Below are 72,089 nucleotides of genomic sequence, written 5' to 3'. Positions count from 1 at the left end.
ATATCACATCATCTTGAGTTGGTGCCACTTGTCATAGTGTTAACCCTCATTGGACACCTTTCTAGCATCGATGCCATCCATTGGGAACCATCACTTCATTTGGCCATTAGCATTAAAAATGCTATTGTTGTATCGATCATTGTCTATGAAAGGCGTGTCGTGGGATTAATTATTGAGATTGCTTGCTTAGATTAAGTGTTTGCACAAGCCTAGGCAGCCTTGGATAGCTAGGGACATATATTTTAAGTATGGTTGTTCAAGGTGTGAATTCTTGGGACCAAGACAAGGCCTAATTTATAATTCTCACCATTCATTCTCTTATGTAGCTAATAGAGTGCTCTTCTCATTCTCTTGCTTCTTGCCTAACCTCTTACTACCTAATCCAATTAGAGTTGTTATATGTTCATTATGTATGTGTGTGAGAGAAATTGAGTGAGAGGAGGGTCGAGCTTCCATTGGAGTGTGGTGGTAGCAGTGAAGTGGAGCTCTCAGGTGCTCCTGTAGAGCAACAATAGCCACTAAAATCCTAGCAACCAACATTTAGCGAGATGAGTGACACACCCCCATTTGTATTTTGTGTGTTAGGCCATGGTGAATTGGCTTCTCGGTTGAGATGTTTGTGCTCTCTCGAGTGCGATTAGAAGAATCCCCATGATATTTGGTCATTCCCTGTGCCTTTCCCATGGCGTAAGGGTCCTTCATATAAGTGGCCCTAAGGAAGAACTATCTAGATGCTACTCATGCACATATTTAGATGCAGCTAGGAGGATATTCAGGTACATAAAGTCCATAGTACATTATGGACCTTTCATGAGGTATAGTTACATGGTATATATGTAGATTGGTGGTGTCTTAGACAAAATGATCTACTAACGGGTTCATGTTCTCTTTTTGGAGTGATGTTATTAGCAAGAAGGTAATTAATAATGTAAGGTTATTAATTCTTGAAACACAGATCTGCATGTATTTCTATATCTATAGTATACAGGGTGCTGCTATGGTATGACAATGGCTATTTTATGTCAAGAATGCTGGGGAAGCATTTTGACCGTCTTGTGAATAAGGTTGTGGAGACCTAGTCTGATAAAGTTGTAACAGCTGGCTGACGGAGAGTCAATGGAGGACGTCTCACCTAGCAAGGTCGGCCAAGGTTTTGACCAGCCTCGGTTCGATTAAAATGGTGAGCTTTCGGTATGGTGGATGTGGGACCAAGGAAGCGGCCTATGAGTGAAGCGTTAGGTCACCTGCGAGAGAAGGATTCTAGAGGGTGCTGACCATACGGTGCTCGGGCTCTGGGTCACCGACAATAACCCCACGCATGCGTCGAGGAAGATATTGGAACAAGGAGCAAGAGTTGTATTCTGAATTTGGGCATGGATCTGGTTGATTGACCTTGCTGGTCCTCTCAAATGGATGAGTCCATGGCTCTTTTATATGGATTCGTTGGTTGGCCTTGCTGATCTTCAACGGAGATTCCATTTTGATATGTGAATATATTGCCGGTTACTATGAGCTAGGAACTATCAAAAAGCCCCCTGAGTGGACAGGTGGTGAGCATTTTGGTTGCCAATGATGCCATAGGTACACTGATGACGGAATGATTGGAATTAAGAACTCAACCGGAGATTTTGAGGATTATGATCAGTGACTCTATGATTTCATTAAATGATTGTTTTAAAGATAGCTGATTCTATGAAAAAGGCAATTTCATATTGGGTGTGTAAGTGGTGTGACTAATTTTAAGTTTGCATGAAGACCCAGCTATTAGGGGGCTGGGAACTCTTTTCTCCCTGGTACCCCAGGACAAAACCTAACCAAATTCTTAATTGGATCCCATCACTACAATGGTTGGGCGGCTGGCTAACCCATGGGACTAGATGGGGTTAGGCTGGACTGATGGGTCCCTAAATTGAGACTCAATTCTATTATGGTACGATAGATAAAGAAAATCTTGGACAAAAATTGTTCTATGGAAAAGAATCGATGGTTGTGCCTCTCAATGAGGAAAAAAGCGTTGGTCTCTATTATCCAAGTGCAATCTTTTCCCTGATTTGACTATGGGACTAAAGGGTTTGGTCAGATTAGTTCAGTTAGTTAAGGATTTTGACTATGTTAGAGAAAAATTATCCTGGAGGAATTGCCCGTGCTTTTCGGGCAAGGGAAGTTTTTCTGGGTTAGGTTTTGGAAGAACCGATGGATTAGTCTCTTGTCCGGATACCCGTGTGGCTGGATATCCGTGGGCGAGGCTCTGAGTGAGGAACCCTGCCTCGCACGCAAGAAGTGCTACTTTCGCTATTAGCACCCCTGAATTCGTTGCGCGGTAGGGATAGGGCTCTCACATTAGGTCTTATGAGAGTCCTTTGCCATCATTACAACTAGATGTCAACATTGCTATGGTACCAAAGTGTTCTTCATTAGACCTACATCATCCTTAAGGAAGATGGTTAAATTGGCTTCAAAAGGCTTACATCATCCTTTGATGAGAAGTCCATAAGTAGGAACGGGGCGTACAACCAACTTCTATATTTGTACCCCCAAATAATTTTTTTCTCCCTGACAACTTACATTCACGTAAAGCGGGAGCCTATTGGGAAAACATAACTCCCACAGGTATAGTAAATATTAAAACCATACTAAAACATACAACACATACCACATATTTCACAAAAAAACCTAAATAAGATGAAGAGATGAGCACACATCAATACAAAGAGAATGCCTGAAAGCACAAGGTTTTCATAACTCCTTTGGCTAATTTACATGCCTCACGTAATGGATTTCACTTGGTGTGACACTAATGTACCAATTCTAGATCCGTATTGTCAAGATTGGTATTATTAGGGAGTGTCTAGAGCATACTATCTTTCCAAACACACTCACATTACTTTTATGCACCCTTAGGAGCGACTTGTTATGGAGATAATTTCATTGATTTACTTTTACTGCAATTCAATCCCACGACTCCATGCCATACATGTAAACGGCATATGCTTCTTGCCGCGTCTCACCTTTGGCAATGTAGAAGGTATTTTTGATGTTATGGGACCACATGATTACTCCAATCCTTGGTAGGAGTAACACTGCAAAGACATGATGACTTGAGTGTTCTTTATATGATTAGTGGACCTAACCAGTAAGAACACCCCAAGAGGAGGCAAAGGAGAAATGGAGGCAAGAGCGTTACCTTGTGCTCACCCCACCACTTCATGAAATGCTCTTACCCACACCATTTCTATTTTGGGTAATAATAGGCGACTTTAAAAAATGATTTTTAGGGCATGAGATGCTTGAAATAATTACCTATAGTTTCCATGCCCTTTCATAGCCAAGATGCAAAAACATGATTGCCTTCCCATCTAATCGAAGGGTATGTTTTAGGAAACCCAAGTGAGGGGGAAGATCAGCCTAGTGACATGGAATTGGAGAATGCTTACAAGCTAGGGGTATCTGGCAAAGAGCTTGCTAGATGAGTTCGATTTGCAGGTTATTGAGGTGTAGTCGTGCAGTCCTGATCTATATTTACAACTTGAAGAGGATGTGCAACCTCGATATGGACTGGATTTTTCCACTTGCTCAGATGTATCCTAATTCACTCAACTTTGAAACTGTTCTTTCACATCATTACACGCGTTCATATAGAACTAAAATGACCTTATGACTGGGTAAAATTTTCGTTCTATTGCCACTTAGAGAAACTTTAAGGCCATATTATTTGTTAGACTTAGTAATGTCCCTACCTGTCCATGATTGATCTTAAAATATGCCGGTGGAGTATGCCAAGTATAATGTCCCTACCTGTCCATGATTGATCTTAAAATATGCTGGTGGAGTATGCCAAGTACTCCCAATCAGCTTTTAAGTAACCTTTAGCTCAGTTGTTGTAGGTGAGAAAATAAACAAATTTTTTAAAAGAGAAAAAAAACACAAAAAGTACTAAGAAGATAATTATTGCCATATAGGATCCTAGTACGACTCTTGGTTACTAGGTGATAGTACCTTGAGATCGATGCCTTGTTTCTTATGGGGTAGGACCTTACGTCGTGAATAAACTAATAAAAGAGAGGCTAAGGCATTTCCATATTAGGAGATTCTTGACAGTCCTTAGATACTATTGGCAGAGGTCTCTTGACCATTGCCTTGGTCTTTGTGGGTTGGTCCTTATCCTTTATATTATATTTACTAAACCAAAAAGAAAACACGCCTTCACACTCAACACTTAGTCCTCTAAAGTCTGTGTATCTTGAGACTGAACCATAACTATAGGCATATGACAAAGACTAGTTTAGGTATGATAGGCTTATTACTAACCTCTAAGTTAAATTGGCCTTACCTTTCCTCTTCATAACACAACTTGAAGTTTATCGAGTCATAATAAAAAAAAGGAGAGAAAAAAAGCATGCATAACCATGTTTCATCTTATTTCTCTTTATTGGCTGATTTTTTTTCACACATGTATCACAACACTAGGCCTTCAACTATCATCACCTTCCTATCAACGGCATCGTGTCATCTTCACCAACATATTTTGAGGAAGGAATCTTAATTAAAAAGGGGAGCTTGTTAACCCTTATTGGCACCTCCAGCGTCGACGCCATCCAATGGGCAATCATCACTTCATTTGACCATTGGCATTAGAAATGAAAAAGTTGTATATTTTATGTATGTGATCATTGCTTGTGTATGAAAGGCATGCCATGGTATTAATTATTGAGATTGAATGTTTAGATTAAGTGTTTGCTCAAGCATAGGCGGCCTTGGATAGCCATAGACCTATATTTCAAGTATGGCTAGCCAAGGTGTGAATGCTTAGGCCAAGATAAGGGTCAATTTGTAATTCTCACAATTCATTCTCTTATGCAGCTATAATAGAGTGCTCTTCTTCTGCATTCTCTTGCTTCTTGCCTAATCTCTTACCTAATCCAATTAGAGCTGTTAGATTCTCATTGTGTATGTGTGTGAGAGAGATTGAGTGGGAGGAGGATTGGAGTGCAGCGGGTGGCGGTGGCATGGAGCTCTCGGGTGCTCCTACAACGACAACGGCAAGCATGAGAATCCTAGCAACCAGCATTCATCACAACGAGGTGAGTGACACACCCCTGTTTGCATTTTGTGTGTTAAGCCATGGTAAATTGGCTTCTCAGTTGAGCTGTTTGTGCTCTCGAGTGTGATTGGGAGAATCCCCATGACATTTGCTTGTTCCTTGCACCTTTCCCGTGGCGTAAGGGCCCTCTACACACGTGTATGCCACATCAACATTTTGCCATGCCATGTCATCAGGGCCCTCTACACACATGTATGCCACATCAACATTTTGCCATGCCATGTCATCAACTCGAGTTTCCATGTCACCATCACCTCGTATGCATGGGTGCATCCATTCATAGTTTCACATACATGTAAAAGAGATATATATTAAATTTATAAATAATCTATGCATATGTATGTAAAATACTACTATGATATTTATTTATTTAAATAAAATATAAATCAATTAAAAATATATTATTACTCATTTATAATTTTTTAAAAATTAGCTATGTATTAGTTTATATATACTTATAATTTAAAGACATGTTTTTTAAATATTTTTTTAAAATAAGTGTTAATTTAAAATTAATTAACATATATAAAATAAATAATATATTATTTTATAGTTAAAAGAAATTTATTTTATCTTTTTCTTAAGAAATATTTTAGTTTATTTTTAAAAATTATTTATTTAAAAAAAAATATTATACCAAAATCCTCCCCATTTTAAAATTCTAACCAAAGATATCATGCAGATTTAATTAAAAAGATATATCTATCATTCCATAATCATCTAATTGAATAAGGCAAATCTTATCTTATGAATTAGAATATCCAATACAATGTAAGACAAGAGAGTGTTGTTTCCTATAAATGCACACACTTCTATGATCATTTCATTCAATCATAGCTTGGTGTCTAGTGTTCATGGCATTTTGTAGAGAATGTGCTCAAAAAGTCGTAGGAGTAATAAACTTGATAAAAATAAGAAACCCCCTGATCATGAGGCTCAAGAAGCGGAGAGAAAGAGGATAGATCATGAGAGAAAAAAACAGTGGAGAGCATGCCAATGTGGGCAGCCCGTTGACGTTGGTGGGCCACCACCACTCTCACATCCTCCACATGAGCCTCCTCCACCTCTTCATACTATTGGCCCCCTGGATCTGGATGAAGCATGTGAGTCTCCTTTTTCTTCTCCTCCTCCTCCTCCTAGTGAGAGTGTGAATGCAAGAGCCACAATAGGCAAGCCAGCCATACGTCGTAGTGTGTCCAAAATCATTCACAACTTTTGTCAAGATCTCACTTCCTTGTCACAATCTATTGTTCTCACATCCCTTATTGACCATCCTTACCTAATCGAGTGTAGGGCTATTGTTGTTGGGATTGGTGAGTATCAAGACAGGAGAGCGGATGCTGAGGTTCTTAATAGTGTTTGTCGCTCATATAAGAAGAGGAATACCTTGGATGCATTGGCTACTCGTTCCACTATTGTGTAGAGTGGCCATATGTAGACACCACATGGCAAGCGAGATGAGAGCCCTCTCACATTCTTTGCAGAGCACCATGCACTCTTAGAGGTGGTTCTTTTTGAGGAGGCAAACTCTAGATGTGGATGATGCTGGGGTATTGTGGTCATGCTTCTAGGTGTAATCGATCGACTAACGATAGCAACAACAAGGCAATCCTAGAGAAATTTTGGGAGGAGAATTATAGAGCTTCACCCCAGTGTTCTCAAGAAAGCATTATGAAAAAGAGTCTCGAAGGGTGTGTTCATCGAACATGGGGCTTGATTTCTTGAGGTGAGCCAAAATTGAGTTTTATACTTAGTTTACGGAGGTACACCCTCACCTCAAGATTGGCCAAAGATCTTTTGAGCAATGCAAGCCATGGTTTGTGCACTACTCCCATTAGTATGACACATATTGTTGTTGATACCATGTGGAGTTCAACTTTACTATGATGTGTCTTGTTCCCTTAGTGTGGGAACAATGGGAGGCCTACTAGCCCATGCAATTTCAACTTTACTATGATGTGTCTTGTTCCCTTAGTGTGGGAACAATGGGAGGCCTACTAGCCCATGCAATTTCATACACTCTCTTTTGTGTCCACACGAGCCAAATTCCTTATACCATCACCTTTGGTGTGTCGAGGGAACATGTGGTGCATGTGGGGGGTCGATAGTGCTACCTATGCTTGAGGGGGATGTTAGTGACATTGAGGTAGTGCATTGGTGAAAATATGAGTATGTAGTGTGCTAGTTCGGTGGTGGGGGACAATGCAATAGGTTGCATCTCGTGGAGAAACAAACTCCATGTGCATTGTTCACTAGTACTTTTAGAGAGCACATCTACCCTTATATACGACACACCTATTGTGCCAAGTGGCAGGACCATTAGTTTCATTCATGATGGAGAAGTTTCCCATTAGTGTGGTTGTCTTAGTGGTGGACTTTGCTGAGAACTATACATTCTCGCCCAACCAAGAGATACAATCTGAGTACTACTTTTCAGACAAGGTATAATATGTTTAATTGATGTTAACAAAAAAAAGTCGAGGCCAAAGTCAGTGCAAGAGGGCAGTGAGGATGGAGTTAGCACCAATGATGGCATCAAAAAAGATGAAGTTTACAATGACACTGGGATGAGACGTAATAGATCATTTTTTACCATTGTATAAAGATAAAATTGTATTACATTATTAGGGAGTACCATTTTTACATTAGCAATGATTGGTCGCATGATACACATTTTGTACAACATTGTTTCTCCCTTCATGAAGCATTTATGATGGATTGCGGAGTCACATGGCATGAGTGGTGGATTTGGTTTGACGGATGTGGTGGCTAGTTTAAGTCTTCAAGGTAGTTCTATTGGCTTTACAGATGGCACTTGGAGAGTGGCAGAAAGGTCATTTGGAGCTTTCTTGAGATTGGCCCATGGGAATGGGGAGCATGTCGATGCTGGTGCATGTGTGAAGCACACTTTATGGTGTCACCAACTTCGGCATGATATAGAGAGGTTTAGAGATGCACAACAGGTGGTGGAGTGGTGTACATGGCACTTGAGTGGTAGTGCAACCTCTACTTGTCCCTCAAGTGATGCAAGGATGGTTAACAAATATTTTTGGTTTGCATGGCAACACTATCAATTGCTCAGTGGCATTAAATTGCTCTACCAAAAAATTCTAGGCACTTTGGGCTTCCTGTCCATTTGAAGCACCTCTCGTAGAGTGACTCCACTATCTTCACATAAAGGTTTGCATGTTTTTGTGAAGCATGCATTGAGGGAAACTGGGGTGAGTGTGACTTGTTTGCATGGGAAGAGCCTTAGATTAAGTGAATGCTTACACTTTAGCATTCGATGCATGTTATACCTACGATAAATTATGTTGGTGCCATGTTTATAGTTGACTATGATGAGCCTATATTGACCATGGATGATGCCTTTTTGTTGTCATTTCCCCTGATGACAATGAGGAGCAGGTGGACTACTATTTATTGAGATGATCTATGATGAAGAGTACTCTTACTAAGGTTGCCATGATGGTCACGGGGTTTAGTTTGATGTATATATTATGGTCGTTGCATGCTCCTATTTTGAGTAGATTCGTAGGAATGGGAGATACATTCAATTCCAATAGTACGAGGTTGATCGTGAGGCCTACATCTTCTCTCATCGTGTGATTGTGATCAAGCTTCGTCTCTTGATCGAGTTCAAAGCCGTAAAAGCAATGCTTGACCTCTCTAGCGGCTTCATGTAGTGAGCATGAGAGCATATTAGATGTTTTGAAATCTAGAGAGGTTTTTGATGATTAATTTGATATCAGTTGCACTTTGCATTTTTATTATTATATTATTGGTGTCTCACTTTTTCTCATTATAATTTGTAGTGATGCCTTCGAGAGCCCCCTTCAAAATTGGGCCTTTGGCACACACATTGCAACCAAATGTGCTCCAAATGGTGGTGTGACCAAACTTTGTAAGAGTGTATATCTAGACTCCACCCTCACTCTTTCAAAGTGTGGTCACTATCGGAGCATATTTGGTTGCAATGTGTGTGCCAAACACCCAATTTTGAGGGGGCTCTCTAAGGACACAACACAAAGAAAATTGGGTGTTTGGCACGCACATTAAAACCATATATTCTCAAATGGTGACCAAACTTTGCAAGAGTGAGGGTGGGTCCTCATATACACTCTTGAAAAGTTTGGTCACCATTGAAGCACATTTGATTGCAATGTGCATGCCAAACACCCAATTTTGAGGGGGCTCTATAAGGCCACAACACATTGGAAATTAGGCCTTTGGCATGCACATTGCAACCAAATATGGTTCTATGGTGACCAAAATTTTTAATAGTGAGGGTGGAGTCCACATACACACTCTTATAAAGTTCGGTGACCATCCAAGCACATTTGGTTACAATGTACATGCCAAATGCCCAATTTCAAGGGGGCTCTCTAAAGCCCACAACACATTAAAAATTGCACATTTGGCATGCACAAATGTTCTTCGATGTTGACCAAACTTTGTAAGAGTGTATATGTGAACCCCACCCTCCTCACTCTTAAAAAGTTTGGTCATCACTATTGAAGCACATGTAGTTGCAATGTGGGTGCTAAATGCCCAATTTCAAGGGGGCTCTCTAAGGTCACAACACATTGTAAATTGGTTGTTTGGCACACAAATTGCCACCCAATGTGCTGTGATTGTGACCAAACTTTGCAAGAGTGACTATACACTTTTGCAAAGTCAATTCATCACCATCGGAGCACATTTGGTTGCAATGTGCATGCCAAGTTCCCAATTTAGAAGGGGCTCTCTAAGACCACAACACATTAAAAGTTGGGCATTTGGCACGTACATTGCAACCAAATGTGCTCCAATGGGGACCAAACTTTGCAAGAGTGTATATGTGGACCCATTATCATTCTTGCAAAGTTTGGTCACCTTCAGAGTACATTTGGTTGCAATGTATGTGCCAAATGCCCAATTTTGAGGATGCTCTCTAAGGCCACAACACATTGGAAATTGGGAATTTGGCACACATTGCAACCAAATGTTCTTCGATGGTAGCCAAACATTGGAAGAGTGAGGGTGGGGTCCATATATAAACTCTTATAAATTTTGGTCACCCCACGTAGTCTCTACCTTTGCTCCCCCATCTATGCTCTCATCTACTCCATCTCTATCCTCATATGCTCGACCTCGTACAGGTAGTCTCTACACTGCCTCTCACGATGCTGGCTCCATAGTAGAATATGCAGGTGTCTACATGAATAAGATACATAGAAAAACTACACAAGACATTAACATACATTAAGTAAACAAATCAAGAATAGGTATCAATCTCGATCTAAAGGCACTATATGTGAAAATAACTATACCACATGCTAGAGGCTCTTGGTAGCAAGTTGTACATTGACCCCAATATGTGATCCAAGAGCCTCAACCGTCTAAAGTGGCATAAAGGTCATGTCTGCCTCAATAACTCCAAGGGCTAGGGGGGAAACGGCCTGTCTTGCTTGCCTAAGCGACACTTGCCCCCACACCACTGCCAGGATCAACAAAATTATAGTCCACCTCCAATCCCAATACAAACTTTGCATATAGCTACTTAGAAAAATATAAGGGAATCTGGCGATGGTGCAGCATCCTCCCATAAGTGGCTACATATCAAAGATATGTGCCACCACAGTTAGGTGGAAGCACTTGGAAATAAGAAGCGGTTTTCCAACCATAAGACAGACTCCCTAGCCATCTCTAAAAAGATCTAAAATAGAATCCCTAATGCCAGGGAGTTGTCCACCTCGTGGTAGGACAAGTCATGCGAAACTCTAGCGGTACGTTACGTCTGTAGCCACTTGTCTATAGACATAATGTTACCTAGGTTGCGTAAGGAGGACAATATTGCCTCAAGGTCTACCATGATGTGCAAGGTGGATGGTGTATCATCCACACTTGCACGGAACGTGGATAGCTCGTGGTGAATCGCAATGCTATGAGGTCCTCAATGGACTCGCTTGAGTCCATTGAGGAACGTGAGGATGGTGTGAGTCCATCCCAATGAAAACACTAACCTAGGTGTGGAATGGATTAAAATGTCTAATGGAGATTAGGTGAATGATTATATGAAAGCTAATGTAAATTAGCGAGAGAGGGAGCTCTAAGAGTGAACAATAGGGGGGAAACAGTTTTAAGGCTTTTCTATGTCAATTGAGTTAGGGTTAGGGTTTTCAGACAAGAAAAATGTGTTACTCTTCGATTGGTTTGTTGTTGTGACACACATGTCATACATGCATTGGTACCCACATAACTCGGTCAAGTTATATGAAAAATTAGAAATTTAATTTTTATGGATTTTTAATTTACTTTACAACGTCATGAGAGCTGGGGACATGAGTCCATACTCGATTGGATTTCCATGTAACTTGGTGGAGTTACGTGGAAAATTAAAAATTGATATTTTTTCTACATCATCGCGCTTTACACGTGTGAGTCACTGGTTGGGTATTCACGTGACTTAGTCGAGTTATGTGAAAAATAAAAAAAATAATTTTTGAGCAATTGTTTTTTTCCTTCACAACATCGAAATAAAAAAAACATGTGTCCATAATTGGTTGGGTATCCACAAAGAACTCGGTTGAGTTACATGTAGGAAAATTGAAAATCCGCATGACATAATCCCAAAGTGAGGACCCTTATCATACAACCACCTATAACAAACCTTTTGACATCCAAAGTCTTGTCTTCCAAATGCATGCCCTCAAGTAACCTCTCAAACTCAACCCTCCTCTCCCCTTGCCATATTGAGATTTCCCCCTCAAACTCATCAAAGACAAAGACCGGATTATAAGCATCAAACTCAACAAACTCACCTTAACTAACTCGCAAACTTGTAGTAGGGAGTTGGTCGCCAAGTAGGAGTTGATACCCATGTGCACTTTGGCTGCTATAGTAGCTAAGGAACCTACGATACCGGAGCAGGAACTTTGTAGCCACCAGTGTTTAGAAGCATATCCATAAATAGAAGCCTACCAAGTAAGAGTCCCAAGCAATAAAATTTTACCTACAACTTTGGATCCCCAAAAAGGTGTTAGAAGTTGACAACTTCTAGGAATGGAACACTTCCTGGATCCCCACCAAGGTGCTAGAAGCTCAATGCAATAAAATTTTACCTACAACTTTGGATCCTCACAAAGGTGTTAGAAGCTAACAACTTCTAGGAAGAATATCCATAAATAGAAGCCTTCCAAGCAAGAGTCCCAACCAAGTAGTAAAATTTTACCCACGACTTTAGATCCTCACAAAGGTGTTAGAAGCTGACAACATCTAGGAAGGGAACACTTCCTAGATCCCCACCAAGGTGCTTCTAGGAAGGGAACACTTCCTAGATCCCCACCAAGGTGCTTCTAGGAAGGCAATTGGCACCCAATTGATGTCAATTGAGACTCAATTAACATCAATTAACATCCAATTGAGTTCAATTGACATCAATTAATACCCAATTGAGTCAAATTGATATTAATTAAGTCTAATTGGGTGTCAATTGATCAATTGGGCTCAATTGATATCAATTGACATCCAAGTGGACTCAATTGACATCAATTGGGTGCCAATTGAGTCCAATTGACACCAAATTGATATCAATTGCATCCAAGTGGGGTCAATTGACATCAATTCGCACCTAATTGATGTTAATTGAGTCCAATTAGGTTCAATTTACACCCAATTGATGTGAATTGGGCTCAATTGACACCCAATTGATATCAATTTGGCTTAATTGACACCTAATTGATATTAATTGGACTCGATTGATATTAATTAACACCCAATTGATGTCAATTGAGCTCAATTGACATTAATTGTAGTCAATTGATACCCAATTGATGTCAATTAAGCTAAATTGGGCTTAATAGACATCAATTACACTCAATTAGTACCTAATTGATGTCAATTGAGTCTAATTGAGCTCAATTAACATCAATTAGCATCCAATTGAGTCCAATTGATATCAATTAATACTTAATTGAGTCAAATTGATATCAATTAAGTCTAATTGGATGTCAATTGATCAATTGGGCTCAATTGATATCAATTGACATCCACTTGGACTCAATTGACATCAATTGGGTGCCAATTGAGTCTAATTGACACCCAAGTGATATCAATTGCATCAAATTGGACTCAATTGACATTAATTCACACCTAATTGATATCAATTGAGCCCAATTGATATTAATTGAGTCTAATTCACACCCAATTGAGTCCAATTGCATCTAATTGAACTCGATTGACATCAATAAACACCCAATTGATGTCAATTAAACTCAATTAACATCAATAAACACCCAATTGATATTAATTGACTCCAATTGGGTTTAATTGACACCCAATTGATGTCAATTAAGTCTAAATAGATACAATTAGGCTCAATTGACACCTAACTGATGTCAATTGAGTCCAATTGGATTCAATTGAGTCCAATTGGGTTAAATTAGATGCAATTAGGCTTAATTGATGTCAATTGAGTCCAATTGGATTCAATTGAGTCCAATTGGGTTAAATTGGATGCAATTAGGCTTAATTGATGTCAATTGAATTCAATTGGATGCAATTTACCCAATTGATGTCAATTGAGTTCAATTGGATGCAATTAGGCTCAATTGATACCTAATTGATGTCAATTGAGTTCAATTCATACCCAATTGTTGTTAATTGTATCCAATTGAGCTCAATTAATACCCAGTTGATGTCAATTGGGCTCAATTAACATCAGTTAACACCCTATTGAGTCTAATTGATGTCATTTGAGTCCAATTGGATGTCAATTGATATCAATTGAGTCCAATTGATCAATTAATACCCAATTAGACTTAATTGATGTCAATTGGACTCAATTGATATCAATTGGATACATTCAATTTAGCATCAATTATAATCAATTGACATCCAATTGATATCAATTGACATCAATTAGGTGTTAATTGATGTCAATTGAGCCCATGTGACATTAATTGTGTGTCAATTGAATCCAATTGATGTCAATTGAGCCCAATTGACATCAATTGTGTGTCAATTGATACACAATTAGCTTCAATTGGGCTCAATTGACATCAATTGACACCCAATTGATGTCAATTAGGCTCAATTGACACCCAATTAGACTCAATTTGGCCTAATTAAGTCTAATTGGACTCAATTAGACTCAATTTGGCTCAATTGATATCAATTGACACCCAATTAGACTCAATTTGACTCAATTGACACCTAATTAGACTCAATTTTACTCAATTGATATCAATTGACACCCAATTGATGTGAACTGATGTGAATTGAGCTCAATTGCATCGAATTAGGCTCAATTGACATCAATTGACACCCAATTAATATCAATTGAGTGCAATTGATGTGAATTGATGTCAATTGAGCTCAATTGCATGGAATTAGGTTTAATTGACACCCAATTAATATCAATTGAGTGCAATTGAGCCCAATTCAGCTCAGTTGTAATCAATTGACACCCAATTGATGCCAGTTGCATCCAATTTGGCTCAATTGAAACCCAATTGATGTCAATTGAGTCCAATTGATGTTAATTGGCACCCAATTGATGTCAATAAGGTTCAATTGATGTTAATTAACACCCAATTGATGTCATTTACGTCCAATTGAGCTCAATTGACACCCAAATTATTCAATTGAAGTCAATTAGACTTAATTGACTTCAATTGTGTTAATTGGATATTAATTGATATCAATTAACACCCAATTGCTGTCAATTGAGTCTAATTCGGCTCAATTGATGCTCAATTTACATCCAATTGGGTGTGAATTGAGCTCAATTGTATCATATTAGGCTCAATTGACATCAATTGACACACAATCGATCACACAATTGAGTGCAATTGAGCCGCAATTGAGCCCAATTGAGCTCAATTGATATCAATTGACACCCAATTGATGTCAACTGAGCTCAATTGAGCTTAATTGACATTAATTGTAATAAATTAACACCCAATTGAAGTCAATTAGGCTTAATTAATATCAATTAACATCCAATTATTGTCAATTGAGTCCAATTCGACTCAATTGATACTTAGTTTACACCCAATTTATGTAAATTGGGTGTAAATTGGGCTCAATTGCGTCAAATTAGGCACAATTGACATCAATTCACACCCAATTAATATCAATTGAGTGTAAATCAAGTGTAATTGAGTCCAATTGGGCTCAATTGAGTGCAATGATGTCATGGACAATTGAGTCAATTGATGTAAGTATAGTTAGATTTAATTGGTGTGTCAATTGAACTTAAGGCCAGCAAATTATACAAAACTTTTTTTTGTGCCAAGAATTTTGAACTTTTGACATCATAAATGAGTCCAGAAGGCCCAAAAATGGTAAGAATGACTGTGAACATGATTTTTTTATTTTTTTATTTTTTTATTTTTTTTATTTTTTTATTTTTTATTTTCCCACTGGGAAAATGGATTTTCCCGGCGGGCCCACTGGGAAATGACATTTTCCCGGCGGGATTACTGGCAGAGAAGGTTTTTGCAGGTCATCAAAAATGCCCGTGAATATAACATGTGATCACAAGTTTTAATATGTTAACAATAGGTTTTGTTAACGTGATCACGAAATTGTGAAGATGTTAATGAAATCCCTGTTTGCATGTTTCATTTTCAGATTGTGCATACTCCGGGAAAGAAAAATGTGGTGGAAGATGCATTATCCAGGAGGCCTTATGTGGTTGCAGTTTCAGTGGCCTCTCATGGAGACTTATCTGCTATGCGAGATTTGTATAATTTGGATGCCGATTTTTGCCATATATGGATTGATTTGATGGCTGGTCACTCACATGCCTCTTATGTGATCAAAGAGGGTTATCTTATGAAGGATAACTGCTTATGTGTGGTGAAGGATATACGTCCAAAGGTTATGGACGAATGTCACGCTCCACCTTATGCTGGTCATAGAGGTATCATGCCTACTACACGCATGATTGAGAGATATCATGCCTACTACACGTATGATTGAGAGATATTTCTTTTGGCCTAGCATGCGTAAAGACATTGAGGCATATGTACGTGCATGTATTACTTGCCAAAAAGTGAAATTTGACAGGCAAAAACCTCCAAGTTTGCTTCAGCCATTATCGATTCCCTCACAGCCATGGGAAAGTATTACTATGGATTTTATTATGGACTTGCCTAGATCCCAGCATCGGAATGATGCTGCTTGGACCATTGTGGTGGGACAGGCTTAGCAAGCAAGCTCATTTCTTGCCCATCAAGAAAACCATTAAAGTTGATCATATGGTGAAGCTTTTTCTTGCTAATATTTTCAAACATCATGGTATGCCTAAATCCATTGATAGAGATCCTAGGACTACGAGCCTCTTCTGGAGGGCTTTATTTGATAACATGGGCACTAAACTTGAGTTTTCATCAGCTTATCATCCCCAAATGAATGGTCAAAGTGAAGCTGCAAATTCAGCCGTGTTGGATTTGTTGAAGTGTTATGTGGCAGATCAAAAGACTGCATGGGAGAAGTATCTTCCACTTGTTGAGTTTGCCTACAACAATACGATCCATGTCTCCACGAGAAAGGCCCCGTTTGAGGTTATTTATGGCAGAGTGGTATTGCCACCCATCCTTCGTACAAAGGATGAGATTTTTGCAGCAAAGCTGATGAGTATGTTCGTGACTTGGATGTAGTCTTTGCTCAGGTATGGACAGCCATTGCAAGGTCACAAGATAAGCATAAAATGGCTGGCTATACTGACAAGCATAAAAGGGACATGCAAGTCAAAGAAGGTGATTGGGTTTTACTGAAATTTGAGAAAGCTAGGCTTCGGAAGAGGCCAGGACGAGAAGGATCATATCCTAATCTTTCTCCTCGCTATTATGGACCCTTCAAGGTGATTCAAAAGATCAATGAAGTGTCATACAGGCTTGCTTTACCTAGTCATTGGAAGATTCACAATGCATTTCATGTGAGTCTTTTCTGGAAATATGTCGCGCCAGTTACAAAAGATCCACCAGAGATTGATGAGCTTGAGGAGATCCTCTAGCCCATAACAAATTGTCTTCCACAAGGACAGAAGGCTACCTGCAGGAAAGCTTTCCCGGCGATACCTTGTGAAGTTCAAGAACTATTTGCCCATTGATGCAAAATGAGGATTATTTTGTTGACTACCCACAGCTGTTTGCAGGCATATCTTGAGGCTTTTTAGTTGAGGACAACTCTTTAGTTGAGGAAAACTCTTTAGAAGCCCGGGGGGATGTCACCAATTGGCTGACCATTTGGTCCATCTCTAGATTTGTGTCTCGTTCACTTGAGGCTAGAGGCTGGTGTCTCATGTGTAGGGGCCAGTATTTTTGCATAACATGGACGGGAGCCAGCAGACTGGTGCCACCCGTGTGTTAGCAGGATGGTGTCGTATAGATGGGAGCCAGACTGGTACCACCCGTGTATGACTTGGACCGTGTTCTATCCATGGAAGAGCCAGTATTTGTGCCGTGTCTTGCCTATGGGATTGTCACTCCATAGGGAGGCTCGTGCTTGGATCTGTGTCTTACCTATGGGACTGTCACTCCATAGAAAGACCGTGATTTATGTTTTTTGTCGTGCCATCATTGTGCCCGATAGAAATGTTTGGTACTTGTTCCATGAACGGGAGACATGTCCATGATACTATTTGCACATACATTCATGTTTTGCATGTTTGGAACTGTTTTTGCATGATTTGTATTCTTGTGTTTGCCTATTTGACGTGCCACTTATTGAGTGGGGACGCCTGCCCCCCCACGAGTGAGTCGTGAAGTTTGCTCTGTCTTTTGACAAGTTTTATTACGTGTGAACAGGTGGTAAAGTGTATTGCACTGGTTTATTTTATAGCATTCTTTTTAACCTTTGTTTTTATAAGGTTGCAGGTTCACACTCATTAATGAGTGGGCACCCCCCCAATATTTCTTGGCGTGGTAGGGTGGGCACCCACGTTTGACTCATGGGGGGAAAGGGAACCCCTCATGTGAGTGGGGGTGGGTGCATGGCCACCAACCTTGGAACCTTTGGAACTGGCCGCCTCCATGCAAGCTTGGGGGGCCGGCTAGCTATTGGACGTGGCCCTTTCCATCATTCATGGGTGATCCTCCTCTTGCTTATAGAACGGCTATGTAGACGCCACCTACTGCGGGTCTGACTGTGAAGGCAATCTCTCGATCGCTTACACATAGGCGACCTTGCTCTTGCTCACGAAGCGGCTGTTCTCTTGCCTTGCGGGTCCTCCCACCTTTCTCTAGCAACAAGCAGGTGGCTGCGCCTAGACACGCCTTTCTCTGGCCAGTAGTAGGCGACTGCACCCAAACACCATTCTTTGGCCAGCAGGCGGCTACGCCCAGACATGCCACTCTCTGGCCACAGCAGGCGACTGCGCCCAGACACCTTTCTCTGGCCAGTAGGCAGTTGCGCCCAGACACGCCACTCTCTGGCCCTAGTAGACAGCTACGCCTAGATGCCACCTTCTTCATCTTGCCCTACAGTCGGCTGTCTTCTTGCCGTGCAGGTGACCGTGTGCAAAAACTCGCTCCTCTCTAGCCATAGCAGGCGGCTGCACCCCACTTCACCAGTCTTGATCAGTGTTTTGGGGCAAGCCCATACAAAGAACATAACCAAGATGAGAACACTCCACGTTGCTGGCGGCTGCGCACAAGACTTCTCTCTCTTGCCAGCAAGCGGCTGTGCCCAGGTGTCCTTCTCTAGCCCTATGCAGCTGTACTTAGGCGCCTCTCATATTTTTTCTCCCAGTAGTGAGCCACATGAGACTCTCTCACCTGCGGGCTGGCAGCAATAGCAGTAATAGAGACTTCTCCTTTCATACGTGGGTGCCTACAACTTCTGAAGGCCATATCCATTATTTTGCAAGGTAAGTGGATTGAGATTTAAGGTCTTTGATGTAAATATTATAAGGGATACTCTCTGCTGCTAACTCGGTGCCGGGTAGTCCAAGCTTCTGGAGAACCACGGTCCATGGATGCCAAGATCGGGAGAGCCAGGCGTTAGTACAGGAGCACTTGTTTGTGCGTGGTCCTGGAACACTAGTGGGGCGCTCTCTCCGGATTCCAGTGATTGAAGGCACAAGACCGTTGAGACTAGACTTCTTCAAGTGGATTTGCTCTCTCTCCTTCGAACATCTACTTCAAGTCTCTTGTTTGGTAACTGTATTCATCTTAGTTGTACATGGACATCATCTGGTTCATTGAACCCATGGAGCATTGTATCTTTTAAATACTCCCAATAATATATTATATATTGAGGGGGGATCAGCCCGTTCCGGCCCCAGTGCTGGTGTCCATTGATCAACATTTCATTTCATTTCAATTTTCAATTGTTATTAAGTTGTTCATTTATATTGTGAAATTTAAGTTGTGCTATTACGTGTGTGGGTGTCCAACGGAGTCTATTCCCACTTGACAGGATCGGTTTCACTAAGTCTACATGTGCATGGACTTAGATATTACCTTATGTGTTTGTTGCAATCACATGCATTTGGTGACACCAAGAATGCATATTTTTATATGTCTCTCAAGGTTTTGTAACCACAACCTGGACAAAGCATACTACTTGGAAATATTGATCAATACATTATGATTACCTTTTTCACACACATTACAAGGCTTTGCTCATGGCATCATGAAGGCGGGATTTTTTCCAATAGTGTACAATGGTACTGTGCACGTCTCTCTTTCACTCTTTAAAAACACCTTGACGGGGGAAAAGTAGTGGGAGAGTGGGGAGTTATTTCACATGTATCTTTTGCATGGTGGTGTACGTTGGACGAGTGGGGGCTGTATGCTCGCATGGAGGTGCCTGCGCCTAAGAAATGGATGAGTCTTGGGTGCATGGGGGATTGAGGAGTGTAGGATTGGGGAGACTGGGAGCAAGACGATCTCGAGGGCGATGAAACGATCCCACAAGGTTGAAGACAATGCCAAGGATGTAAAGGAATCCACACTGGATCGTTACCAGATTAAGTTCTAACCATAGAGCAGTCCGTTAGGTCCAAGGTATGTGCAAGAGTCCATGCTGATCTGATAAGAAGGCAATTAAATCTTTTCTCAATGTGCAGTGTGATTGTCTTCTGTCTAAGTAGGCTGCCATATAAAATAGAAGTTAGGAAATGGCCACAAGAAGACATCTTTTCTCAATGTGCAGTGTGATTGTCTTCTGTCTAAGTAGGCTGCCATATAAAATAGAAGTTAGGAAATGGCCACAAGAAGACATCTTTCACGAAAAAGGCAGTGTCGCATATATTTTGTATGGGAAAGGGTTTCTTTAATGTTCTTTTTACCAAGGGACATGCTGTCTCTGAACTTTTTGCAAGAGCACCTCTGTTTATGGATCAAAGTCTAGTCCATGTAGTACCCTTTGACACTCTCTTTGATGTTAACAAGAGCCTAAAGGAAGCTTGCTTGGTTTGGGTATAGTTAGTCGGCCTTCCACCCTGGCTTTGGTTGGCACGTGGAGATCTAGCCAATTCGTTGGGCTCAACATTGTACATTTCGAAAGAGGAAGACTCTAGTCATCAAGCAAACAATGTGTGTATAGCTTGGAATGGATTGAGACCCCAAAATATATGGAAGCTGACTTGGGTGCACTGGGAAAGATAGAGTTGGCTCTGAAGTTTGGTCTATTTCCAAGGGCATGCTTTAGGTGCAGGGGCTTTGGCCATATAGCTAGATTCTATGGCAGCGCGGATCCCAAGATAAAGCTAGTAGAGAGGAGAAGGAGGTAGTGGACTCAAGATGGGACATTGTTGACATAGAATTGTCAACATGAAGATTAACACATAGATTTGTTGAGAATACCATAGCTTCTTGCATTCCATTGCATAATATGAGTTAGTTACAAACAAAGGGTTAGGCTCCCAAAAGGCACATATGAATGGGTGCCACCTCATCTAAGGCTTAATGACCATATAAATGTGACTAATGTCCATGGTTAATGCCTAATGAATAATGTATATGTGCATCCCCTATGGTGGGTCGGACTCCCAATCCGAAGATTGAACCAACAAGTATGATAGAAATGAAATCCCATGAGGTAAATGCAATACCATGCTATATCATACAATATGAATATATGAAACCATGAATCAATAATGAGATTGACACTCCAAGATCATGGAGTGGACCATGTAAAACTGCCACATAAGAATCTACATGAAACACCGGCATCTGCATCATAGGCAGAAAATAGCCTATCACTATAAAGATATGTTGATGAAGAACCTCCAGAGCTCATACATATAACAATATTAATCCTCCAGTAGTAGGAGCTAGGACAGATGCCAAGAAAGGCATGTCAACAAAAGAATAAGTCGATGAAGCACATGGTGAAAGATCATGCCATATACGATCTAGCAAGCATGGATGGTCGGATCATCCTCCAAAGAGAATATCATCAAATTAGAATGATCCACCAAAAGTACTAGATCAAGAGTATGATCCTCCACTAGAATATCATCTAGAGCATCACAATACTCTAACTCAGGGACATTGCATTATAATAGATATCGTCATCAAAAGAATGATCATCATGTGACTATGTTCCACATAAGAAATACCGTGAAGAACATGTGTGTCATCAATCAAGGTGATATCATCAATCTTCTACTTCCTCCCTATGTGCTGCATATTACAAGGAGTACTCTCAAGAAACATATGTGCTCGAAACATGAGATCATCCTCATCAAAGAACATAAACACATAGAACCATGAATGAATGATATCTATATGCCAATAGCATATAAAAATCCATACTCTCCTAACATATAATCTCTAATAAGCATATACCTGCACATTCATCATATGAAAGAGCATAGAAAAATCTCCATGAATAACTACATGCCTTGTTACCCATCATATGCAATAAGATGAATATATCTCTTGAGAATATATGTAAACCCACTTCTGCATGGATAGGCAAATCAACCCCATCATGCCTCATAAAATAATGGTATAAACTCTCCATCACATGGAAAAATCCATTAACATGGATCCCATCATGCATAAAAAATCATGAATATCATCATGGATCACCATAGCATCATAGAGAATAATATCATGTGAGAAACATCATCATGGGAAATATTGTCATCATGATGATCAAGAGAAAGTAAAAATTGCATAATCATTGCATCATCAACATGATTGGCATGAAGATCAATATCATGTGAATATGGAGAATCATTAAATAAGATCATATCAAAGTGATTACCACCATCATGCATAGTAGACTCAATAGATGGAACCTCCAAATCTGGATCATGTGTAGTAGACTCAATGTGAGTCTCCACACCCACATGAAGAATTGGATCACCATAAATAGAGTGAAAGATACTCATCATATCTAGATCAAGGTTAGCAAGAACTAGCTCTTCTGGATCATCATCGATAAATTGGGTATCCTCAACTACATCACCACTAGAAACTGGATCAAAAATCTGCATATCCTCACACTGTCATCATGAGAACACTCTCTATCCGGAACACATGGCTGATTTGGAACCATAGAACTGTCCTCCTCCGAAAAACCAAAAATCACACCATCATCATGGATAGCATACTCCATATCATCATGGCATCCATCCTTTACCACATCATCAATGCTCTCGAAATCATGAGACAATATGACATTATCACAGACATGTGAGTTGGAAATAACCACATCGGTAGATCTATCATCCTGACTATGCACATCGGCATCTCTATCATCATGACCATCTTCCAAACCTTGGGATCCATCCAATGCAAAGCTAGGTACATCTTAGAACTCCTCCTGGCACTTCTGGCCCTCTTGGTTCTCCCATTAACTCTCACCTCCCACCATATCCGTCCCAATATCATTGACTATGAAGGTTAACATCACTCTCATTATCACTTTCTGACTCTGAATCACTCTCATAAGTCCTCTAATTTCTCAACTACTTATTGCAAGGTTTTTATTCTCCTCAAACTAGAACAAAACTTACGTCTACCCCTCTCACAATCATCATATGCATCATCCAATGTGTTGGAAAAGTCTGATAATTTATCTCTAGCTTTCTCCATTTTTTTAGATTATGATGCTTTATTCAATGCTTTAATGATTCCATGATGCAACTTTCCAACCAAATCAACCATGCAATAATATTTGCATTTATCCCCTTTATGACAAGGTGTACACAATAAGGAGCAAGAAGATGTCTTATGATCCCTCTCTAAACAAATATCACATTTTCTCTTCTTTCTTTTGTACCCATTGATCACAATAACGAGCAATGCAGGCTCTTGCAGAAAAGCACACCATGCTATTACAAGACCAAGCAAGTAGACGACTTTGAGAGCTTGGTGTTAACCAAGATCCAAGCCATGGAAAAAACTTGGCTGCCCAGGCGTCTCAAAATCGCAACCGAATATGCATGCATTAAGCTTGAGATAGAAGAAGCAAATGAGCATACTTAATTCGGCTTGGACTCAGATTTGGATTCCTCTTTGGATGGGATTTGGATCTGGAACTGGTGCTTAGACTTGACCTCGAACTCAGACCTCAGCTTGGGCTTCCACTTCTAGTGAGTCTGATGGGTTATGCTTCAAGGCTAATATCCTCCGTGAAAAGGAAAGACGGCATCGGTCCATCTCGCGGCCGGACAGTCCCCCAACTGTATTCCATTCTGCCATCAGGCTGGTTCCGTAGACTGATGAGATCATCAACCCGACCACACAATAGCCGGAATGACGGACGGCTCTAGAACAACCAATCGGACAGGCTCCAATGCAGCCCGGATTATCTAGATGATGTCTTACAGGGCCACCCCAACTCTTTTGTACGTAGTGGGGCGGATATGATCATCAAGCGCTGTATTCTTTTGGAAGCTTGAATGTCCGATCGGAAAACAAACAGAGAGGACGTCGGATCTCTGAGAATGTGTCACACGACGGCGCGATCTCTTCTGCAGAATACTGACGTGTCACAAGAATGCACGATCTCCAGGTTGGCCATCATATGCGCAATCTCCACTTCGTCTCTTCTCCGGACGGCAATGACGGTTGGGAAAGGCCACCAACTCTGGCCTTTTCCAGTTGAAAACCAGCTCGCGGCTCTCGCCGCTCGCTGGGTTTCCTCCCGAGAAAGGCCAGTTGCTGGCCTTTCCCTACTCTTTCATCTGTTCATCGACGACATTGTCCTTCCATAAAACACTCAGAAATTCTAAGGCTCTTCCAATTGGCTCTTAGAAAGTAATCGTTACGCCCTCTTCGGCGTTGCCTGTACCCATCAGAGCCACCATCATTATCATCAGAGATGCAATGGCACCAGCATGTAGGTGGCCCAAGACCCCAGCTGAATTACGTGCCGATCCAGATGACATCATCTTTTGTATCTTTTGCTGAACAGGTTGTTTACTGGACACAAGAACATTACTTTAGCCAAAAAAACTGAATAACGAAAGTCTGCGAAGACTGACTTATTACTGGGACTCGTCATTGGCACGATGGAAGGAGCTGGATCAATTGGTGAATGGGTGTCAACTTTTGATGAATCATGCTATATAAAGAAGTACAGAAAGAATGGGTGTCCACAACTTTTGATGAATCATGCTATATAAAGAAGTGGATGTGGCTCAATAGAGTCAAGTTGGATAAAGGGACAGCGAAGGCCCTATACTTTGAATTGAGAAAAAGTGAAGTAAATACAGAGTATTGCAGCAAAGTCTGGAAGGTAAATTGGAATGCTGGAATTTGGAGGAAGAGGTGGAAAATATGTGGGAGGCAAGCATTCCTATGAAATCCCGAGTTTTCTTATGGAGAGTCTGCTTGCTGGATTTACCTCTAGGACTCAAACTCCTTTAAAGGAACTTCATCTTTGGATGCTACGCTAGGTGTAGAACTGCCTTAGAAGATGGGAGATATGCCTTTTGGGAATGCCCTACTATAAGGGGAGTATGATTGGGTTCTTGGAAGGGTGGTTGATGCTGAGAGTGCTACAAGTCTATTATTTAATATTATTAGATTATGTTGCTTCTGGGAAATATGGGTTTCTAGGAATAGTATTGTTTGGGGAACACTAGGCTAGATGTCATAGAGATGATGTACAAATATATTCATATGTGTTGGTCCATCTATTATGTTAATAAAATGAATGATACTGATATATTTGAGTCAATACACTCTCTGCAAGCTGGGATTAGTTGATCTACTGATTAGCTGACTCTTGTACATACTAGGTTTCCTAACTGTTTTTACTGATATTATATAGGGTTATTTAGGTTATGATGTGAAAGCAAGGCTATCCAAATTTGGGCCTAGGACAAGAAGATGGTACCTAAAGGAGAAACATCCCATCTACACCTTTGTGGCCTTTATAGAGAATCCCTTGGGAACTAGAACTGTGGTGAAGATATGGGTAGGGGGACAAGTTTTGGAGAAGCTACCTTCCAAAGGGTGCACTCTGAAGCTATGATGATAGCGTGGATGAAATTAAGGTACCACATTTGTTGGGGTCAGTCTTCTTTTGTTTGGAAAGAGGATAGGTGGGACTTATTATGCAAGCTTCTCAATTGTAATGTGAAAGATGTTGAAATGGATATGGCCAAGGGCCTCTCGGGATGTTGCAGAGGATAGGTGGGACTTATCATGCAAGCTTCTTAATTTGTAATGTGAAAGATCTTGATATGGATATGGTCAAGGGTGTCATGGGACCCTTTTGTACTTCTTGAAGAAATAATTTCAAAACTCACAAAAAACATCAAAAATTAAAACAAGACTTGAATTAAATTGATATCAAAGTGCATAGCATAGCATAAGACAAGAGAAATAGAATAGCATCACCATCAAGACAAGATTGGGTGCAATCTCCCTTCCCCCCCCTCCCCATGCTGTGTAGCTCCACTTCCACGACATGAGTATTTAGAGAATTGTATTCATAAAAATAGCCCAAGGAGCTAATAATAGATGTTCATACAATGTGGGCTTGCTTTTCTCACTTTTGGGTATTGCTTTACATATTATTAACTCTATGAAATTTCCTAAGGTTTGTACATATAAAAGACTTTACCCAAATATAAATGCTGTTAGGCCTTTACATATGAAATAACTTTGTGCACACTTGCACACATATATAATAACCTTGTGCATATTCCCATATTCAATTAAGCCGATTCTAGCAAGCATATTTTTCTACGATTATTAATTCATCAAAATATGATAAAATATATACCTGTAATAGATCCTCCCGCTTGAGCAAGCAATTGTCCTTAGTTGTGTAGAAGAAAAATGCTACAACAACATTATGCTCGTAGCTATCGATGTCGTAACCTGCAAGATAAACTTAGAGGTTCCTAACACTATTGTGAGTAAAATAGGTAATTAACGAGGGTTACCTAAAAAGATTCCCTCCCAAAATGTGTGAAATCTCAAAAGTGGCTTAAAAACATAGTTTTTTAAAAACACATCTAGAATTCCAAGTATAAATTTAAACATTACATGAATTTTGCTATTTTTTCAAGATTGAGAACACGTGTGATCTTCGTAGATTTATAAATTGCTATTGTTTGTGACATAAAAATAAAGTTAACTTACAAAATGACATAGAAGTCTACATAACTTAAAGACATATCAATCTTTTTTCAAATAAAAATTTATTTTATAAATTTTATGAATGTAAGACACTTTTTTTAATGGACTTTCTTGGGACAAATTCTACCACTATGCATAAATATGCACATTATTTGATAAGCACTCAAAAATATTAGAATACATAACAATATAAGCTCCATAATTTATGAAAAAATTTACAAACATCCTTGAGTCTATTTCTAGAATCAAATAGTAAAGCCTTTAGTATGTACTTACCTTGACAGTTTGCATGACATAATTATTTGCTCTATTATTTATAAGCAGATAGTGGGCATGATATGCAACCAATGCTAAGAGTTTAAAGAAGTTAACTTATAGGTGTGCCAAGGTAGACTTCTATTCATATACATATGTAGAAGATGGTAACTAAGGCTCTGAGTAAACCTAAGCATGTTAAAAGAGTAGAAAATTGAAATATTTTTTCGGCAGGACAATTTTTTTGGCAGGTATTATATAGCCTATGGATGTAAATTTCAACCCATATAGGCATTTGTTTTCATGAAGGAAATTCTTGTTATGCAATATGGATAAGGGTGGTGGGAAGAAATTGTAACCTATATCATGTACATATGTGGTGGTGGCAAAAATTCATAGTATGTATATGTTGATGTTTGATCCAGATAGCCATTATCATGAATGTAGGTGATGGTTTATCTAAGAGTAGTTTAGGAATGAGCTCTAGTTATAATTATTTAGAGTACATGTGAAGGATGTTGAGAGATGGTATGTCTAAGGGTAGTGTAGAATGAACTCTGGTTATAATTATTTGGAGGACATGCAAAGGATGCTAAGAGATGTAATCTTCGCTCGTGACATTGTCTTTGTGTACAAAGAGAAAAGAGAGGAGTTTAGGGCTTCTGGAATGGTGGTAGAGAAGAGCTTGGAGCTTTCAAATGATGATAGATTCTGGGTCCCCTATGCTGGAGAGCATACTATTGCACATAGGCATGGCAGAGTCTAAGCTCACATGCACCCCCCTCCTCGTTGACATAGATGGTCCCACCACGTGTATTTGCTTATAGTTCTTCAGCTTTAAAATTGAATTGTAGAACAAAAAACAAGATTGATGAATCAATTGACTCCTGGTTTTCCAAATCAATGGAGCCTTGCACATTTGGATTAAAACCAATGGATTACAGGTGATCATGGATTATCTCATCTAGCTCTTCTGCTATCATGAATTTTTGGCATCTACTATGTAGCATATTATTTATGATACAAAGATTACGTGGTTACATAGACAAGCACTTTTTTAATGACCTCCTCTCAAATTTGTAGTCAAAGGTTACAACCATATGTGTTTTTCAGGTCCTTATCCTAGACATGTTTTTTCTTTAATTCTATGATTTATAAGATTTTTTTAATTTCTTTGAGATTTATTGGTTACTATCTACTATTTGGAATGAGCTTTTACAGATTTACTGGTGATAAAAATAAGAGCAATTCTCATAAAAAATGTAAAAATATTTCAAAGTTAAGAAAAATAACCCCCTAAAAGTTGATGTTTTACATCAAAGTTGATGCAAAACATCAACTTTTCCACACAACTTGATGTTTTGCATTAAAGTTGATGTGGTGCAAAACATCAACTCTACCACAAAACTTGATGTTTTGCATCAATTTTCGGATGCTTTGGGGAGAAGAAAGTTGAAGAATTGGAGGTTGATTTTCACAAATGGCTTGTTTAGTGATTCCATTTACGAGAGCATGCTCAGACGACCTATTCCACAAATTTTGAGTATTAACGCGACTATGTTATGATGCCATGTGCAGACATCACAAAGCGATATGCTGATGTCCAACGCGACTATGTTACGATGCGATGTGCAGACATCACAATTTTATTTGCTACATCAGCAAATTAACCACAAAAGGACGGACGGAAAAACTGTGACATCCCTCTTGCTCGGGATAGCAACTGCCTCAGTTGCATCATATGAACTGGCCCGTGTTTGAAAGTAAGATTGGGTGAGGTTGGGATAGGTGGGACAAAATTGTTAAGGTATCCATTTAAGAATTAACAAATAGAGTATAACTATTCTAGAAGAGAATGCTTACTTTATTGTAAAAATAAAAGAAAATTTAAATGATGTGAATGGTTGGGTAAATAAAGTCAACACATACCTGCATTGTTGTGGTGTGATTGAAATTATCTGTCAAAACAATTTAACACTCCAAGAGATGTGAATCATTATGCTTTCTTTGGATAGGGAATATAAAGTTCTTGAACATAATTTGTGAGAAACTTAACATCATAATAATGAAAGATAAATTGATTATGGGGATAGATACTAACTGTGAGTGTTGAAAAGTTATCTGAGAGAATGTGAGATTATAAATAAACAATAGATAGAAATGAGTTTTCAATACATTGAAAGTTCAAATACAAATATAAATATGAATTACTAGCAACATTTCTAACAATCTTGATTAATAAAATGAAAACTTGAATTTAACTATTTAATAATAACTCACTCTTATGAATGAAAAATAACACAGTCAAGACATAAAAGAAAGATAGATCAAATTAAACCAAACAAAATAAAATTGTACAAAATGTCAGTCATAATTTCATTGAGGTTTGTATAAATACCTTTATAAGATATTTATAGTAAGAATGTCTCAAATTTGAGGAAAGCAATCTTTAGGTTTGAAATGGCTCAAATTAATAAGTCTAAATATATGTGCTTACCTTAATGTCAAAGGAGATGATGATGAAAACATTAATTCCTATTCACATATGAGTATTTCAATTATTTATTAAGGTATAAAGTAATTTGATACAATCATACATCTTCTCATCAGAGGAGAAAAGAGAAAATAGAAAGAAAAGAGAGATTCATCCAAGGAACCTGCAATTCTTACAAACCATGTTTAATTTCTCTCTCTCTCTCTCTCTCACTCATGAAATAATTAAACCATATAAGGAAAACAATAAGATAACTAATACTCCTTGGAGACATTTTCTTGTCTTGGCTCCTTGTATACAAGTACAGGCCTGTAACTTGCAGCCGATGTAGCTCTTTGTATTTTCGTCAAAATATAGTCGAGTTGGTACATAAAGATGGATCTCTATCAAAAAGATGCTATTTTTATCACAAATTTATTTTCTTTATATTTTTCTAATTGTTTAGAGATATTCATATGCTCTCATCTCTAACTATAATTTTTATTGAATAAATACAATTAAATTCTCAAGAAAATTCACTCACATAACAATATGGTTGTGATGAGCCTACACCAGCTTCCTCTACTAGACCCACCCCCGCTCTATCACGTCCATCTTTACCATGACGACGGTGTAGTAAGGAGTATGGGGGGGTAGTAGATGTTCTAGCAGGGGGGAGCAGGCTGCGTTTACTTTGGCAAAAATAGCACTAGGTCTCCCGATGTGTCTCCCCAAGAGGGGGGATATTCATCTACACATTATGAGCCAACCCCTAGGAGACCCATTCTATCATTCGATCCACGCCTCCTACCACATTATGCACCCAGGTGATTTTCAATAACAGGTGGTAGCGAGTGCTTCCTCACTTCTACGAAAGCGAGGGGATTCGCACTTCAGCTCCAGCGGAAAATCCTCCTTTCTTGCCCATTTACTATATTGTTTTCTTGAAATAATTGTATATTTTCTTAATTGTTTTTTTTGTAAAGGGAGGTTGTTGGGCGTGACCCAACAAAGGAGGAGTATGACTATGGGTAATTGTGCATGTAGATGCGTACACAAGGCATACACTTGGATGAGACCCAACAAAGGAGGAGTATGACTATGGGTATATAGTCCCCCGATCCTCAATTGTGCATGTAGATGCGTACACAAGGCGGGCATACACTTGGATGAGACCGTTTTGGGGACTCAAGCAGATGAGGTAAGTGAGCCTAAACAATTCTCTTTTCTACGTCTAGTTGTATTTTAATGCTCTTGCTTACCTTGCGCCGCTTGATGGCATTTGTAGGATGAAGGGGAAGATGAAGAGGAGAATCTTGCTTATCAGCATGAAGCAAGTGAAGAGGATGAGGAAGACGATGATGCTGATCACTTGGAATCCGATGAGGATTCTAGTTAGATACCTCTTCATTGTAAAACCTTTATGTGTATATGGCCAAAGGCCCAATAATTTCTGAAATATAATAACTTTTTGGGCTCAATTGTATTCTCCACATTGTATGCATTTCTTATATTTGTGTTTGTGTTATAAATATGAAACTATAACTCTATTTTAATAAACAAAAAAGAGCTGGGGCAGATTGGGGAGTCCTATGTAGACTTCCCACTTTGTGCCAGCTCTTTTTTTGCTGTGCAGAGCTTTCGCTGGTCAGCATCGAAAATAGCAATTGCTGCTCAGCAATGAAAAGCAGCGAAATATTACTGTTGAGCAACGACATTTTGCTATGGGACATCGAAATAGTCACATTTTGCTACTTAGTAGGGAACCCATTTTGCAACAAAAATAGTAGTGTTTCCAGAGCAATGAAAATGGCCCGACATCTACCTACCCTTCTAGTTATAAAAATGTTGAGAGAGGGAGAGAGATGAGACAAGAGACACCACATACGCTCCACAAGAATGAATCATATTAGTCACAAGTCACATAAAGACCTAGAGTGAGTTGGGACTAGCTATATATAGCTTCAACACCCCCACTCAAATAAAAGTCTCCAGCTGCGAGTTAAAAAAAACCTTGGGAGCACAAGGGAAAAACCCGAGCTCCTACATATAAATGTACAATGCCACCTTAAAGTCCATGTGCAATGTGCTTCTATATACAAAGTACAAAGAATAAATGTGCATGATGTGAAGTAATGTGTGAAGTGTCCTAAAGTCTATAGTCTATGTACAAGTCTAGACAAAATTGACATGACATGAGGTGCTAATCTCCAAAAAGAGAGGCCCCCACAACTCCAAGTTTTGATCGCAAAAGTGTAAACCGAGCTTCATGGAGTCCTTTGGTGAGAATGTCTGCAATCATTTGAAATTGGACAATGTTCTACCATTATTGCTCCTTTCCTTACTTCATGTCGAACATAGTGATAATGAACTACAACAATATGCTTGGACTTGCTATGTTGCATGTAGTCCTTGGCTACACTAATAGCACTTTGGTTGTCACATCTAAGAGGAGTGCTTGAGGAAGGAGAATGACCAATATCAGCAAGCAATTGTCGAAGCCAAACCAATTCACGAGCTGCTAAAGATGCAGCTACATATTCAGACTCTGTAGTAGAAACTGCAATACAGCGTTGTTTCTTGCTAGCCCAAGATACCAAACAGCCATTGATAAAGAAGAAATTACCACTGGTGGATCGCATGGACAAGTTAGAGATTTCCTAATCAACATCTGAATAACCCAAAAGATTAAGAGAAGTTGATGAAGATATTTCTTCTTGACGGCGATATATAAGTCCGAAATTTACAGTGCCCTTCAAGTACTTCAAAACACATTTAGCTTCAGACCAATGTCTTGTAGATGGAGAGGACAAGTATTGTCCTAACAAATTTGCTTTGAACTTGGATACCAAGGCATGAATGGATGTCGCCAAGATCCACCATATCAAAGGTTGAGGATAAAAACTTTTTTAGTTGTTGCATGAAAGATAGATTATTAGACACAAGTATAGTGTCATCAACATAAAGGGCCAATATCTCAAAATGGTTATCCACATTAAGCTTTATATAAAGATTTGGATCAGAGAAGCAAGAAACAAACCCTTGAGATGTCAGAAAATGATCAATCTTGATGTACCATGATCGTGAAGCTTGTTTTAGTCCATACAAAGCACGGTGCAGTTGGCATACAAGATGTTCCTTTTTCTGGGAATTGTAAATCCTTCAGGTTACTCCATATATATTTCCTCCTTTAAGTCTCCATTAAGAAAAGATGTCAATATTAGATAAAGTGGAAAAAATCCCATTCCCATGAAAAAAGTGGGGGTATGGTAAACTCATCCAAAAGTTTGTCAAAACATATTCATGTGACATATCATTGGAAAGAGCTTGAAAAGTAGAATCTAGATCTACTTTGTCCGACAAATTTGGAGTTTGCATGTTCAAGTTATGGCCAAAATAAATTTTTAAAATACATTCCCATTTTGAGGGATTTTTCCCATTTTATCTAATATTGACTTAAAGGTGTCTTAACATCCATTTAATGTATTTTCAAATCAAACTGAGTTGTAAAAGCTAGTAGTACTCGAATGCTTGTACTATGAACTACGGGTGAAAAAGTGTCATGATAGTCAATCCCTGCACTTTGTATCCCTTTGCAACTAAACAAGCTTTGAATTTATCATCAAAGGATCCATCAGCCTTTGTTTTAGTCTTGTAAACCCACTTACATTTGATAGGAGTACGATCAGAAGGTAGATTGGTAAGAACCCATGTACCTTTCAAGATCAAAGACTCATATTCAGCTTCCATGGATTCCTTCCATTGTTCCTTTTGTGGAGAGGACATAGCTTGTGCATAAGTTGAAGGATCTTCACAGACAGCCAATACATGATTAAAGGTTTCAAGATCATCCATCATACACATGATTTGCACCGTGCTCAAGTTCAATAGGAAGATCAACATAGATATCAAGATCTGTAGCAGTCTCCTTTGAAACCGTAGGATGAACATCAATAGACTTTTCTCCAATATCCATCAAAAGAGTGTTGACATCATGCAAATCATTGTCCAAAAGTAGAAAAGGAAAAGAAGCGAGTAATGTTTTTGTATCATCAGCGTCATCTGTGGACCACGAACCTCCCATCATTGAATATAGCATCTTGACTAACAATTGCCTTTTGAGAACTTGGATCGTAAAACTTGTAACCCTTTGAGTTGTCAGAATAACCAATAAAAATAACCTTCAAACCTGAAGGTTCTAGCTTGTGTCGTGTCTCTTTTGGGACATGAATATAAGAAATACACCCAAAGACTTTGAAATTTGCAACAGAAGGAGTTTGACCTGTCCAAGCTGTGATTGGAATCTTACCAGAAGGTGCAGTAGTTGGAAGATGATTTTGAACAAAGACGGCCGTCAATATTACTTCTGCCCAAAGAGCGAGATAATCTAGAATGAATAAGCATGCATCTGATTGCATTCAAAATTGTACGATTCTTTTGCTCTACAACTCCATTCTATTGGGGGGAGAATATAGAATGGTATACTCATGGTGGATGCCATAGTTAATGCAATGATCATGAAATAAAACATATTCACCACCATTATCACTTTGAAGAATTTTGACTCTTCGACCGGTGTGATTCTCCACAGATACTTGGTACCTCTTAAATGTGTCCAATGCCTTTGATTTATGTCATAGCAAAAAGACATTTGTATACTGTGAATAGTCATCAATAAAAGTAATGAAGTAACGGTAGCAAGACTTGGATTTTGGAAAGGGTCCACAAATATCGGTATCAATGAGATCCAAAAGATTATTTGAATGAATATTTGGAGACATTGGAAATGGCTTACGATGATGTTTGCCTAGAGCACAATATTCACATATCCCCATATGCGGGTGAGATTTGAGGGTCATACCTCACAAGATCATGACGACGATGAATATCAACAAGCTTTGAGAAATTTTAGTGAGCAAACCGATGATGGCGCATAGCTTACAATCTAGATCTCCTAGAGGTGTAACAACATTTGCAACATCCTCATTGAATGAAAGTTTAAAGAGATTATCATGTCGAGGAGCAACCGCAATAGTGGTGCCACCCTTTTCGATGCGACCCTTTGTATTATCAAATCCAACAAATAGACCAAGATCCACAAGCCGCGCAACAGAAAGTAAGTTTCTTTGTAAATCAGGAATATATAAAACTCCTCGCAGTATTTTGGTTGAGGAAAAAGTTCCCAAATACATGTTGCCAATACCCATTCATTAGGAACTCAATGGAGTCTTTTTGGGCCCTTTAATTTGCCATTGCCTAATGGAGGTGATTAAGAAATAGACAAATAGGGAGATTACATGTGGACTGAAACCAATGGTTTGTAAGAGCCTAGAAGGTAGTGGTCAAACTTAGAATAATAGGCTAAATAGGCTCTTTTTAAATTTTCAAAATCAACTAAAACTCAAAAATTTAAAACGTATATGCATTTTTCCCCTATTTTATATAGAAAAGGATAGCTGCAGCCTGCTAGCAGCCTGCAGCCATCATTAACTAAGGCCTCCAAAGTGATAGAGGCCCAAAAACGAGTTCCCATGCATTCAATGCACATTCCCCTTCACTTTCCACTATCCCTCTCTCCCACGTTCCCTCCAAAACGCTCTCTCTTCCCCCTTTCTCATAGCAAGGCGTTTTTCACTCTCCAGACTACTTCTTTTAGCTATCTACCTCTTGATCTACCTCTCTCTTCACTCAGAAACCTAGATCTATAGCTATGGAAGCTTGATCTGCAACCTCCTCTTAGAAGCTATGGAAGTTTGATCCTCACTTACATTTCCTTCCTTCATCCTTCTTCCTTGTCCAACCTCCTTTTACAGAGTGTAACAGCAGAGCTTAGCTATGGAAGCTTGATCTGCAACCTCCTCTCAGAGGCTATAGAAGTTTGATCCTCACTTACATTTCCTTACTTCATCCATCTTCCTTGTCCAGCCTCCTTTTATAGAGTGTAACAGCAGAGCTTAGCTATGGAAGCTTGATCTGCAACCTCCTCTCAGAAGCTAGGGAAGTTTGATCCTCACTTACATCCTTCTACCTTGTCCAACCTCCTTTTATAGAGTGTAACAGTGGAGCCAAGCTATGGAAGCTTGAGTTGCAAATGCTTTGGCTCTCATAATCTTACTCATTGTCTCCTCTCATCCCCTCCAATATCCTCTTTCAAAGTGCAGTAATAGCACAGCCAAGCCCTTGGAACTTGCTCTACAACTCCTTCTCTTTTTTACATCTCCCTAGTCTAAGTTTTTTTCTCACCATTCTATTTTTCTTTGCCATCAAGGTTTATAATCTCTCTAATATATACACCTGATGTCTTCTTCTAGAGCTCGAAGGCCTCCAATCAGTATTCAATCTCTCTCTTGTAACAGTGGTCAAGATGAGGATGGGCACTGGAACATCAAACAGTACGAGAAGTGGAATTGGATTACGATGCAGCCTAGTACAAGAGGAAGCCACAAGGTGTCAAAGCGATACGTTGATATACAAAGTCACCATTGGAAAGGGCGGATATTGGAGCTCAAACAAGATCGTGATGGAAAAAAGCTAGCCAAGGTCCAACATGTTTACAAGGCAACAGAGCTGAAACTAGCAGACCATGACCAACGTCAACGATTTCCTGCAAATTGTAAGTTATTTCACCACTTTATATTCTTGTTTTTAAATCAATTGTGTGCTAATAATGGTATACTGAGCACTGCTTCGATTGTTCTTGGGTTCCTGTGCGTAGATATTTTTCCCTCAAACTATAGTGAATGGGAGCCTATGGAGGCAATTTCAGGAACCTTTGAAGCATACCATGTGGAGCTTGGTAGTTTAATCTTTGGAGGGTGTCCAGCTGCACAACTTCTAGCACGAAACATCTTCTTCTATGAGGATACATATGTGGTTCCCACGACAGCAAATGGTACTGGAAAATTAGTTCCAAAACCTACGCCAACTCTCACATCTATTGAATGGCCAATTCTAGACAATGCTTCAGTGGCCATGGCTTGTTTGCAGATCGAAAGCAAGGTGCAAAATGCTATGAAGTGCACATATGGATCTCACAAAGCAACCATAACCTGCTTCATACCTCTACACCTCTTTGTGTACCTGTTCCGTACAAGTGACACACATCGTACCCCAACTTTATGGATTGCAAAGGGGGAGAGAGCTCTGACTTGTTTCTTATCACCTGCATGGGATAAAAAAGTTGTTCAACACAATGGAGACACCATCAGATGCGGAGTAATTGTTGAGAAGGTTGTGATGCGCTATCATATTGCCAAGCAACAGTTGTCCATTGCGTTTCCTTACAGGCGATGGAAGCTTACAAATGGAGAATGGGAGGCGTTAGACTCCGACACAACCTCTACAGAACAGGGTGTGCTACATATATCCATGCAAGGTGGGGATGTAGAAGATGTTACTATGAATGATGACTGGTCCCTTGCCAACTTACGTGACTACTTAGTTCTTCGATTCTCACTCAGTGGTGATTTTGCTTTGATAATCAATGGTAGAGTAGTGCGCAAAAGGCAGGAACGATCTTTTCTTTGTAGAGAAATTACTTTCCCTGGCTGTGTAGCTATCAGATAACCACTGGATATGTAATCTTGAATTGAAGTAAATACAATTTCAATTTTTTTGCCTCACTGTCTTATTAAGGTTTTTCAATTGTCTTGTGCAATTTTATTTTTTTGTGATAGTGTAAGGTTGGTCACAGAAGCATCTGTGGCATGAGCCACTAGTAAATTGGAAATGACCTTGCGATGGAAGGATACGTTCTTGCTTTCGCATACCATTTTTTAAAATTTTTTTGGTACTTACAAATTTTAAAAGTTTTTAAAAATTTTATAACAAGGTCGCCCATTTATAAACGATACTTTACTCATTTACATCAATTGACAATTATCGTTCTCTCCTAACACTTGCTCTCAATTTCGCACACCTTTCTGTATCACACACTCTCTATTTCCTCCAATCACTCATAGACATGGCACCTCTACTTGACGCACTTATTGCACAGCTAGGAAAGCTTGAGTTACTTCATAGGGTTGATGAGATCGTCCCTATGTTTGAGGGAGCAATTGATGTACGTGCAACAATGCATCTACACGCGGATGCTTTTACAGATGTCATTCAGTATATGGATGAACACATCAGCACGTACTCCATCATGTTTGAGGGTGATGAGGGCTTATGGGTTCCAGTTGACCTCATCAAGTACATATTCAGGGAAGAGAAGAATTTTAGATTTCGCCTATCCAGGTTTTTAAAATCCCTCACAGAAAAGGACTACAGAAATGAGGAGGAAGACTTACTCTTGGATCTACAAATGGGCAACATCGGCACTTCTTTCCTAAGCTGGGACATGGTTTTGGTCCTTCTGTTACAAGAGGGTGTGGCGAAAGAAAGTGGCAAGGAAAAAGAAAAGGGCAAAGTAAAGCTAATGGAGCAGGTCCAAGAGGCCCATGCTGAGGAAGAGAATGTTACAGAACAATGGGAGGCCTCAATGGCATTGGTGGCTCTACAAGATAATGTCCCCGACTAGAGGGCGATGAAGTACTCGAGGAGGTCCCAGACCTTGTTATCATGTCTTTGCATCCAATCATTATTGATGGGAAAGAGTTTTTGTTTTTGGATGACATTGCCAAGACACTCGGGTTTTGTGAGGATGAGGCACTTTCTATTATTGCCGTGAATGCTGGGGGTCAAGACAAAGGAAAAGTGAAAATCTCTTTTGAAGATGAAAACCTCACAAAAGCGCTTGCATATGATATTGGTAGCAGTACCTTGGAAGTTGTAGTGGCCAAAGCGCTCGTTGAAATAAAGCAAGAAGTGCAATTCTATGAGAGCGTAGCTGCCTTTGAACCACACATGCCCTTGGTTGCTGGCGATGCTCAAGACCAAGGAAGCATAAACTTGACGAATGAGCAACTAGTTGCAAGTGACGATGCAACTAAGGTATGTCCTTACTTCTTAGTTGTAAAGCAAATTATTTTTTGTATCATTTCACGCTTCCTAACTTCTATATTGACATGTTGACAGACTGCTTTTGAAGTGGACAAGTTTGCTATGCGCGTAGGAGGAACGCGGCCAAAGTCAGAGGGTCGAGATGCATCCCTTTGGCACTACATACCTGCTCTCAGAGCCGACACAGTGCGGGTTTTTCATTTAGAATATGCAGAGATCGCCTACGCCGAGCTCCTAAAATGTAAAGCACTTAGTGCAGTCTTGTCGGAGAACCCCTTAGCCTCGAACATAAATAAATGTATTTTGGTAGCTAGGGAAGTTGCCTTGTATTGCTTCACGGGCAACCATCCCGGCTCAGTTTTAGGCCATTGTGCCCTTTTTCAGGCTCAAGGAATCAATGAGCCGAGTGATGTATTCCAAAGCTTAGGCCAGAAACCAGCCTCTAGAACTCTCTCTCCTGAGCTCTTCCAAGAGCTTATTAAAAAGATGTAATGCAAACTTCTCTTCCAAGTTTAATAAAATTTTTTTGTTGTGCATTGTAAGTTGTGATTTTTCCTGGCGTACTTGTGATATACCATTTCAAGCCTCGCAATTTTAAGATTTTGTTCATGTGTTCATAGAAAAAATTGTTTAGGATTTATTTTAATTGAGATCGTGATTAAAAAAAGTAATCGAGATTGGGTTAGAGCGGTATGAAAAAATATTGTATTTATAGATGTAAACACACTCACATATATGTATATATATATGTACATATATGTATATATATACATATATATGTGTGTGTGTGTGTGTGTACCTATATATATATATAAGATTTTGGGGCTATTGAATGATATATATATACATATATATACATATATATACATATATATATATAAAAGATGTATAGGATATATATATATATATAAGACATAAGATATTATAAGATTTTAAGGCTATTATCAGATATATATACATATATATAATATTTTATATAAATATATAAGATTTTGGGGCTGTTAGGACACCTAAAGGGTCTTATGAGCCTCACCAGACCAAAGACATCAAAAAAAATAAAAAAATACCATGTGTGCTACGGCGCGTAAATCGACATTTTGACCTAGTCAAAGTACCGATTAACGCGCCGTAGCGCACATGGCAATTTTTTTAATTTTTTTGGCCTTGAGGCTCATAAGGCACTCTATAAGGGTCTCTAGGTGCATTTATAGGATCTACCTTTTTTGTATATATAAATAAACATATATATATATGTGTATATGTATATATATTTGCATATGTATATATGTGTGTATATATGTTTGTGTGTGTATATATATATATATGTGTGTGTGTGTGCACCTATATATATATATATATAAGATTCTGGGGCTATTGAAAGATATATATATATATAATATATATATATATATAAAAGATATATAGGATATATATACATAAGACATAAGATATTATAAGATTTTAAGGCTATTATAAGATATATATAAATATAAATAATATCTTATATAAATATGTAAGATTTGGGGCTGTTAGGGCACCTAAATGGTCTTATGAGCCTCACCAGACCAAAGATATCAAAAAAAAATAAAAAAAATACCATGTGCGCTACGGCGCGTAAATCTCCATTTTGACCTGGTCAAACTAGAGATTAACGCGCCGTAGCGCACATGGCATTTTTTTTTATTTTTTTTGCCTTGAGGCTCATAAGGCACTCTATAAGTTTCTCTAGTTGACTTTATTGGATCTACATTTTTTGTATATATAAATATTCATATATATGTGTGTGTGTGTGTGTACATATATATATATATATGTGCATATGTATATATATTTGTATATGTATATATATGTGTGTGTATATATGTTTGTGTGTGTATATATATATGTGTGTGTGTGTGTGTGTGTGTTTTTTCCTGTGTGTATAGTGCTTTTATATTTTTTAAATGAAATGTTCATTGGCACTGAGCATACAAAAAAAATGGACTCAACAAAGAATGTAACACAACTCACAAAGTTTTCATTAATGTGTGAAAAAGCTACAAAGGAATCTGGGAACATTACAAAATTTTGTAGGGAGAATTACAAAATGGGTTAGCCTATTGAGGTAGAAGGCTACGCTCTAAACGTAGACGTAGGGCTAGGGACATATCTACAGGCTTCAAAGTAACTCTCTTGGCATGTACCATAGCCAGCACTGAGTCTTCAAAAACAGAAACTACAATATCTTCAGCAGCTTCTTGAAGAGCTTCAAGAGCTGTGCTCTGTATGCGGTCAACCCTGTCAGAATATTTTTCCATTGTTTCTCTCACCAGTCGAGAGAATGGTGCCTTGGGGATGAGAAGATCTGTGCTTTTCTGATATTTCCTAATCTCTCGTAGCGCGACTGTCCCTGGCCTCCATTTTCTCTTCTTCTTTGTAACTGGTGGAGGCGGTGGTGGTCTTTGATTCTCCCACGGTGGTCGTTCGGACCTGAACTTCTTTTTCTTTTGTGCACGCTCTTCCTCTTCTTGTTGGTCCCGAAACTTGCCCTCCATTCTTTTACCACACTTCTTGACTGGCCGTCTGGATGTTGTGGCTGCCTGTGGCTGTGCTTGGCTTGCCCTCCTTGCGTCCTCTTTGGGCTGCTGTCTCTTTTGCATTTCTGTCTCCCAAGCTGCCCTCACAAGAGCAAACTCTTTGTCAATGGTATCTTTCGTGATGCCGTAGGACAAGAGCTCGACCTCCCTGTTCTGTAAGATAACCTCTAGCTGTTCTAGGGTGTCGGCCTCAATAACAATCTCCGGTGGCTGCCCTTGACCTTCCTCGGCTTCTTTTCGACGCCGCTCTTCTTCTGCTTCTCTACTAGGCCCTGCTTCTTCAGCTTCCTTCCTGCGTTGCGCTTCTTCGGCCTCCTTCCTGCGCTCTTCTTCTCTCATCTCCTTTGCCTCTTGCTCTATTACGATAGGTAGACTTGTCCTTTTTGCTGTAGCAGGTAGTGGGCCGAGTTGATCGAAAAACCGCAAGTCTTGCTCCTGTTCTTCTGGCATGGCCTAGGTATGTACGAGTGCAAGAGATAGTGGGAGGGCAAGAGAGAGTAGAGCACAAAGAAGAAATTGAAATGTGGTGGCTATAAATGAAAAATGACTTAAATATGTCTATAAATATAATTTTTTAAAACTTTTAGAAAATTTAAAAACACAAAAAGATTATAATCAGAGAGTTTAAGCCCATGAGGAACCACACCGACGCTTGCTTGCTACCCACTGCCGTAGTCTCTCCCTAGCATTTGATCTGTTGTATCCTTCAGTTCTTCTTGCATTAACAGTTTTCATTATTTGACGCCTAAGAGACAAATTACCGCGACTTTTCTGCCTTTTTTTGCCAACCAGAACGCGATAGAACCAGTTGAACATTTCATGGAGTGCATTACTCTTGACTTTGCCACCACCATGGCGAGTGCCCTTAAAATACACGGCCTTTGCTTGGTTATGTGATTTCTCCATGCCTTGATTGCTCCAAAGTGCTAAAGAGCCATATCTATCGAGAAAGTATGGCCCATGTGCATACAATATATGCTGCATAGAAAATTACAAAAAGTCAACAAACAGTATGAAGAACATACTACAAGGACACAATAAATACAACATTACCATGTAGTGAGTAATGTGTGTTTCTCCCCATGCCTCGACCATTTCTTCTGTGAATCTACAAGTGGCTTGTTTAAGTGCCTCAATACCATGGTCATCCAGGTGAGGTCGCTCTAGAAGATCGACCATTTTATTACACACCTCCCATACATGTGCACGTTTTAGGCCAAGCCTGGCATCATTTCCTCGATATGTTGTGACATCACATATCTTCTTCCAAATTTCAAAGTCAGTGTGGCTATGAGAACCCAAGTGGTTTGATAGCAAGTGTCTTGCCTTTGATCCACCCATGCAAATTTTATTAGGGTTGTCTTGTGTAGGGTTTGATTTTCTGTCCTTTGTCAAGACCACTGCTCCAGCATGTAATCCCATAGAGGAAAGTACACCCTCTAGTGCACGTATTGACTCTTCTCGTCGATCTTCGGGCTCCATGTTCCAGACATAGTTTATGTGGAGCATCAATAGCTTATCCAAAATCCTGAGTCTTGCATGTAATGTGCACACATGCACTTGACATAGTGGAATCTCTAAGATTGGGTTCCAAGCATTGTCCTCCTGGTCACGACTAGGTGGCTTGCTCTGGTCACAACTTAATATGCCATTATGCCATACCTTTGATCCTTTCCTCTGTTCAGCATCAAAAACGATTGCTTTTTTTGCACCCACCTGTTTTTGACTTTTGCCTTTGCTAGGTTGTTTCCCTTTTACTCTTGAGTCTACTGCTGTCTTGGAATGACAACAGTAAACACATGAGAATATAGTATTCGCACCTGTTTTACAACCCAACATACACTTTAAGGTTTTTAGATCGCCACCCAAGTGCCATTCAACGTTAAAGCAGCCTATTCCGGGAACATCAAGCTTCTGACCATTGACCTGACAAGAGACGACATGTTGAATGCCAGACCGTTCAAAATACCACCTCAAGGTATCATGGTTCTCTTTTGGGAGGACCCATGCTGCTTGCCACCAGATGTTCTTCTCTGATTGAATGCCGTAGTAGTCTTGCTTATGCCCTTGACCCCTATTGTTGCTGTCTTCAGTTGCATCCAACTCTTGGGTCTCTAAAGGCCTTCCTCTAAGTGCTCGGCTCATCAAGGTTAAACTAACACGCTCCAGTCTTTGACCTTTAACCACTTGACATTCATCCAGCTTCAAGACAAACACGGCATTTCCACCTGTCTCTTCAAGTGTGAGGCCATAGTACTGAATCATTGCTTTTTGTAGCACTTCCATGTCAATGTAGACATTGTTATATGCATTGTATTCAAAGGGTTTGATTGTTGGGATTGGCATAATATCCTCCACCCACTTGTACCCACCCTCGAACATGGATGCAATATCACCATTAGCACACTTCTTTGCCATCTGTAAGCTATAAAGTGTTGGAAGCAAGGATTGCATAACTCCCTTTGCTCGCAACCCTAAAGTGATTGACCTGTATATTGCTCTGTAACCTTTCTGGCTAATACCTGCTGAGTCACATATATCAAGCATCTCTTTGGGGGTGACAATTTCTTTGATTTCCTTCAAGAAATGTTGACGAAGGGTCTCCCGCAGCTTATCATTACCAGAACCTGTTATCATTTCCATAATATCCTTCTCCTGAAGGACATGCTGAAGAAGGGAGGCATTAACATTGTCCTCAGCGTTGTTACATCCTAGTATAGCTGTTGCACAAGCCCTACAATCACAATGGTCAACCATGAGAGATGCTTTATTCATTAATTGCTTCTCAAAGCTGCTATAATTCCTACAAAAATTTTTACCTGGTTGTTTGTTTACGCCTCTTGCATGCGCCTGCTGTCTTTGAAAGCAACCCAACAGCTTTACGTTTTCTTTGCCTTGCGTGATATCCCATGGGAAGGTGAGTGAAATGGTGAACACGACGCCGAAGATTACGAGTGGAGTGTTGAAGACGAACATAATTATCGATAAATTGATTTATTGTGCGCACACGATCCGCTAGATTATTCTTCTGCACCTCAAGCTCCTCTGAGAGCTCTTTAATCCTCTGCATCAAACCATTGATCTGCTTAGTCGATGCCGCTTGAAGCTGGTCGAAGACAAATTGTGTTTGCCTCTTTTCAGCTGCCTCATCTAGCCACAACATGTGTAATCTCCTACAATAGCCAAGAAGCCCATTGAAACCATCACCAACAAACATAAGAAAACTTGTAATGCTTTTGAATGGTGGAGGGGCACCAGATATTGGATCTGGTGGATAAAGATTTTCATCAATCCAAAGATCAATGGCCTTTGCTCCTTGCATTCGAAGCTGATCGTATGAAATATTGGGTGCAACATGCCTACTGCGTAGGGTTGCGTATTCTGTCTCCAAATCAACCTGAAGGCGGATCTTAGAAGGCTTATTGGTGATGTCTTGTAGTGCCATCTACAAGAAAGTAGGCTTGTAAGCTTGGGTTGAATAGGAGTGGAAGGAGCAGGATATGGTATCAAAAAATAATGGGAAGAATGGAGATGAGGGTTGCTTCTCTAGAGCTGCATTGTGGATAGAGAAAGAAGCCAGAAAGGGAGCCAAAGAAACATAGAGAGGGTTGGCAATGGTGAGACAAAAATGCAAAGGAGACAATGCATCATGGGAAGCTTCTTTAGTGCAAGCTATGGCTACTAAGCAATATAGAGAGAGAATACTTCATGAAAAGGTTCTTCTGTGCTACTACTGTGGGTTTGGAGAGAGAACCAAGTATTGTAGAAAGAATGCTCCTGGTAAGCTTCTTCCTTGCAAGCCATGGCTACTACTGTGGGTTTGGAGAGAGAAGGCTCATTTAGGAGTACAGACCTGCTAGCTATGGAGAGAGGACCAAGTACTGTAGAGAGAATGCTCATGGTAAGCTTCTTCCCTGCAAGCCATGGCTACTACTGTGGGTTTGGAGAGAGAAGGCTCATTTAGGAGTACAGATCTGTTAGCTATGGCTTTTGGAGTAGAGAAAGACGCTTTTTTCCATGGAGAAGGAGTGCAGGGCGTTTTAGAGAGAAGATTTAGAGAGAGAAAGAGATCTGGTGTACACACAAAAAAGGGGGGAAGAAAGTGACGAATTTTTGGAATGTTTGGAGTTCAAAAAGGTTGCTGCAGGCTATGATTACTGACTGACAGCCCATTACAAAGCTTTAAAGTCACCTAGGTGGCCAGATCTAGGAATATCTCCTTTTTTTTATTTTTTTTTTGTTTTTGTGAAAAATCAAATATATGCTTTTAGGACTAGGCCTCTAGGCTTGGTCAAAGATGGATTAGCATTTTAAGCATTTCACTAAACGTCCAAATTAAAGGGCCCAAGAAGACTCCATTGAGTTCCTAATGTACTTGGCAAGTTGTATTATCAGCAAGATAAACCACTTTCTTGATAGGAACTGGATGACAATTGTGTAACCATTGCAATTGATATGTCATGTTGCTAGTAGCACCAGAATCAACAATAAGGAGAGAACCATCACAAACATGTAGTACCTTTTCTGGAGAGACATTATAATGAACCAAATTAGCCTCTTAATGAACATTGTCTTCATCATGAGGATTTTGTTGAGTAGCATAAGCTTGATTTCGAGTTTCATCATAACACCTCTTGAAGCATCGACTGGATGAATGCCTTGTGCTCCCACAATATTCACAGGTTGCAGAAGAGGAAGAACCCCTTGATAAACAAGGTTGCTTATTTGTAATACCGTGTTCTTCATCGTGCTCTCGTGCCCAACATTCAGATACCAAGTGACTAGTTTTGTCACAATAAGAACAACGCTTTTGAGAAAATCTCAAACAAGAAGAATTAGCTCCTCTTTGGAAGCCACGAGATGTAAATTGGTAGGAGGAAGAAGGGCGTTGTTGAAATGGACTTCTTGAGACAGCAATGTCTATCTCTGATTTTGTGTACTCTTGGGGGCAATCATGACCGTTTCATGAGCTAATGACGTTTGACGATCATGACATTGAGAATTTTCAATCAAGGAAATACATGTATGCTCAAAGTCAATTCCATCCTTGTTAGATAATATAGTGACAATATTATCATACAAAGGATCCTTCACCGTATCAAGAAGGTGTGTAACCATTTGAGTTCGAGGAATAGAATCCCCTGCAGCAAAAAGTTGATTCATAACACCTTTGAATGATTTAATGTGACTAGACATGGATGTACCTGCCTTGAATTGAAGCTTGCCCAGAAGATTACTGAGATACATAATCTCTGTAATAGTTTTCTTCTCAAACATAGTGATAAGATAGTCCCATATAGCATATGACGTGGATAACGGATAAACATCTAGCATGAGTGAATCATTAAGGACAGAAAGTATATACCAACGAGCAGCCTTATCATGACGAGTTCAGTGTGCATGATCAATTTTCCACTGTTCAAAAATAGGACCTTCGGTATTAATAACATCATTCTGAAGTGGATCAAGAGGTTAAGGAGGGCATGCAAGAATACCAAGAACAATATCTGCCAATTCGTCTCCTTCGAAAATTAATAGCATCTTGTATTTCCAACCAAGAAATCCTTGGCCTTGAAAAGAGGAATAGAACGTTGCCCAGAAGAAAATCCGTTAACAAGTATGGTGTTTGCCATGTCGGGTTGTGAGAACACGTACAAGATAAGATCGTAGAACTTGCAGACCATGTATGAGATATGAGAAACGTAGCCAAAAATAAGCATGCACTAGACGACAAGCATAAAGTGATCGTGTAAAGAATAAAACGTGAACCAAAATTAGAACTCTAAAAGTGGAGACCCATGTCTCATGCACGTAAGCAAACTTAGAGGTTTATAAAAGATAAAAATAATAATAAGAAAAAGCACCACATTAAGAAAAAGCATCGCGTTATGACGCAACTTGTAGCTTGTACGGCAAGCAGCCATCTGAAGCTTTCACGGAGAGCTTTGACGATCAAATCCTGCTTACGACTCAGAGACAACTACCTGTTTTCTCTCACAAAGAACCTGTTTTACTGTTTTAGATGCAGTTTGCCTGAACTGTCCTAACTTTTGACTCAGAACTCCGATTGACAAACCGTTTTGATAGGATTCACCAGCACTGTACTGTCTATGCATGAGTTAGGGCTAGCTGTATATAGCTCCCAACACCTCCACTCAAATAAAGGTCTCCAAGTGCAAGTAAAAAAAACCCTTGGGAGCACAAGGGAAAAACCCGAGCTCCTACATATAAATGTACAATGCCTTCTTAAAGTCCATGTGTAATGTGCTTCTATATACAAAGTACAAAGAATAAATGTGCATGATGTGAAGTAATGTGTGAAGTCCTAAGGTCTATAGGCTATGTACAAGTCTAGACAAAATTAACATGACGTAAGATGTGCTAATCTCCAAAAAGAGAGGCCATCGCAACTCCAAGTTCTGATCGCAAAAGTGTAAACCGAGCTTCATGGAGTTATTTGGTGAGAATGTCTGCAATCATTTGATCAGTTGGACAATGTTCTAACATTATTGCTCCTTTCCTTACTTCATGTCGAACATAGTGATAATGAACTGCAATATGCTTGGACTTGCTATGTTGCACGTAGTCCTTGGCTAGACTAATAGCACTTTGGTTGTCACATCTAAGAGGAGTGCTTGAGGAAGGAGAATTACCAATATCAGCAAGCAATTGTCGAAGCCAAACCAATTCACGAGCTGCTAAAGATGTAGCTACATATTCAGACTTTGTAGTAGAAATTGCAATACAACGTTGTTTCTTACTAGCCCAAGATACCAAACAGCCATTGATAAAGAAGTAATTACCACTGGTGGATCGCATGGACAAGTTAGAGCTTGCCCAATCAACATCTGAATAACCCAAAAGATTAAGAGAAGTTGATGAAGATATGTCTTCTTGACGGCAATATACAAGTCCAAAATTTGCAGTGCCCTTTAAGTACTTCAAAACATGTTTAGCTTGAGACCAATGTCTTGTAGATAGAGAGGACAAGTATTGTCCTAAACAGATTTGCTTTGAACTTGAATACCAAGGCATGAATGGATGTCACCAAGATCCACCATATCAAAGGCTGAGGATAAAACCTTTTTTACTTGTTGCATGAAAGATAGATTACTGACACAAGTATAGTGTCATCAACATAAAGGGCCAATATCACAAAATGGTTATCCACATTAAGCTTTATATAAAGATTTGGATCAGAGAAGCAAGAAACAAGCCCGTGAGATGTGAGAAATTGATCAATCTTGATGTACCATGATCGTGAAGCTTGTTTTAGTCCATACAAAGCACGGTGGAGTTGGCATACAAGATGTTCCTTTCTGGGAATTGTAAATCCTTTAGGTTGCTCCATATATATTTCCTCCTTTAAGTCTCCATTAAGAAAAGGTGTCTTAACATCCATTTGATGTATTTCCAAATCAAACTGAGTTGCAAAAGCTAGTAGTACTCGAATGCTTGTACTACGAACTACGGGCAAAAAAGTGTCATGATAGTCAATCCCTGCAATTTGTGAGTATCCCTTTGCAACTAAACGAGCTTTGAATTTATCAAAGGATCCATCTGCCTTTGTTTTAGTCTTGTAAACCCACTTACATTTGATAGGAGTACGATCAAAAGGTAGATTGGTAAGAACCCATGTACCTTTCGAGATCAAAGACTCATATTTATCTTCCATGGCTTCCTTTCATTGTTTCTTTTGTGGAGAGGACCTAGCTTGTGCATAAGTTGAAGGATCTTCAGAAACAGTCAATACTGAGAAGAAAACTATTACAGAGATTATGTATCTCCGTAATCTTCTAGGCAAGCTTCAATTCAAGGAAGGTACATCCATGTCTAGTCACATTGAATCATTCAAAGGTGTTATGAATCAACTTTCTGCTGTAGGGGATCCTATTCCTCGAACTCAAATGGTTACACACCTTCTTGATACGGTGAAGGATCCTTTGTATGATAATACTATCACTATATTATCTAGCAAGGATGGAATTGACTTTGAGCATACATGTATTTTTTTGATTGAATATTCTCAACGTCATGATCGTCAAATGTCGGTAGCTCATGAAACGGTCATGATTGTCCAAGAGTACACAGAATCAGAGACAGCCTTTGCTGTCCAGAGACATCCATTTCAGCAACGCCCTTCTTCCTCCTCCTAATTTACATCTCACGGCTTCCAAAGAAGAGGTAATTCTTCTCGTTTGAGATTTCCTCAAAAGCGTTGTTCTTATTATCAGACAAAACTAGTCACTTGGTATCTGAATGTTGGGCACGAGAGTACGATGAAGAACACGGTATTATAAATAAGCAACCTCGTTTATCAAGGGGTTCTTCCTCTTCTGCAACCTGTGAATATTGTGGGAGCACAAGGCATTCATCCAGTCGATGCTTCAAGAGGCGTTATGATGAAGCTCGAAATCAAGCTTATGCTACTCAACAAAATCCTCATGATGAAGACACTGTTCATCAAGAGGCTAATTTGGTTCATTATAATGTCTCTTCCAGAAAAGGTACTACATGTTCATGATGGTTCTCTCTTTATTGTTGATTCTGGTGCTACTAGCAACATGACATATCAATTGCAATGGTTACACAATTATCATCCAATTCCTGTCAAGAAAGTGGTTTATCTTGCTGATAATACAACTTGCCAAGTAATGGGTATTGGTGGTGACTTTTATTTGGGAACTTCTTCCTCAACCAAGATACTGCGAGGAGTTTTATATGTTCCTAATTTACAAAGAAACTTACTTTCTGTTGCGCGGCTTGTGGATCTTGGTCTATTTGCTGGATTTAATAATACAAAGGGTCGCATCGAAAAGGATGGCACCACTATTGCGGTTGCTCCTCGACATGGTAATCTCTTTGAACTTTCATTGAATGAGGATGTTGCAAATGTTGTTACAGCTCTAGGAGATCTGGATTGTAAGCTATGGCATCATCGGTTTGCTCACTCAAATTTCTCAAAGCTTCTTGATATTCATCGTCGTGATCTTGTGAGAGGTATGGACCTCAAATCTCACCCCGCATATGGGGATATGTGAATATTGTGCTCTAGGCAAACATCATCATAAGCCATTTCCAATGTCTATAAATATTCATTCAAATAATCTTTTGGATCTCATTCATACTGATATTTGTGGACCCTTTCCTCCATCCAAGTCTTGCTACCGTTACTTCATCACTTTTATTGATGACCATTCATGGTATACAAATGTCTTTTTGCTATGACATAAATCAAAAGCATTGGACACATTTAAGAGGTACCAAATATCTGTGGAGAATCACACTGGTCGAAGAGTCAAAATTCTTCAACGTGATAATGGTGCTGAATATATTTTCAAATTATTTCATGATCGTTGCATCAACTATGACATCCACCATGAGTATACCATTCCATATTCTCCCCAACAGAATGGAGTTACAGAGTGAAAGAATCGTACAATTTTGAATGCAATCAAATGCATGCTTATTCATTCTAGATTATCTCGCTCTTTTTGGGAAGAAGCAGTTTTGACAGCACAAGACTTGAAGTAAATTGATATCAAAGAGCAGCGCATAGCATAAGACAAGAGAAATAGAATAACATGACCATCAAGAAAAGATTGGGTGTAATCTCCCTCCTCATGCCGTGTAGCTCCACTTTCACGACATGAGTATTTAGAGAATTATATTCATAAAAATAGCCCAAAGAGTTAATAATAGATGTGCTACCACTATAACGGGACCCTTCTTGAAGAAATAATTAAAAACTCACAAAATGCATCAAAAATTAAAACAAGGCTTGAATTAAATTGATATCAAAGAGCAGAGCATAGCATAAGACAAGAGAAATAGAATAACATGATCATCAAGAAAAGATTGGGTGTAATCTCCCTCCTCATGCCGTGTAGCTCCACTTTCACGACATGAGTATTTAGAGAATTATATTCATAAAAATAGTCCAAAGAGTTAATAATAGATGTACGTACAATTTGGGCTTGCTTTTCCCACTTGTAGGTATTGCTTTACATATTATTAACCATATGAAATTTCTTAAAGTTTGTACAATGTATAAAAGACTTTACCCAAATATAAATGTTATTGGGCCTTTACATATGAAATAACTTTGTGCACACTAGCACACATATATAATAACTTTTTGTACATTCGCACGTTTCATTAAACCGATTCCTACGCATATTAAAATCAAGCATATTTTTTTTAACAATTATTAATTCACTAAAATATGATAAAATATATAGATGTGCCTCTCTCAACTTTTTGTAAAGGTTTTCTTTGTTAATACTTATATATTTACTAAAAGCACCTTGACGGCCACAAGCATACCGCTAAAGGCAACTCGTCAATACAGTTCTTATTACAAAGAAAATGAATTGAAGAAGCAACACGTCAAGGGCTGTAGAGGCCAAGCCGAGTGAGGAAAACAGCGACCTCCTGGTTATCTGCGTCTTCAAGCCACATGCGGCCGGGGATGCTCCCGATGCAGTCCTTCAGGCCGTCCGAGAAGTGTAAAACGTCGGCAGCCAGGTGCCGGATGGCTCCTGCGTTCACAGCCATCGCCATAGCCGTGGCCGCGTTGTCGCGGTCTTTGGCCCGGAGAAAATATGTCAGGACTGCCTGGACGCCCACCCTGATCCGGAAACTCCATTGGTTCTCCTCGGCAGTTCTGCGAGGTACTAAATCCCAGCTGTTGTGCTTACGAAGAAGCTCCAACATGATTGCCAGGCCTCCCTTGTGCACCAGGATGGCACGTAATTTTGCGTCCTTCAGAAGCGTTTTTGGGAAGCAGTCGATGAGCTGCTTCTTGCACGGATAGTCGGAAATATCTGGCTGAGCGAGCGCTCTGACCATCCTGTGGACGTTGATGTAGTCAGGGCCGAGCAGTATCGAATGAGCTGCGGCGTGCTCGCAACGAGATAAGTGCACCAGCTGGAGGCTGGCGCGGTCGGCGTCGTTGGTGTTGTTTCCATGCATGCACACATCGATTAGCTCTGCCACGCATGCCAGCGTCCGGCCGTTCCTTCTCTGCTCCGCGGCCGCTTTCTCAAAGTAGTGACGCCCTGCTTCCTTGTCTTGTTTCACGCCAAAGCCCATGCACAGGCATCTCCCTAACTCCACCATTGCATTTGTGTCCTCCCCCTCGTCCGCCGCTCTCTTGTATAGCTCGAACGCCCGCTCTTTCGGCTCCTTCCCTGGTACCGCCACGCCGCCCCTTTCCATAAGTATCCCCATCCTCCACATTGCCTCTCCCTTATTTCCCTTCTCGGCGGCGTACCTGCAACACAGCAACATCTTCAGTGAAAGAAAATCACCGAGAACGGTTTGCAGAAACAGGAATGGCCATGAGAATTACTTGAAGCACTGAAACGCGTTCTCGTAGTCGTGCTCGGGGCCTTTCCAATTGGCCAACCGACTCCCAACCCTCAGTAAAAACTCGCAATCCTGCTCATCACAGCGGCTCAGCCAAGGCAGGAGCGATGCAATACTCCCGGTCACAGCCTCCTCGAACAACCAGTCTTTTCCTAGAAACTCCACAAGCTTCCCCACTGCCTTGTCGGGGATCCCAGCAGTGAGCGTCAGCTCTCCGGAGGGCATGGTGAGCACTAAGGACTTCACGAGGCTCAAAAAGCTACAGATTTCACGGAAGGAGGGACGCATGGCAGCGTCACCGTCCCAACACCGCTTGATGAAACACACCAAAGCAAGGGGGCAGCTCGTCGAGGAGGGGAGCAGTTCAGGCCGTGTTCCTGATTTGGCATCCCTGGCATGGACGCTTGGAGTGGACCTAGTGAGAATCTTGTAGCACACCATGCCAAAGCTATACACGTCCACTTTTTTGGAGTAGATAAGCTGCCCGTCCCCGTCGTTGTAGACCTCCGGAGCCATGTAAACGGGCGTGCCCTGCTTGCCCGTTACGCGGCTCACCCTTTCCGTGTCGAAGTTGCTCCGCGCAGTGCCAAAATCCGCAATCTTGGCCGTAAAATACCCTTGAGAGTCGCTGGGCCAGCGATCGAGGAGGATATTGGCAGGCTTCAGATCACGGTGGATGATCTGTTTTTCATGTAAGTAGGCCATGCCCTTGGAAACCTGAAGCATGATCTCTACAGAAACCCGTAGGGGAAGCTCGTCCGCTAGCTGGTCAATGAATCGGTCCAGGTCACTCTTCATGCATTCCATTAGCAGACACGGCTTGCTTCTATATCCCAAATAGCCTATGATGCGAATGACATTTATGTGGCTTAGGCTTACCATAATCTTCATTTCGATCTCTGAATAGCTGTTGTAATCCTTGACGGCAATGGTAAGGCCGTGCCAAGTCGCCTTAAAAATGTATCCATATGTGCCCTCACCAATCCCTTCACCTTCTACTATATTGAGGCTAGATCTATCCACCTCAAGGGTATTATTATTCTTGAAGCGCTCCAACAATTGCCCCGCAAGTCTCACATCTGCTTCATGAAGAGCTGCTGCACTACCCGCATGATTAACTGCTGCAGGGCTATCCGGCGCTAATTCCTGCACGCAAACTAGCCTCTCCAAGCGACTGATCAAATCTTGATGATCTTTTGCAGTCGCCTCCTGAAGTTGGTCCAGAAGCATGGATCTCAAGCGTTGGGCAATGGCCTTTGCTTCGATGTTCATAACGACATGAGAGCTCGGACCCACTCCATCTTGCACAGAATCCACATGTTGGCCCAGCGGCTGCTGCTCGTTCACACTCTCCACGAAGCTATCCACACTCTCCACAAAACCTTGCAATACTTCTGAAAACTCCTCTCTGCTTTCTGCTTTAGCCACTGCTCTCATCAGCCAGCGGCTGTGCCTGCTCTCTTCCGGACCGTGTGATTCCTCAAGCAAGCTTTGGCCCTTGGCTACACTGCATAGGATGGCCCACACAAGCGGCTCGGGTAGCTGATTCTCCCACCTCGCAAGCCATTCTCTTACTAATCGGATGGCTGCTACCAAGAGCGTACGCTGACTACTCCAAGCGCCCACAGTATGATCCCCCATGCCTCCTGATCTCCAATGGGACTCAAGCTGGCGCAGCGCCTGCAAGCATCATCGTCTTCTTTCGCACGCAAAACCAGCTACTGGTCTACTGTCAGCTATGGAATTACAGTGGTATTGAGAAGATCGTCCCTGCAAGGCGGCCACCCAGGACGATGTTCATATGAGAGGCTGAGCGAGCTTCAAGGCTCGTACCAAGCTCCAAATGTTTCGTTTTGAAAAGAGTTATAGTTTGACCCGCATTTCTTCTTACTTCAATTTTATAAGGGCACATTTTATAACGTTTCGGGAGCCTTTTCTTCTCACTTCCATTTTACAAGGGTAAATTTTGGAGCCTTTTCTTCTTGCTTCCATTTACAACGGTATTAAAAGGTTTTTTTCACAAATGGAACCTACCTTTCTTTTGAAGGGTAATTTTTTTAACCCAAGCCCCCAAAAAGTGTTTCCTAGTCTTCAAAAGTCATCCTACAAGATGTATATATCACCTACATGATGCACTAGCGAGCCATATGCTTAGGCCTAGTTATCCATTATTCATACTTTGACAAGTCAAAAGACCTTTCTTGAATTAAAATAACTTCTTTGCATAATAGGTTCCAAAAGTCCAAGGTATCTTTTGAAGTTGTAAATTTCAAGCCGTGTACTAGTTGCCAAGTTGCTAAGCTTAAAGTAGTTAGCTTTCTTTGTCCATTGAAGTCTTCAAAGGTTGGTATGACGACAAGGTCACATTTTTAAAGTTTTCCTATGACACACAAAAGTAGGAAGTTTTTGAACCACTATAAGAAATGGTAGTCGAAAATGCGGAATAAATTGAAGAGGAAGAAAAGGCAAAATAAATGGTCGCTTCCCATAGCCTCCCTTTTTGTACGCTAATAAAGAAGAGCTCAATAAGAAAATGTTGGACTCAAAAAGGGAAAGAAAGTATTAAAAATAACCTCTCTTTGTTTTTTAGAATCTTAAAAAGGAAAGGAAAGTATAAAAAATGAACACACGCTCTTTCTCTTTCTTTAGAATTTAAAAGTCATATTTAAGTATATATTTATTAAAATAGATTACTTATTTTTATATTTGGTAGTGTACCTTTTGAACCCCACACTGGTCAAAAATGCCAAGGCAGTATCCATGGCAGAAGCTGTCAGGATGGCGAAGGACTTTGCCAAAGCTTTTATCCTGAAAGTCCCACCAAAGCCAGCTCCCTCATCCTTCAAGAGATTTCAGACACCGAGAAGTTCTTCCAACCTTCCGCCTCCAAAGAGACACCAAGGTCCCAACCAAAATGTGGAGACGGGAAGCTTCAGAAATGAAGGAAAACCTTTCCCCCGAAGTACTTTCTTAGGAAATCTGGCTCTCTCAAGAATCCAAAGGGAAGAGCTTCAAAGCGAGAACGAATGCTTCGGATGTCAGGGATTTGGGCACCAGCTCAAGGATTGCTCATCTCCTTCTGTGGTCCAAGGAAGCGAGGGTCCCAGAGTTCAAAGACAGACTCCTTTGTATCAGTCCAATCAGGGTCCCCCGCACCAGAATCAGGGTAACCCCAGAAGAGTGCCAGCTAAGCCTGTAGCCTCCATGCAAAGTAGTCTCCAAACTCCCTCCCAGAATTTGGAACAATCAAAGAGAGAGAGTTCTGCCTCAGACTACAGCAGCGAGAGCCGTCACTATCACTGAAGAAGTGGAGGAAGAGAAAGGACAAATCTATGCAGCAATAGGGCATCAAGGGAATAAGTCAATTCTCAGTCCTCCAGACTCCAGCAGAGTACCAGGGTAAGCAATTCAAGCTTTTGATTGATTCAGGCAGTACTCATTCTTTCATTTCTCGAGGATGTCTGCGTAAATTAGTCCTAAATCAAAAATCAGGGAAACCTATGTAAGTGGAATTGGCCAGTGGAAAGATTCTTTTCACACACCCTGAGACTGACCTGATTCAGTTTAGCCTAGATGAGAATGTAACAGAGTGCCAGTTCAGAGTCCTACCCTTGGGAATCTATGATGGAATCCTTGGAATGGATTGGCTCCGAAAGAATCAGGCTGACATTCATTGTCACAAAGGAACCATCTCTTTCCTAGACCAGTTCAAGGGATTGGAATTTCTGGATCCCCAGTGCTACAATTAGGCAAGGCTTCCAAATTATTAAAAGGGCTCAGAAAGAGGCAAGCTGTGTATGTCGTTTAAATGAATCCAGTAGACATAAAATACAAGGCTAAAGAACCAGAGTGATTAAGTGAGTATGCAGATGTGTTTCCTGAAGAGCTCACTGAGATGCCCCGTCTCGTGAAGTAGATCATGAGATGGAATTAACCCCCGAAGCTAAGCCAGTGGCTCAGCGTGCATACAAAATGCCAGTCCCTGAAGCCATAGAACTTAAGGAGCAGTTAAGACAACTGTTAGAGCAAGTGTCTCACCTTGGGGTGCGCCCGTTCTCTTTCAAAAGAAGAAAGATGGAACATTAAGACTCTGTATTGACTACAGAGGGCTGAATCAATTAACAATAAAAAATAAGTATCCTATTCTTAGGATTGATGAACTTTTGGATCGGTTAAGTGGTACCCAAATGTTCACAAAGATAGATCTCAAATCCGGGTACTACCAGATCAAAATCAAGGAACAGGGCATCCTGAAGACACCATTCAATACTCGCTATGGGCATTATGAGTTCACAGTCATGCCGTTTGGATTGACTAATGCCCCGGTGACATTTAATCATCTTATGCAGGATATTCTCAGAGAATGCTTTGATGATTTGGTTTGTCTTCTTTGATGATATCTTGGTATTCTCAAAGAATGCTGTAGATCATGAAGATCATGTGTGCAAGGTCCTAGAAATCCTAAGGAAACGCCAACTCTTTGCAAACAAGAGCATGTGTTCTTTCTGTGTTGACCAAGTGGAATACTTGGGATTCATAGTATCAAAGGATGGGATTTCTCCTGACCCTGCAAAGATCCAAGCAGTAGTAGAATGGCCAGAACCCAAAACAATAAAGGAAGTCAGAGGATTCCTAGGGTTAACCGGATGGTATACGATCTTTATACCTAGGAATGCTCAGATAGCATCCCCTTTAACTAATCTTCTCAAGAAGAGTACACTTTTTCAGTGGACTGCAATGTGTCAGAGTGCCTTTGACAAGCTGAAGATAGCCTTAGTAACCAACCCTGTCCTTAAGTTACCATATTTTACCAAACCCTTTGAGGTAGTTACTGATGCCAGTGGGTTTGCCTTAGGTAGTGCTCTTATGTAGGAAGGTCATGCAGTAGCCTATGAGTCCAAAAAACTCAGAACACATGAGAGAAATTATGCCGTTCATGACTTGGAGTTACTCTCAGTAGTGTATGCTCTGAAGTTATGGAGACATTATCTTTTGGGACAAAGGTTCACCTTGATGAGATCATCCAATTCTGAAGTGGATCTTCACCCAAAGGGATCTCAACATGCCTCAAAGGAGATGGATGCAGACCCTGCAAGAATTTGATTTTGAAATTAAGTATCGATCAGGGAAAGAAAATGTGGTTGTAGATGCGCTTAGTAGAAAATCCTCCTTGCTTGCAATTACAGTGGTGTCAAATCCATTGATCAATGAAGCAAAGGAGAAAATCATGGAGGACAAATTCTTTGCCCCTATTGCTACCCTTTTGATGCAGGAAAGCAAGACTCCACTCAGGAAATGAGTCGAATTCTTGGATACAAATTGGATGAAGGATGCATGTATTATAATAATCGGCTATGTATTCCCAATGATGAGGGAATAAAGGGAAGAATTCTGAGAGAAGCCCATGATAGCCTGATAGCTGGACATCCAGGGTTTATAAAAACCTATATGTCTGTTAAGAAAAGCTTCTTCTGGCCAGGACTAAAAAAGGATGTACTTGATCATGTGCAAAAATGCTTATTGTGTCAAAGAGTCAAGCCAGAGAGAGTCAAGATGCTAGGGAAACTGCAGCCTCTAGACATTCCATAGATGAAGTGGGAATGTTTCAGTATGGACTTTTGTCACTGGATTACCTTTAGTGCAATCAGGTTACAACTCCATTTTTGTGGTAGTTGGACAGGCTAACCAAAGTTGCCCATCTGATTCCAATGAAAGAAACATACTCTACAGTAGATGTTGCTAGAGTTTTCCTTAAAGAGATCTTCAGATTGCATGGTTTACCTAGGAGGATAGTAAGTGACAGAGATCCCAGATTCACATCGAAATTGTGGACTACAAATGAGACTTGGGATTTAGTGCAATTGCCTGAAGGCAACAAAGCCATTGGATGCAAGTGGGTGTACAAAGTAAAACATAACAGTGATGGAAGCATAAGCAGGTACAAGGCTAGACTGGTAGCCAAAGGATATGCGCAGACATATGGCATTGATTATGAGGAGACTTTCAGCCCAGTTGCCAAGATGGCAATAGTGAGAGTTGTGATAGCAATGGCTCCGTCAAAGCAATGGTCTTTACATCAAATGGATGTAAAGAATGCATTCTTGCATGGGGATTTGCAGGAAGAGGTGTATATGTTGCAGCCACTTGGTTATGAGGATGTGAGTCACCCCGAGCATGTTTGCAGGCTGAAGAAAGCCTTGTATGGCTTAAAACAAGCACCAAGAGCATGGTCTGACAAGATTTTTGAATATCTTGTCACTATTGGCTTTCATCATGTAGCCAATGCAAATTTCTCGTTGTATGTGAGACACAGTGATAGAGGGGTTGTGCTTGTTGTCATCTATGTAGATGACCTGATCATTATGGGGGACCATGATGCAGAGATCTTTGATGTAAAGATCTTGCTTAGACAGAAGTTTGAGATGAAGGATCTGGGGGAGCTCAGATATTTCTTGGGCATTGAGGTGATTAGGTCACCACATGGTATTGGATTACTGCAGAGACCGTATGGCTTGGACATGTTGTCCAAGTATGGTATGACAGGCTGTAAGCCTATCTCAGTGCCATTGGATCAGAATGGCAAGTTGAGTGCAAATTCAGGAGAGATTTTGGAGGATCCTACTATGTATAGGCGCATGGTAGGAAGCTTGATCTACATGATGATCACTAGGCCAGAATAGAGCTATGCTATTGGGTTGGTGAGTCGATTTATGCACGTTCCTTGAAAGCTACATTTGGATGCATTGAGACGCATACTGAGGTATGTGAGGTCCACTTTGCATTGTGGACTATTTTATGAAACTGGGACAGAGATATGTGTACATGGGTACACAGATGCTGATTGGGCTGGTAGTATCTCAGATATAGGAGATCTATAAGTGGCTTCATGTTTTCTTTGGGGAGTACTGCTGTGACTTGGAGCAGCAAGAAGCAGCCTACAGTTGCTCTATCCAGTACACAGAGGCCGAGTAGTACAGAGGTGCTGCTATGGCAGCGTGTGAGGTAGCTTGGTTGAGAAAGCTACTTGCAGATTTGGGTCTATTAGTGGATAGACATGTTGTCATTTTCTGTGACAACATTAGTAGTATACAGTTGGCCAGGAACCCAGTTTTTCATGCTTGCACGAAGCATATAGAGGTCCACTACCATTTTGTCAGAGAGGACTTTGACTCGTTAGAGTAATTCCCCCGTTAGAAGATTTTTCCCATGGCGGAATTGCCCGTGCCTTCCGGGGTGAGGGGAACCTTTTCGGGCCTACCCGCACTAGCCTCTCATTCGGGACATCCGCGGGAGGCCCCTAGTGTGGATCCCTGCCCCACGCGGGAGGCCGATGTCGCTTCCACCGTGCCGGGCAGGAGCCCCAGAGGGGGCGGGGGATCTCACATACTATAACAAAAAGTGATGTTCAATGGCAACCTCTATGGTTAGTGTTGCTTACCTCTTGTCTAAAAGCCTTTCCAATTTGCATTGTACACTGCACATTCACCAGGGTATCTAAGGAGAAGCCATATTACTCAGCTTGTGCTATAATGGTTGTCACTTAACACATAGTACCAATGACAAAAATAAGAGAGCCATTGTCATCTAGGATGGTCTCACAAATCTAAATCAATAAAGGCTCATCTCCATCTATGTGGCATAGACATAAAACGTGAGAATTTGCACCCCAATATATACATAATAACACTTAAGGTCTTAATGATAGAAAAACCCTCTTGATCACTCACATGTACAAAGATTCCATGGCGGGAAAATGTCATCGGCTTAGCCATAAATGAAACCTCTTGTGGAAAACCTCACTATAATACAATCACACGTGTTGTGCTGCTATTAATACCTGTAATTTTAAAGGTCCGGTTTCCCTCACGATTTGCAACATATCAAAAAGATGTACTAGCTCCTCTAGACACTCTTGGTTCTGAATTACACGGCTTATCTTCAAAGGATCCCCAACAAATACCCTCACCTTTGGTGGAGAATCATGTCCTGCTACACCATGTTAAGAAGAGTTACACATTAATTGTCATTACATGATATGAAAGACACATATTTACAATACTTACACATGTGTTTACAATCCTTACACATGTGTTCACAATTGATTAGTACACCTATCCAGCACCAATGCTTCTATAAATAGTAGAGGAACTAAAACTTTGATATTGTAACATGCTTGGAATACCGAGGACTACTATCAACGGCATACGAAGAGACATTCCTACAAAGTATACATTTTGTAAGTGCATGCACTACACATATAGATTACATTATCATTACTAATGAATAAAATCATACCTAGAAAATTCATTTGGATTAGTGCTCAATTGGTGTCAAAACACCTAGTAGGCTAGGTGGATTATTATGTTGCGATGGTGTATTTGGCACTTTACCTCTTGCCAAGCTTATCTAGATCCATAACTTATTTGTCTACATTAGTTTTTCAACCTTGTAATAATCGAACCCCTCACCTCTTGCCAAGCATCTCTAGACGTTTAACTAAATAATGTACATTAGAATCTCAACTATTTAATAATCAAACTAATGAATCATGAGTAAAAGAGTTCCTTACCTATTGTTAACCACTCTGATTAACATTACTTTTCAAGCGTGGCTATGCTCATTGTAACTTATCTTTTGTAACAGCGCAAAGAGCTTAATGATAAAAGAGACATGGGATGACCGATCTTACGACTTGTGTAATGCCGGTCATAGGAAAGAGTTGTACATAGAGTTAGGAAGATTAGTTTTGGTCCCCCAATTATAAATGGGTGGCCGGCCATTGTAAACTAAGAGTTCTTATATATAAGATATTTTTATGAAATATGAAAAGGGACAATACCATTAGTCTTATTTTGAGTTTTTCCTCTCTCTCTCTCTCTCTCTCTATCTATCTCTCTCTCACTCTTATTAGCTTGTGGATGCATGCTTGCTTGTGGTTAGTTGCATGCTTGATTGTTGTTGTGTATGCTTTTAGGGATGGTGATACTCTAGCTTCTCATCTCCTATTCCCTCTCTTTTCTTTGTACCAAGGTCCCTCTTGCATGCATGTGCCATGTTGTGAAGGTTAAGATTTCTATAGCTCCCTCCTTCTTTCTCTCTACCTAGCTCTTGAATCTCCACTTGGGTGACACAAGTGGAGGAGGAGTGAGCCCCCCTAACGGCTTCACATCAAGGATCTAACCCCCATTAGGGTTCGCTAAGTGCACATCACCGAACTCCACCCTTGCATGTTGTTTCTCTTCTTCTCTCCCTCTCTCTTGTGTGCAAGGTAGTATGTTAGGACTAACATCTTTGGCGTCGCCTGTCAGCCGATGCACATTCACCTAATGCAGGACATTCTCAGAGAATACTTGGATGATTTTGATCTTGTTTTCTTTGATGATATTTTGATTTACTCAAAGAATGCAGCTGACCATGAAGCTCACATCCATAAAGTTCTTGAGATTCTAAGGAAGCACCAACTCTTGCAAAAAAGAGCAACCATGTTGAATACTTGGTCTTTCTAGTATAAAAGATGGAATTCCAGATTCCGCAAAAGTCCAAGCAGTCATAGATTGGCCTGAACCAAAGATAGTGAAAGAAGTCAGGGGATTCTTGGGATTAACTGGTTGGTATAGAATTTTTATACCTAAGTATGCTCTCATAGCTTTCCCTTTGACTAATCTTCTCAAGAAGAATACCCCATTTCAATGGTCTACCAGGTGTCAGAGTGCTTTTGATGAGCTGAAGACCACCTTGGTAACCAATCCCGTTTTGAAGTTGCCAAATTTCTCTCTACCCTTTGCGGTAGTAATAACTGATGTAAGTGGTTTTGCCCTGGGAGGTGCACTCATGTAGGAAGGTCATGGAGTGACCTATGAGTCCCGAAAACTCAGAACGCATGAGAGAAATTATGTTGTCCATGACCTGGAGCTACTTTCAGTAGTCTATGCCCTGAAGTTGTGCAGACATTACCTACTGGGTCAAAGATTCACTTTGATGAGACATATCATCAGAGCTTAAAGTGGATCTTCACTCAGAAGAATCTCAACATGCGCCAAAGAAGGTGGATGCAAACCCTGCACGAATTTGATTTTGAAATCAAGTACCGCCCATGCAAAGAAAATGTGGTAGTAGATGCCCTTAGCAGAAAAGCCTCCTTGCTTGCAATCACAGTGGTGTCAAATCCATTGATTAATGAACAAGAGAGAAGATCATGCAAGATAGATTCTTTGGCCCTATTGCTACCCTACTTATGTAGGAAAGCAAAACTCCTCAAGAGTTGAATCGAGTTCAAGGGTACAGCCTGGATGAAGGAATTATGTATTATAATAGCAGGCTATGCATTCTCGATGATGAGGGAACTAAGGGTCAAATCTTGAATGAAGCCCATGATAGCCTTATAGCAGGACATCTAGGTTTCATCAAGACCTACATGTCCATAAAGAAAAGCTTCTTTTGGCTTGGACTAAAAAAGGATGTACTTAATCATGTACGTTAATGCCTGATATGTCAGAAAGTCAAAGCCGAGAGAGTAAAAATACCTGGGAAGTTACATCCATTAGACATCCCCCAGATGAAGTGGGAATGTATCAGTATGGATTCTATTAGTGGACTACCTTCAGTGCAATCAGGCTACAACTCCATCTTCGTGGTAGTTGACAGACTAAACAAAGTTGCCCATCTGATTCCAGTAAAAGAAACCTACACTGCACTGCATGTGGCCAGAGTGTTCCTCAAGGAAATCTTCAGATTGCATGGCCTACCCCCAGGAGAATTGTAAGTGATTGAGATCCCAAATTCACATCAAGATTTTGGACTACATTCTTCGAAGCAGTAGGAACTTTCTTGGATAGCAGCACAACTTACCACCTTGAGACAGATGGTCAAACAGAAAGGGTGAACCAAGTAATCGAAGATATACTTCGGTCATGCTGTGGCATGGAACCCACGAAGTGGCTAAGCTATCTACACCTAGTCGAGTTTGTCTACAATGCTTCTTATCACTGAAGTATCGGGATGAGCCCTTTCAAAGCCTTGTATGGACAAGACTGCCTAACACCATTAACTTGGTCCGACCCATTGATTAGGGTCGAGATATCTAGAGAGATGCTTGATGACATGGAGCAGCAGATGCAATCAATCCGCAAGGATATAAAAGCTTCCCACCAGGATAGACAGAAGCAGTATGCAGATAAGAAGAGGTCAGATAGAAAATTTGAAGAAGAAGATATGGTCTTCATTTGAGTACGCCCCAAAAGAAGTTCTCTATCTCTTGGGAAGTACAAGAAGTTATCCCCCAGATACTGTGGGCCATATCTGATTACAAAGAAAGTAGGTGACTTAGCCTATGAACTTCTTCTGCCTCCTCATCTCAAAGTACATAATGTATTTCATGTCAGCCTGCTTAGTACCGAGCCCAAATCATGTGCTTAATGATGAACTCTTAACTTCTTCAACCCAAGGGCGGATTGAACTCAAACCTGAAGAAATCCTTGATGTTCAAGAGAAGGTTCTCATCAGGAACAGAATTCTGAGAGAATTATTGAGAGAAAGAAGCTGAACTGATGCAGGATTATCCCCAGTTTGCGAGATGAGGACATCTCGCATTTTTCAAGTGGGAGAGGATGTAAGGTTTTGGCCTAGAGAGAGAAAATATTCTAGAGGGAGGTAATTTAGTTTTTAGATATCTTTGGATGGAAAAATATCCCTTCTCATTAAAGTAAATTTCCCCAAAACAGAAGTTTAAAAAGAAATTCCTAAGGTGCATTAGAAATAAATTATAAAGTGCACAAAAGACCTTAGCCTAAGGGTCCAAATTTTTTGAAAATTTTGGATTAAGGTTCTTATGGACCAATACAATTAATCCAAATTTAGGGAGGAGATAAATTGAAGAATAAAAGGAAAACCCCCCAAAAAGAGTAAATGCTCACATAAGATGAAGAGTGGACTAAGGACCAAAGAAAAGAGTGAAAAAATAAAATTTGACACCTGAGAGTGGGGATCTCCCCTCATGAAGTAGGTTCCTTTTTCTCATCATTAGCCCCAATTTTAAATCAATAAAATGAGATATTTTCATCTCTCCTCTCTCCTATTTCAAAACTAGATCCAAAAGTAAGCTGAACTGACCCAAAAATGGTCAAAAATTGACCAAACTCATCTGAACAATTCTAGACTCAGTTTGCTTGGTTAGAGGCTCACTTTTTCCTATAAATAGAAGCCTCCCCCTTTGTAAAATCTTAATGGTGTTTATGCAGTGTTACTCCTATCCTGAGCCATCTACATTGAATTTCTTAATAATTCAATTGTTTTTGGCCTAATCCTCTCCAAAGTGAATTGGTGGCCACTCTTGCTTCAAACAAGAGTGGAACCCTCAATCCCTCAAGCCAAAGGAGAGCTTACAGGCTCCATGTGAGCTAATTTTCTTACTTGTTTTTAAATTTTAAATCTATGGTTTTCTTATTTTTTTATGTTTTACAGTTGATTGAATTAAATTCAAATGCTATGCCTTTGATAAAAAGGCCACCCCCTTCTCTTCTTTACATTCAGACATTTCTCAATCCTAGAAACATTAACTAAGGGATTAATTAAACTCTTGTTATTGTTTACTCTCTTAACTTTAAAAAATTATGTAGATTACAGTTCTATAAATCTAATTTGGGTTAATTTAAGTCAAATAAAGAATGATAAACATAGAAATGCTCAGCCATACAAATTAGGAGGTTATGGCAAAATTTTCCAGAATTTTGTGGAAAAGAAACTTTGTTTTTATGTTATTCCAAAAGAGTAGTTCCCACCATTTTTGCATCTAAAAGAAATATTCTAATTACTCCATGTACATATTCACCTATGAATATGCATGGATATCACTGATATTAATTATTAAAATTGATTTCTATGCATAGAAAGATGCATAAAGGAATTTTTTATTATAAAAGTGTTATTCTTATTAAATTTAATTTCTATGCATAGAAAGATATATAATGAAAATTTTTTTATTATAAAAGTGTTATTCTTATTAAATTTAATTTCTATGCATAGAGAGATGCATAATGGATTTTTTTAATTATAAAAGTGTTATTCTCATTAAATTTGATTTTTATGCATAGAAATATGCATAAAGGAATTTTTTTTATTATAAAAGAGTTATTCTTAATTAAATTTGACTTTTATGCATAGAAAGATGCATAAAAGAATTTTTTATTATAAAAGTAATCTTATTAAATTTGATTTTTATGCATAGAAAGATGCATAAAGAATTTTTTTAAATTATAAAAGCGTTATTCTTATAAAAAATGATTTTTATGCATAAATAGATGCATAAAGAAATTATTTTTTTTAAAAGTGTTATTCTTATTAAATTTGATTTTATGCATAAATAGATGCATAAAAGGATTTTTTTATAAAAGTGTTATTCCCATTGAAGTTGATTTTTATGCATAATTAGATGCATAAAGAATTTTTATATCAAAGTTAGAATTCTCTTAAATTTTATGTTTAAATCCTATGAGTATTTGATAAATGAATAATTAAATACTCTAAGAGTGAAATTTATATCGTTTTATATTCACACGGATTGTAAAAAGAAAATTCAAGAAATCTATCGAGATCGAAATATTCAGATAAATGATTATTTTATTCCTCATTGGAATTCATAACTAATTTAGAAATCAGTTAAGTGAATATTCAAAGAAAGAAATTTAGTAAAAATAACTGAATTATCAAACCTTTTTGAGAAAGATAGTTCAAGAAAAATCTTATTCGACTCGAACCTTGAATCAAACTATGACCAAGACCAAATTTTTTTGTCAGTTTCAAGGAAAGAAGGTGTGACCAGTTTAGAAAAAATACTCTCAAAACTCTCACCTAATCTTAAACTAAGTTTGAGACCCTTCAAATTAATCAAGGTTATAGAATTCGAGGAATTCTGGTATGAAATTTAGAATTCCGATCAAGAAGTTTTGGGGATACTGATTCAAGAAATACTCCTTGTATTCAAAAGAAAATCAAACTGAAAACTTGCATAGAAACCCTATTTTCTTAAAGGACTGTCTTACGCTAGAATGCTGGAGGGAGCATTTGGTATATGTTTTTCTAAGGGAAGTTTGGTTGCAATAGCTAGCGGGGAGTGTTCAAAGGACAGCTCACGCGGCAAAGCCTGCCTAGGTCTTGACTAGCCTTGGTATGGTTGAAAAATGGTGTGCTTCCGATACGATGGATGAGGGCCGATGAAGCGGTCCCTGAGTGAAGTGCCAGGACACCTAAGGAGGATCCTGGAGGGTTCTCACCAAGTGATACACGGTCTCGCAGGTGCCTAGGACACCCATGCGTATGTCATGGAAGATATTGTATGATGGACGAAATCATTATTATAATCTATTACTGGATCTCGTTGTTGCTGACCAATTGGTCCCAATGCAGAGTCCAGAGTGATTCTGTTTTTTGAGAAACAAGGGGCTGGATGGAATTTTTGAGTTATGACATCTGTAACCAATAAGTGTTTGTCAATGGATTATTTTATAAGTTAAAGTTTTAAAGAGGAGTGTGTGCGTATCTATATTCAAAAGCAAAAGATAAGAAAGGCATTTAATTATGGGTGGGTAAGTAATTGTCTGGTTCTACCGATTCCAATGGTTGGGTGGTGGCTAACCCATGGGCCAGATGGGGTTAGACTGGAATGAGGAGAGTTTTAATAATTAAATTAAAATAATAGGAATACGCTTAGAATTCGACTAGTTAAATAAAACCCTGAAGAATTTCTCAAATGAGTAGATTAATGGCTCTGCTTGACTTCGGTTATAAAAAAAAAGCGTTGATTTTCTCAAATGATTAGAACAACGGCTGTGCTTGATTTCGGTAAGGAAAAAGGCATTGATTTCTTCAAATTAAGTCAGTGATAGTTTTCCTTCTATCTAGTTTAATCAAGTGAAGGATAGTTTAGTCTCTTGACCCCGTTATTCGTCAAGATAATTAAAAAGGTGGAATCGTCCCAGTTTTTCGGGCAAGGAAAATTTTCGGGGTTTTGGAATGACCATCAGATTAGTCTCGTGTCCGGACATTCGAGGGCGAGGCCCCGAGTGGGAAACCCTACCCACGCAAGAAGAAGCTACTTCCGCTGTGCTAGCGACTGAGAATGCGATGCGCGTAGGGGGCAGAGGGGTCTCACACATGTCATCTCTAGATCCTAGAGCAAAAATATGGTAGAGAAAAAGCCATCAAACCAAGACCCAACCACTAGTCTAGAGAGCCATGCCTATCTCAGGAGTGGATGATTCATACAGGGCCCAAAGACTCATACAAAACCTAGGGCCAATCCATCTTCCCAAGGACCGGAAACATTATACCAAACGATAAAGGGCCTACTCGGCCGAGTCTCACTAGCCTAGTCCACGCATATATATCAACAGTATCCACCACAGGGAGCAAAGCCCGAGTACCACATAGGACCACAAGGGGCACATAAGACAAGGGCCTCCAATGGTCTATTATCCGCATGGCCCTGCTCCTCCTCCAATCATTACTCAACCAACAACCGCTCTGGCCATGGCAAAGGACGAACATCAAAAAAGTTAAGATTAGCCAATGAGAATAGGAAGGGGGGGTTGTGGGCATCAACGCCCCTAGCTCCAGTGTAACCTGCACCACCAGGACCCAGAAAAGAGTGGAACAAACCCGCAAACATCTCAAAGGTGTAGGGACTCAGAAAAGAGTGGAACAAACCCGCAAACATCTCAAAGCTGATCACTAAATTTGATGAAGCAGCCAGAGACCCAATCCCAAATTTGGAGATGTTCAACCAAATCTATGAAGCCTTTGGCCACATGGAAGATCAAGTTAAGGTGAGTCCCTTTGGCCTCACCCTAGTAGATGGTAAAGCGGGCCAATGGTTTAGATCCTTAAAAGCCAAGGACAAGGTCAACTTTAAAGCCTTGAAAGAGTCCTTCAATGTCATATTCTCTTGCCAAGGTACCAGATGGAGTCCAGTGAAGTAGTTGCACAATGTAGACAAAGGGATGGTGAAACCATGCGAGACTATATCTATAGAGTCAAATATCTCCACTCCCACTATAGTGCCATAGAAAAGATCTCTAGTGAGAGATTAATAGGGAGATTTTTGGAAGGTCTATGATGTACCCTTACACAATTCATTGTATGCCTTGGCCCATACCTCCTTCGAGCAATGTTGTAGGAGAACTCGCCAAGGCCAAGATTGAGTTGTCCAACCCCATGTCTGTCCAAAGAGGGAGCTTGTATGGTGCCCGATCTATTGAGCTAAACATACCATCATGGAGTGTCCACATTTGCAACCCCTTCCCAACCTCTATTGCACATATTTCCAAAGATGGGGCAATCACGAAGTCATGAATTGCTATCAGCAAAGAGCTGCTCAAGCTCGCACTCTACCTCAAGCCTTGCCTGCAAACCCAAGGCAACCGTTGGTTTTGCCAACACTTGCTCTCCACAATGCACCTTAACTAGGCCAAGAAGTTACCCAAAGAGGAATTCTTATGGTACCTAAATTACCCTCACCACCCTTAGTTCTCCCACCTCAACCCCCATTGCCGCGAATCGCATCTGTTTGTTAGCTAACCCTAGCAAAAATCTTTGAAGAAGGGGACGAGGGGTAAATTCCAGAAGGTTCTAAATACGAAACCCTTGAGCCAACAAGTCAACCCTTTCAAATTCTAAAGCCACCCAAATGTACGCAATGTACTTAGCCGCCCTAATGCCACGGGGCTAAAACATGAATACAATGGCAAAACGGCCACCTATGCAATGCTATCATTGCATAGGACCTTACCGAGTGGCTGAGTGTCCTATATCAAGAAAGGGATGGAAACTACCTCTGTATGTGCTCCCACATTAGCCTCTATATGCATTCAGTATGGAAATGACCATTAGTATAAAGATTGTCCGCTACGATGACCTAGAACATTGGGAAAGGCTTGTAAAGCTAATCCCAACACCAACATTAACCTGTTGAGTGTAAGAGATGGCTTCATCCACAGTCTCCCTCTCAATGCTATAACCAAACTACAAAACAGACAAAGGGCCCCGTAGCTCATACTGTCAGAGGCATCAACCTTGTGAGACTAGGGACAAGCAAAAGTCTTATCCTCAAAGAATGTCCCTGAACAAGCAGGAGAAAGTAGACGCTCAAGAAAGAAAAGCCCAAACACTTCAAGACCTATCAAATGGCCGACAGATTCATGCAATATGACTAGGCCCAAAGGTCTCATAATGGACAATTAGGGACCTCATATGATGGTCCAACTAAGGTAAAAGAAATTAACTTGGTAGGCCCAGGTGAAGACCCAAGGCCAGTAGACATTGGAGAAGACCTCTCTATAGAGAAAGAGACCGTGCTCATCACTCTGCTTATAGAATTCTAGGATTTCTTGCCTGGAAGTACACAGATATGAAAGGTGTACCTCTTGAAGTAGTCAAGCACACCATCGCGATGGTTGATGGAGCAAGGCCTGTCAAACAAAGGGCTTATCCTATGAACCTAAAATGTTCCAAGATGGTCCGAGAAGAGATCAACAAACTCATTAACACCAAATTCATCTATGATATAGAGCATACAAAATGGGTATCACCCATTGTGATAGTGCCCAAAAAGAATGGGAAGGTAAGAGTGTGTGTGGACCTCAAACAAGTCAATGCCGCTACCATAAGGGAACGTTATCCCTTACCCTTCACCAAGCATGTGCTAGAATGAGTAGCACAAAAGGAAGCCTACAGCTTCCTTGATGGATTCTTCGGCTACAATCAAGTGTTGATCTACCCCAAGGATTAGCACAAAATAGCCTTCACCACCAAATGGGGCACTTACGCATACCGTGTCATGCCCTTCGGGCTGACCAATGCTGTAAGATTCCTCCCTCCATCTTTTGAGGTGTAAAGGTGTAAGAACCTTCCCTTCAGTTCTTCTTGAAATTATTCCCCTCTCTGAAATAGGACAAAGATCTTGTTTTACCCTGTTTTGGCTTAGAGAGAGAAAATATCTAGAGAGAGATAATCCAAAATTGAGATATCTTTAGATATAAAAATCCTCCTAGTGTCTAAAATGGATTCCTCTGAAACAGAAGTTCAAAATAAACTTTCCAATGTGCATTAGGAATTAATTAAAAATGTGTATAATGGACCTTAGCCTAAGAGTCTACATTTTCAGAAATTTTTGGATTATGGTCCAATTAAGGTTCCAATGGGCCAATTGGATTAATCCAAGTGTTGGGATGAGATAAATCCAAAAGAATAAAAGAAAATACACAAAAATAAGCAAATGCTCACATAAGATGAAGAGTTGACTAAGTAAAAGGTTTATTAGTTAAAAATTATGAGATATTACTAAAAAATGAGATATTTTGGAATAATGATGCTTTTGTGAAAAAATATTGGAGCTATACCATGCCAGTACTATATTAAAATAATCATATTTTCTATTATCCCTTAAATTTTCCTCTCTCTTGGGAGTTTGGAGCTCTCTCTCCCTACAAGAACTCTTGGAGCTGCTCTCCTCCTCTCTCTTGGGAGTTTGGAGCTCTCTCTCCCTACAAGAACTCTTGGAGCTGCTCTCCTCCTCTTGGTGGACTAATTGATTGGTCGGGGGATTCACTGCTAATAGAGAATAATGCCAAACTTGGAGGTAAAATCATTTTTATGGTTTTTCTAATTTATCTCAATAATTTTCTTCTTCTCAACTCCTCTCAAGCTTGAGAAGCTTTCTAAATAATTATTTTGATTCAAATCAAGCTTTCCCTTAAAGTCTTAATGCTTAATTAAGAGAAAGTTAATCTTTATGCTTATTTGTAATGCTTTCTTTAAGTAGATCTCTCTCTCTAAAAGAATAGCCATCTTTATGGCTAAATCCTTTGAGAAAGGATGCTTCTCAATGATAGTCTCTTAACTCAAAGCTAAACTCTAGGCTTGATAAGCTAGAGATTAAGAAAATGGTATTTTTATGGTTTTGTGTTAACAAAATAGTGGTTATTTATTTAAGATTATTTTTAAGTAGTTAAAAACTACTTTGATTGATTCTAAACGAGAAATACATTATCCTATCAATTTGGGAAAAGAGAAATAATGGAATTAGCTTAATCTAGTGGGATAATCATAATTAAGTTTATGATTATGGTTAAAATTATGATTTAAATTCATAATTTGATTTTAAGCATAAAAGAGAAACTAATATCATATTTCCATAAGTTTTTATTCTTTAGAAAAATTTAAGAATTATCAGTAATAGCAGCGAAGCTATGGTAAAATTTTTAAAAAATAATACATATCTTATTTTTATGCATAATGCTAAAAGAGGACTTCCTATCATATTCTAGAATTGGACATCCTATGCAAAAAGAATGATTTTCATCGTATTCATGACAAATATTTTTTTTTGTAATTATGCATAATTAATTGATTATGAAAAAAGAGTAAATTTCGGTAAATTTATTTTTTTATAAAAAGAGGAATTTGTGGATATGATGTAATGTGGATGGAATGAATGTGATGTGATATGGACGGAATGAATGTGATGTGATAAGGATAGATGTGGATTGAATGTATGTGATGTGGTATGGATGCAATGAATGCGATGGATGTGAATGGGTGTGATGTGGGGTGTGATGTGGATGCAATGAATGTGATGGATGTGAATGGGTGTGATGGATGTGAATGGATGTGATGAGATATGAATGGATGTGAATGGATGTGATGAGATGTGAATGGATGCAATGAGATGTGAATGGATGTGAATGCGATATGATGATATCTGAATGGATGTGATGTAATGTGAATGGATAGATGTGATGTGGATCTAGGTAGATGTGAATGGATGAGATGTG

At 39.8% G+C, this 72,089-nt stretch overlaps 2 protein-coding genes across 2 annotated transcripts; one reads left to right on the top strand and one right to left on the bottom strand.

The window, feature by feature from the left end:
* Positions 1 to 35,760: 35,760 nt before the first annotated feature.
* On the top strand, positions 35,761 to 49,052 carry LOC147623033 (uncharacterized). The gene is made up of 3 exons (XM_086820988.1): positions 35,761 to 35,990; positions 36,093 to 36,806; positions 48,952 to 49,052. The coding sequence occupies exons 1-3, from the start codon at positions 35,795 to 35,797 to the stop codon at positions 49,050 to 49,052; spliced, it is 1,011 nt and encodes a 336-aa protein (XP_086677114.1). The 5' UTR covers positions 35,761 to 35,794.
* Positions 49,053 to 51,151: 2,099 nt separating this feature from the next.
* LOC147623032 (uncharacterized) lies at positions 51,152 to 54,060 on the bottom strand. The gene is made up of 2 exons (XM_086821800.1): positions 52,250 to 54,060; positions 51,152 to 52,171 (listed from the first exon to the last, which is right to left on the bottom strand). The coding sequence occupies exons 1-2, from the start codon at positions 53,905 to 53,907 to the stop codon at positions 51,286 to 51,288; spliced, it is 2,544 nt and encodes an 847-aa protein (XP_086677926.1). The 5' UTR covers positions 53,908 to 54,060; the 3' UTR covers positions 51,152 to 51,285.
* Positions 54,061 to 72,089: the final 18,029 nt, after the last annotated feature.

Source organism: Cibotium barometz, chromosome 27, assembly GCF_041138505.1.
Source record: "Cibotium barometz isolate CiBa-2024 chromosome 27, ASM4113850v1, whole genome shotgun sequence".
NCBI classification, from domain to species: Eukaryota; Viridiplantae; Streptophyta; class Polypodiopsida; order Cyatheales; family Cibotiaceae; genus Cibotium; species Cibotium barometz.
The sequence above is the reverse complement of the archived record's forward strand: the minus strand, read 5'-3'. Positions and strand labels throughout refer to the sequence as shown.

Bases quoted from the DNA above. Each gene is read 5' to 3' on its own strand.
- LOC147623033 (XM_086820988.1), top strand. From the start codon at position 35,795: ATGCAGCCTAGTACAAGAGGAAGCCACAAGGTGTCAAAGCGATACGTT. The intron at 35,991-36,092 runs GTAAGTTATTTC...TCCTGTGCGTAG, and splicing joins TCAACGATTTCCTGCAAATT to ATATTTTTCCCTCAAACTAT. The intron at 36,807-48,951 runs GTGACTACTTAG...AAATGTCGGTAG, and splicing joins CTGGTCCCTTGCCAACTTAC to CTCATGAAACGGTCATGATT.
- LOC147623032 (XM_086821800.1), bottom strand. From the start codon at position 53,907: ATGGGGGATCATACTGTGGGCGCTTGGAGTAGTCAGCGTACGCTCTTG. The intron at 52,172-52,249 runs GTAATTCTCATG...GCTGTGTTGCAG, and splicing joins AACGCGTTTCAGTGCTTCAA to GTACGCCGCCGAGAAGGGAA.